We start from the raw sequence: 72,089 nt of genomic DNA, 5'->3' as shown, positions 1-72,089 counted from the left end.
TGTTCAGCTAAATATCTGTAGCATGATTTAAAATAGTTTAAGCTGACGCGCCTAAATGACGAGATTATTCGTCATCAGTCTGGAACCCTCGGGAAAAAATTACGAAAATTCTCGCCATCCTTACGCAATGTGCTAATGATGGCACTGATATCCTCCCATTTCGAACCCTTCAATCCTTATCCTGACCCTAGAGGCATGGCCGGGCTCTCTTTTTTTTCCTCAACTGTCCTTCCCCTTCTCCGGAATCATGGGCATAAAAGTGTCTCACTAGGTTCTCGGACCGTCTACTTTAAAATCTTCTTTGACTGAGTAGCTTTTTTCACCTAGTTTAATTGAAACCTTCATCAATATTTAATAATGTAAGTTCAAGGTGACATATCCACCCCAGTTATTCCTTATATAATTCCTTTTCTGGTCACTGTTTTCATTTTGTGGAAGGAACTATTTTTTGGGAGGGCCAGTGACGCCGACTCCATGGGGCTTGAGGGAGTCCACGCCCCCTCAAAAATTTGATATGGGCGAGAGGAAAAAATGTGTCAGGCTTGTGGTTTTTCCCCGGAGCGTACAGATATCGAGATTCAAGTTATCAGGGTTCTAATGTTGATCTTCTGACTCTTCTAAAATGCTTAAAAAACTTAAAACTCACTGCTTATAAAATTTTCCGGTGCAATATCCCCGGTTTGGCCCCACAATATTTTTTGTAAGTCAGCATCGTTTATGAGGGCTAAATGGATCGACCGAGAAAGCGATGAGAAAGTGCTAAGAAGAGTGGGAGAAAAGCCTTCTTAAAACCTTAAGGAGAAGGCAACAACTTTTTTGGCCATATCCTGAGGTATATCAGTCCAATGAAAATAATCGTAGAAGAACAGGTGGAAGGGAATAAGGTCAAGATATGACCCCGAAGTTCAGAGGACGTGTTAAAAAGGATGTAAAAGAGAAGAAATACGTCTCTATGAAAAAGCTAGTAGATAAGAGAGCAGGATGGAGAGCTGCGTTAAACTAATCCTAGAATTTTAGACTGATGGTGATAATTATTCCTTTTGTTGACAAATAGTAATCTTTGCAGCTGCCGTGATATAGCCGATGCACGAGCCACATTTGCGGACTCAAGCTTGAAATAAGCTCTATAGGTGGGGGACCTATCACTAAAACACTCATTTACACTCAGGGCCGTAGCCAGGGGACATCTCGATCAGCAAGAGAAAATCTTCGCCTGGCCTGGCGTCTTGGAATTGACTCATTTTTATATGGAGTCATCTTAAAGTTTAATTTTATATAGCAACTCTGGCAGTAACGTAAGTCTTAAGAATTGATTTATTAACAACTTGAACTGCAAGCATCTTAGAATTGTATTCATGAAACCCCTCCCAGTAACATGTACTTGTTGGCCAACCTGACAACCTGACTGCCTTCCTGGCCAATAATCCTGGCTACGGCCCTGGCTTTGCCTTCTTCAGTGGTCTGCAGAAATATTGCGCGTAGGCCGCGCGTTTCAGTCCGTAGGAAATCTATTAGCAGCAATCTTTATGAGGGCAGATTGATATTCCGGGGAGGGGAAGAAATTCATCCGAGAGAGACCGTTCCGGAGTTTCATCATCGTTCGGACCAATTAAGGAAACATGTCGAGGCTGCCGCCTATGCCAATACCCTTGCTCATAGTCACAAAGCATTTCCGACTTTCTTCGTTCAAAGCATTTCACTCACACACACACACACCCATTTAAACATTCTAATCCGAGCTGAAAGTGAAAACTGGGTGAAAAGGAATGGAAATCTCGTGGTGATTGAACTCCATTCCGCGCCTTCCTGATTCTCCCCCCCCCCCCCCCCCCCATTCACTTCCCAGCTATACCGAAGTAGTTCGCGCGACCGCCACGCGCGTTATCATTTTTTTCTTCCCCTCCGACTTTCGGAAAAGCTGAACCAGTTGATTGACTGAGGTAATCGTTCGTTTTTCATTGGAGTTGGATGTCCTCACGAAAAACAAAATTTGGCAACTTGTCTCTAGTGTCAACTCATTTTTTCCTCAGAGATCCTACAGCGATCCTACAGTGTTTGGGACCCTCATGAAAAAGGCTTAATAACAGGGTTAGAACGCGTGCAAAGAAGAGCTGTCAGGTATGTGAAAGGTCGTTACGATAGTCTTGTTAGTGTAACCGACCTCTTCGATAAACTCGGATGGGAATCTCTGTCGGACCGTAGATTGAAAAATAGACTAAACCTTTTAGATAAATTCAAGAGCAGTATCTTTTCTGACGAAGTTAACCATATCTTACGGACGCCAACATAGTACGGAAGATCAGATCATATAAATAAAATAAGAGAGATAGATTGTAGAACAGACAGATTCCGAATGTCATTTTTTCCACGATCAATAAGAGATTATAACGGCAGCAATAGAACTCGTAAATAGATTGCAGGACTTGTAGTGTAGCCTACTAACCTATGTAAAAATTAATGCATGTTTTTAATTCAATAATTATTTCTAACAGCATATAGTAGTATAGGTTGTTAGTATACGGGACGTTTTTTGGACGGTGTGGTGTGCATGTGGGAGTCCAAATGCATGCTGCATGCTGGTGATTGATCACCCCCTGCAAAACACCCTAGAGGTGGCTCGCAGGGTATTATGTAGATGTAGATCTCTACATTTACTCCCCTCCCCTTCCAAATCATAGGACTTATAACTTGTCTATTATGTCAACTCATTTTTTAATGTATAATTCTCCGGAAAGTTTTCTCTCCTTTGTAGCTCAATTTTGCGATGGACATTTTTAAATACTACTACACCAATTTTCAGCTAATTTTTTGTAGAAAAAACTCGGCTAACTTTTAGAGAGAAAGGCTTTATAGAGACGTTTTTAAGTCCCCACGTCTCTCGTTGCCTTGAATATTTTCAAATTGGAATCTTAATTATTATTCCTCTTTTGTGCGCTATCTCGCAATGGACATAAATCTTATTCAACCGATATTTAATATATTTTTCAGGTGAGGCAAATTCAATGCAGTTCATCGCGTCCCCAAATTATATGCGAAAGCAGGAAGATAACTGGCGAAAAACCGTAATGAGCCTGCGATTGACCTTCACAAAATCAACTCTTCTGACTTGTGACCTCATATTTTCAATAACTGCCAATTTTCCTAAACTTGGAAATTTCCATGGGTGAAGTTTCATTCATTTTGAGAGCTCGGTACGAACTCAAGGGCTCACTGAATCCCTTTTTGATCCGAGGTATAGGTAATATAGCAGTAGCCAATTGGCTGACAAGGGGAGACCACGAAACTTGCTCCGCCTTTTTCAATGCCGTATTTTTTATGGCATTCGAAATGGTGAACACATCCCTGCACTAGTAGTGGTTCCGTTGAATGGACCTTAGTTTGGCTGTAATTAATTAATTTTCATGCGGTACTTTTCACAAGCCACGTATAGTTCCATGATATCGCACTTATTAGATGGGTCAGGTGGAGTAGTGGTAGCGTTTAAGGCTACCACCCAGGTGACCAGGGTTCGGGGCTATGTGATGGCTGTATATTTTGTTGCCTTCATTGTGATCATACGGCGTTAACTTTTTCATTTATTTTAATTGCGAGTATGATGGTAAAAAATAGTCTCATGTCTATGCTTGTCGCAATAAAAATTAATGAAAAAGTTGATGCCGTATGATCACAATGAAGACAAGAAAATATACATCCATGACCAAGTCCCGAACCCTGGCCCCCTGGGAGGGAGTCACATTCGCTAGCACTACCCCACCTGACCAATCTGTTATATACGATATCGTGGAACTATACGCGGCTTGTGAGAAGTACCGCATGAAAATTAATTAATTACAGCCAAACTAAGGCCCATTCAACGGAACCACTACCAGTTCAGGGATGTGTTCACCATTCCGAAGGCCATAAAAAATACGGCATTGAAAAAGGCGGAGCAAGTTTCGTGGTCTCCCCTTGTGAGAGCAAATTTATATGGACTCAATGTAATGAAGTAAGAGCTAGCCTTTTTCCCGCATAAGATAACTGTGAAGACTATTCTTCATGTATTCTATGCTGCTGATGTTTCGATAGTCTTCCTGCTTATTGTTCTCAGGAAACGATAATTTCTCTCTGACGCCTGGTCCAGCTGAATTTGTCCACAATTTGCGAAAAATTAGTGGAGTAGGATTCGCGAATTTCCATTATAAGCTTGCGCTGGAAAAAAGAGGAGAATGTAGTGATACTGCAGAATCACACATGAAAAAATAAGTTTACTTAAATGATAATTTGCAAAATTGTGTTTTAATGACGACATTAAACTCTGATGAAAAACAAACGATGATTTTAGGCAATCAGTTGGTCCAGATCGACCTCAATGACGGTGAGAGGTTCTTCCATCCCAGCCCCATAAATCTCTAATAACCCAGGGCCAAATATTCTGAGCCAAACCCAGCCCAATGATCTCTGAGGGGTTTTTCATGCTCATTGCGGTGAGCTTCGCTCCATCAATTCCTATCCAGCCTCCTCTTAAGGCGCAAGGTATAAAACCAATGACTCGCAGACTTAAATGTAAAGGTAAGAGTAATGAGAGTAACCGAAGAGTAATACCTCGAAGTCGGCCGACTTCGATAACGTTGTTGGTAGAGAGTGACTCCAGATGCGCGTGGCTTAATGTACAGCGTAAACTGGCATATGTTTATATGATCGTTTCCCGCCTTTATATTTCCTCTGATATTAATCTACATCCACATGTTACGCCGCAAGCCACCATATTATGCCTATGGCGAGGGCTTTTAGGACAGAAGCCGTTAATAGAAATAAAATAAATTAAATTCAAATATAATAAGTGCGCATTAGAGGTATTTGACGACAAATTCCCGCTTAGAATTTATTGAAACTCTTTGCTGATTAAGGAAAAAAATTGCTATGCCTTTCCGTTCGGCAAAATATTTCTCATATTTTATCGTTTCTTTCGGAGCTTAAAACGCAATAAGGTTCCAGGATGATATTCTCCGTTTCCAAAAAAGGTTTCCGAAAAGTGTTAAGATAGTATCCGGAGCTGCGGTTAAATTTTTTTTCACTAGACGTATTTTTGCCGACTCTTTTGTCCTTCTCTCCGAAAATCTTCCTTCGCAACAAATCATCCTGATAGAAATGAGCAACGGCCATTAATTGAATCTGGTACCGGAATTCTGGCCACTTCACGTGGATATTTGCTGGAAGGGAAATAGGGAGGAGTGAAGATTAAGACTAAGTATGCCAGCTTTTTCTATATATTGGTTATAGTAGGCGTTACTCTAAATAAATCATATCTTTCAATTCTCGCATCAGTAAATTACTGCCAGTGCTAAAAATAACGCCTCCTAAGATTTTGTTTCTTTATTTACTTTTTCATTGGCTTAATTGCGTGATGTGGATTCATAGATTAACTCCATCTCCTCTCTCAACTCTTCTTCCTCCGTAAACTTAACGTCCTTTTCTTTCTCCACTCACATCATATTCCTTGATGTGGGCAGATCTCTCACAAATAAGGAGTTTAATACCTCTTTACACATAAAAAGTACAAATAAACAATTATATTTACTCTTCTATAGCTGCCATCCGTCACATACTAAACGCTCCCTCCCATTTTCTCTATCTCCCCGTGGCCACATAATAAATAATCCGGTCTCTCCGAATAGATTTCTCTAACATATAAACCTTGCCCTCCAGTGAAGGGAATATCCGGAATCCCTCCTTTCACAAAAAATTCGAAAGACACCAGATGTCCCAAAACAACAGGGCGGGGACACTGCTACACATTCTCTTTCCCTCCGCATGACCTTTTTTCCGGTCGTTGAAACATTAAGAAGAACATTCAAAGGCCTTTCCGTCATCCTAATGGACAACGCTACTACCTCCAGATTTTTCCAACAATGTCCTTCGCTCGTCTACAAAAGACCACCAAATCTGGCTGACATCTTCAAAAATCGACAAAAAGACTATCTAAATACAGTACAGAAATAAATCACAGCCCTCACCTTGCAATCTGGCAAGATGTAAATGTTACTTTCAGGATCTGTTTTGTGCTCCTAAGGTAATTGCATTCAACGGTTTACCTGAGGTTAGTTGAAAATTATTTGTACTTGTGAGGATATGAGATTTATGTAAAGTAGTCTAAAAAAACATTTGCTTTTAGTAAGTGTTTTTGTGAGTGACGTTTAACTGGGGTAGCCTTAGGTACCTATAAGGTTCGTGCCCCTGATGATTACACTGTTTTGTTAAGTTGAATCTTTAAAAAGATTCTTGCATACATCTCTACCGAATTTCTCACGCATCACAATTTCCACTGGCACGCTTTCTTTATCTTAAAGAAAACGTCACAATCATAGCAAAGATACTTTTTTTTACCTCCAAAACACCTCTACTTTACCCCTGGACAACTCCAGACTGGTTCTTATTTGTCCCCAGGTGTTGTCTGGAGTATTTTTAAGATAATACTTTTAGTTTTTACAGAAGTAATTTTTTTCTAAGGTTTGTGGAGTTTTTCAAATATAACATTAAAACCAGATGAAAATATTTCTTTTTTTACTTGTATATTTTCAAGGCGTTTTTCAGAATAGTTAATGTATAGATGTAATCTATCTTCTCTGGATTTACCTTCAGCTTAAAAAGTGAGTTAATTTCTTAAAAGTAAGATTACCCAGAGATTATGAACTTTCGTCCAGCTTTATTGATTTATTATGCTTCCTGAAATCATAAAATTTTATCCTTTTCCACAAAATGTGTTGATTATGAGCAATTTTCGTGTAAATTTACGGAAATTCACATTGAGACAAAATAAGGAGCTCTAGTAAATTAAAACAATAATATAATTTACTCTAATACGAGATATAGAATAATAAACTTTTTTCTGAACCCTATTCCACAGCTTCATGCTTTTTACTAATCAACTTTTAGTACGCGCTACTATGATACATGCGGAAGGGAATCACATAAATTGATGGTGTACAGCAAATTGACACCTGTTGCTGGTGCGAGATTCAATCCGTTATCATATGATTCGTCTGACAGGAAATGAGGGAACTTATTTGCCCTTCGCAGATGATGTAATTGTATACAGAGAATACTAGTTTAGACTTAGAAAAGGACCTCGTTACCATAAGTGACTGGTGCAGTTCTTGAGAGTTAGAATTAAATCTTGAAAAGCGTATATGGTGATGAATTTTAGGGAAAAGGATATATCTTCAATAAGGAGCTACACCGCTAACGGGATTCCATTATCAAATGCCGATTTCGTAAAATACTTAGGGGTGACCAATACCCGGGATCTTTCGTGGGGTAAAAACATACGTGAGGTATGCGGGAAAGCAAACCTTAAACTGGGATTTGTAAAAATAATTCTCGGTAAATGCCCAAAAAAGGTGAAAGAAATAAGCTACCTGACTCTGAGGCCTCAATTAGAATATTCTATTTTAGCTACATACTCTAGCTTCTATTTATGTTGAAGGAAGTCAGCTCCCCGCATGAGAAACCTATAAGATGATCTACCCGAGTGATATCTATTTATGTAATTAGTTAAGGTACGGGCGTCAATGAAAAATGTTCAATGAGTATGTGAAATGAAAAGCTTTTGTGGAAAATTGTGAAATCTGGGATTTGTCTGAATTGTGAAATCTGGGAATCCATTTAATGTGAAAGTTGCCGGTAGTCATAGTGCATCATATGTGATACACGTAAAAATATTTCCTTCAAAATGAAAAAATATCATAAAAGTTATTAAAATGTAGTAATTAAAGCGTTTCTGGATATATTTTATAAAGAAAAATTTTTTGGTACGTAATTAGAAATACATGCTGTTATGGGTTAAGTAATACACTTCGTAGAGAAAGTTATGAAAATATGCCCATCATTCAAAAAGTGTAGGGAAAAGAAAGAAACGATTCGTGGCATCACAAATGCAGAAGGAAAAGCCACTAACTGCACTCGCGCAGAAAAAAGTGCTGCTTTTGAAAGAATGCTGCCATCCAGGAAGTGAGGCCACTAAGGTGGAAGAAGCCACAAAAGATACAGATAGAGTTGAGTGTAACGAATCATTAAAGGCTTTCTCTGGATGGAAGAGCAAGCAACCAGAAGCAAGAATATGAATTACTGAAAAGTTATGAAAAGCAGTGGAGCATACGCTTCGAGAGCAAAGTTATGGAAGGTGAAAACTAATTGAGAAATCTCCGTGGAGTGTTTACACGGGAATTCCATATACTTTTGTTGTTTAAGGGTGCTCTTGAAGGAATCTTTTTCCAAATTTAAGAAATCCTGTCAGTTGATACTTTGTGGAAGCTGTTAATCTTCATAATAAATCACAGTTGAAATTTCTACGCTTTCATAACCAACGCGGGCTTTGGCTGCTCAGTGCCATTTTCCAGGCCTTAGTTATTTCATCAAAATGAAAAAAAGAGTCGATTAACATTAAATTAATTGTGCAGTTTAGGATTATTTTTTATTATTAAGACTTTTTCTTCTCCTCCACTTCTATTTCGAAGCTTGAGTCGTTTCCGGTCGTCTCTTAGTCAGCAATCCCACCCAAAGGTTGATTCGAGTAATTGGGGGCAGATTTAGCCACAGGAAAATACCACACATTCAGGATAGGGCCAGTGTCTTACCTCGAGTCACCTAGTACTTCAAGGATATTTTTAGCTATGTTCGGCCCGGGATTTAAACCCAAAATTCTTCGATCAGTAGCCAAGCGCTCTATCCACTAGGTTACCATGCTCCCCCGGAAAAATATTACCTGGAAAAATATTTGGCCAGTACGTCTTCTTTCATGCCTAATTCGTAATGATTTGAGGTAGGAATTGTAAAATGAGGGATTATTTGAGGGCTCTATGAGAGAAAAAGCAATAAGGTGCTTAAAAAGTTAAAGAAACTTTCATTTTCTTTAATGTTGCAATTCTTTCGCAAAGAGTCTTTTTGGGTACCTCATGGTTATGCTCGCTATGCCTTAGGAAGATGTAATACCTTCTCAGTCTCAGATGGGTGATGAGGTGAGCGCCTTCAAAGAAAGCACTGTGTTATTCATTTGAATAATATCCCGCAAGCCGCTTAAAAGTCGTGTGGCAGGTGGTGTTAGGACACCAGCCGTTTATAAACAAAAAGGAGGTGCTCTAAGGAAATTACGACTACCATTAATTGAACTCCTTTATGGTTCGGGGGAAAAACGAATTCCCTATTCCCTAAAACGAATCTACCCATTCGGCAAAACATCTCTCTTAATTTATCGCTTCTTTCGGACCTGGAAATAAAGTTTGGCTCAAATATTATGTTCTCCGTGTCGCTCTTAAAGATATCCATTCCCAGTTGTTCAAGCAATCTAAGCCTAGCGCGCAGCCTCCGAGTCTCCAACGGCCCCCAGTCTAATTCGCTTAATATCTGGGTAACGCTGTCTGTACGCCCGTAGCGGTTTTTGACAAACCGCGCAGCCTTCCTTTGTATTTTGTTCAGCTAATGCAGTTATTATGAAGATAAAGAAAAATTAATTGAAGGCGTGGATGCTAAGTGAAAGAAATGCCTATTACTGAGACACTGCCATCGGCAGCATTCCGAAAAATGGATGAATTACTAGATATGGCTGTGTTATATTACGTATCTAGCGATTTGATCGTTGGATTATTCTCCCTCATAGAATAATCCTCTAAAATCGCTGGCACAGCAATGGTGTACCTGGTTTCGCTAGTGGTTGGACCCGCCCGCCTCTGTGACGGTGCGGGATTCCTCGTCCCATCCCTTCCTTCCCTATCCCTTCCCAGGAGGCATCGTCGGGCTCCTATCGCGGCGGCGCGGCCTCCTTCCTTCCTCCTTCCTGTCCTCCCCCTTCTGCGTTGCCGAGGTGAAAATCTCGCGCTTACAGACCCTGCCCCCAGGAGCGTATCCTTGCGAGCCCGCCCTGGAGTCTCGTTCCATTTGTGTTATATTACGGATAATCGTAGGTTTTTTCTTCTCCATAGGAAAATCTTTCCTTTCCGCAGAAAAATTAAAGAACTCTTTCGCTAGTAGTGGCCCAAGTCGCCCTAGTGATGGCGTGAGATTCCCCATCCCCTCCATTCTAACCCTATCCTCACAGAGGCGACGGCGGGCTCCCTATCGCGGCGGCGCACAGTGCACCGCCAGAACCCGCCATCTGCAGTGGTACTAAATCAACAAAAGCTGACCAAAGTTAATAACTTCGTAATGTTACCCAAATAAACAACCAAAATGGGTGTTTCTCACTTATTTTAAATCGCCGGAATCTTATTTTGATATTATTTTTACGCTATCTCTTCATTTTAGGATTTTTTGAGCTGCTATTACTTAAACAATTTTTAGAAAATTTCGATGTAGATGTCATTATGATCGGCGATAACTTGTTGTTCATGGAGAACTTAAAACAGTATAATTTTAAGTTATAGTATAACTTGTAAACAGTATAAGTTTAAGATTATTAGGGGTGTCAACCAAAATTCACATTCATGATGATGTTATTTACCAAATTCATAACTCTTCAATACTATTCATTGCAATTACAAGCATTATAAGGCAAAATATTGGAAAAAATTGGATCGCATTGCACTCATCACCATGCTGCGGACAATTTTCAAACCGATTAAAATGCGGCCGAAGTGGCAACAAAAATTAACCCTCTGTGGGATGGAATTGGGCCTCCTCTATGCAGTCCCCTTGTTCGCGGCATTACAATCTTGAAATCGTCATTAATATTTCATAAATAAATCTACTAGATAAAGGATCTATGGCAACGAGTGATGAAAGTATTGAGCAGGTAATGAAAGGAGATAAGGGAAAAGTTTTCTCTGACATTCTTTTTTTTTTAATGATAGCGGACGTACTACACATAACTGAAACAAGCCTGCTAGATATGCGAGTCCAATACAGTATTGAGAATTGAGAAAAATGGAGATCCCCGCCTTCTCAAAATCAACCCAGAGAAAATCTCTAGATAATTATCTGCGTAGGATGACCTAGCGTTTCTCTGGGAACCGTGAGCTTGGATTCGCTTGTGGTAGCCCGCGTCCCTAATTCTACTCCCGAGACGTCGGCCGGCTCCTGTCGCGGCCACGCCCGCTTTTTTCTCTTCATTTGTCCTCCCTCCTCCTGAAGTCCGGGCATAGAAGTCTCAGGCTTATAAGGCTGACTTCAGGAACTCCGTGCTCCTGCTCAGTGTTTCCTTTCCACTGCAGCAAAAGAAACAGGATAAGGAGAAAGGTGAGAGTAGAGATCACTTTGGACTAACAAAACTTCAGGGTAAGCAGGCCACTTCCTATCCGTGGGACACCACGCATTACTAAGATTTATTATATCGAGGTGTCCGGAGGGTTCACTTCGGATTTAAAACCGGGACTAATCAATCGGCGTCCAAGACCTCTAGCCCAAGAGGCTACCCCATAACCCTGACAGGGAATACACCTCAGATGTAAATAAAAAATTTCCTCTTTGGCATGTTTCTTTATGGCGGCGAGCCATGAGCCATAACAGCAGCAGAGAAATCAAGATTTGAATCATTCAAATGTGGTGCGGCCAAAGAATACTGAAACTAATATGATTCATATCAAGTGAGTAACGAGGAATTCCTTCGAAGATTGGAAGAAATGAGAACTCTCTAGAAACTCTAGGAAAAGGAGGGAACAGCTTAATCAGCAACAACGTGAGGCATGATGACAACCTTCGTAGGAAATATGGATGGGGAGTAAAGGTCGTTTTATACGGGGCACTTCATTGCACAATCTGACGTGTGTATGAAGGCGAAGCCAAAATTGCGCCGTGCAAAGCGGTGAATTGGTAGAATGCATGGACGTGAGATGGTAAAATAACCCGTTCTAATTTCTTTCGTGCATTCAGGCATTTGCACGCCATAATGAGGAATTAATGCAGTTCTAACCTTGCGCAATAACGTGCCCCATGTATAACGGCCTTAAGGTAAAGAAAGGTTCAGAATGAGTTGCACATGGATGTTGTAGCAGTGAATTTGAAAGAGAAGGAATGTGGAAAAGGGGATCGGGTTGGTACTGTGCGAAAAATCCACAGGGAAAAAATCATTCGCCTTGACCGGGAAATTTCCACAAGGGAGAATGACGCCTCGGTAGCTTAACTGGCTAAAGCACTCGACCGAAATCGGGAGATCCGGGTTCGTATCCCGGTCAAGGTGAATGATTTTTTTCCCTGTGGATTTTTCGCACAACTTGTGCATTGTGGGTTATTTCCAAAAACGTTATCACCGTGGCTAGTCCTGGTATGCTAAAACCGTGTTGGTATGATGGCTAGAGTGCTCGCCTCCCATCCAGATGGTCCAGGTTCAAATCCCGAGAAAATTTTTAGAGGCAGTCCGATCCCTTCTGGAATGATTTTTGGAGGACACTTCAAGTGTAGCACTCCTTCCGTCGGATGGGACGTTAGGCGGAGGTCCCCTTGGAGCCTTCCGTTATCACTTCTTGGTCCGATGCCCTTTGCATTTGCCTAGCCCCGTAGGACGGCCATTTTTTTATTTTTACCCAGAAGCTACAAGTATACCATTAAACTCACACAAATCGAGAACTTTGGCATTTTTTTTGAATAAACATCTACACGTTTTTATAATTAACATATATTTTCAATGCATGTTTTATTTATTCTATGCAAGAACAATAACTTGGTCAAACAGTGCAAAATAACTCCGTAGAGGGGAGTGACAAATCATAATAGAAAAACACAGAAAAATACGTGACCAGAGGTCATTTGCGCCATAGGGAAGGGTAGGGCGGGGAGGGTGGAGAGAAACCCGGCGTCGGAACTAGCCTGCTTTTAACACATTGTGGTCCGTTCACGTAAAATTACGTAAAATCACTACCGCTAGATGGGGAAACACGTAATTTTACGTGAACGGACCACAATGTGTTAAGAGCAGGATAGTTCCGACGCCGGGTTTCTCTCCACCCTCCCCGCCCTACCCTTCCCTATGGCGCAAATTACCTCTGCTGTCGGTCGCCTCCTTCAAATACCATACCATACCAATACGAAAAATATGAAAGGCTCGCTCGTAGTGGAGAACATGTGACAGAGATGCGTGAAAACCAACCTTCAGATTGTTGACTCACGGACTCGCTTTACTTCGAACATTCCAGTCGATTTGTACGAGCTCAATGGTCTCTCACCTTCCCCGATATGCAATCAAGCGGGATCCCGCCCTTCGCTGATGAATAAACGCGGCAAGAAGAAAAGCGCTTCCGGTTGAGAGAGCCCCTGTGGAATGCCCGCGCGCAATAATTGCAAATGGTGCGATTGGATTACCAACGGCGAGGGAGAGAAAGCAGCGTTGCGTGCGAGGCGTGGATGAAGATGGACAGAAGTGGACGCGACGCGGGTGATCGACATGGCATGCAAACTGGAAGCGAAGTAGATGGGGTATGTCCCCATGGCCGCTCGCATTCCTTTCCGCTGCGTCATACTTCTCGCGAAGTTATGCTGAGCAGATTTCTTGACGATGAATCGGGAGATTACGGTCGAATTTCTCATTGATTAATCGCGTGGATTTCACGCAAATCGATCATTTTGGTCTAACTGGTCATCAGGGGCGGATCAAGGATTTTTTTCTGGGGGGGTGGGCACAAGGATGCCTCGTAATACAAAACGAACGCAATGATAATGGGACCGTATTAAAAATCTTGCATACTTTTTAAGGGTCTGGGGGGGGGGGGCACGTGCCCCCGTGCCCCCCCCCCTAGATCCACCTATGCTGGTCATATGATGTATATCAAACTGGATAACTCAGGAGTTCATAAGAATGATGTTTCGGATTTTATAGGAAGGCATTTCCATGAAAATGTCAACCTTTTCTCTCAAATTAAAATGTAGGCTGGAAATATTTTATCTTCACAAATCAATAGTTAAATGATCGAATTTTATGAAATAGGTATTTGAAACATTTTTCAGATCCTTATTAAAAGTTTTCAAATTATACTTCTTTCCACAGAGTTTTGAAGATGTTTGATATCGTTAAACTTAGGAGGTTGACCTGGCAGTAATTTCGCCACATGTTAATTTTGGGCATATTTAGAAGGTATTTCCATAATTAATTCCGTCTCTGTAAATGAACATCACCTTAATAAATGTTTTTTGATCATGAACAGTCAGAAGTTTTGAATTTTTTTCCTATTTTACAATTTCATCGAAATATCCTATTGCATAGTTTTCTCTGAAAGCAATTCCGTCACAAATTGAATTGCTCAGGAATAAAGGCACGTTAGATCCTGTGAAAGTAAGTTTAATCCGGTATGACGAATAAGCGAAACGGGCGAGAATGTCGCGGAGTATAGCCGTATGAGAGAAGGGTGCTATTCAGAGGACAGTACTAGAGAGAGAGCAAAGGAGCGCTCATGTTACGTGGTAGGTGCGCGAACAAGTAGCGCAGTAGAGAGAGTTTCCTTAGCGCCAAGAGCTGGGACTAGAATTTACGCAAGGGCGCACATTTGAACTGTAAAAACACGAAACAAATGAAGTGACATAACTCGTATGGTTATACAGATTGGCAAGTTGTAATAAAATTTTATTTCCCAATTGATCCATTTCATTAATAAAATAACATAAGAAATTATACAGTGGATATTGAAAAGGTCGTTTATCTGCGTCACACTTCTCGCGAAGGTATGCTGAGCATATTTCTTGATGATGGAGAGAGAGAATGAGGTCGATTTCCTCGTTGACTAATGGAAAAAAATCGTATCTTTTTCAGTGAAATCGATCATTTTGGCTGAACTAGTCATAGGATGAATATCAAGCCGGATGATGTAGGAGTTAAGACGAATAAAATGGCATAAATGATATGGTTATACGAATTGGCATGTTTTAACAACACTTTATTTCCCAAATTATCAATTTCATTAATAAAAAGCAGGCATTGACAAGATAATAAATTTAAATTTATTTGTCGACTTAAATTTATCTGTCAAATTTTCTACGGAAGAATTGAAAGATTTTTCCTTCTCCATAGAAAAATCTGCCCCTTCCGTAGACACATCAAATCATAGGTTTGATATTGGTGCCCCCCGTCGCCCTGATAATGGCTTGGAATTTCACCATCCTATCCCTTCCACCATTATCCTTACTATAATGGGGTCGTCGGGCTCACATCACGGCGGCTCTTACGTTCCTTTTTCTAATTACTCTCCACACCCCTACCGATGATGACTGGACGAATACGTTTTTGGTACTTTGTTCCCGGCCCTCGTGTGTTGTACCCTTCTAAGAACCCCTCCTAGATCCTCATCCGCTGTCGACTTAATACTAGAAACAATTTAGCGTTCATAAAGGCGACCATAAGTTGGTAACTTGCACCATATATAGCTGTGGTAGCAGCCTATGTTTTATGCTTTCTATGGCATATTGGTATTTGAACAACCGTATTCTTGAAAGTATCGCAGAGCGAAAAGTAGATTTACAGTCAAAGAAATTTTTATTCCTTCTAAAAATACTTTTAAATAGCGTCGTGTGGATGAACTTTTCTGGATTCTGGGCCCACAATGATTAGATTGATTGTCGACGAGTTGACTTTGTGGAAGACCATCGATAGCAATAATTGAAACAGCTGTTGCAATTTTCCATACTTTTTTAATCTTTCTTCATCGGTTTCAATGCTTACGCATCATTTTCAAGAGATGTCTCTCTAGAGAATTATGCTTAAGCATTGAAACCTGACGAGAAAGATTTAAAAAGTGTGGAAAACCACTGCAGCTGTTTCAATTATTACTGCCCACAATCATGTTAAATCGCGTCGCTTAGTGTGACATAATTGATCGAATTACGGGGAAGTTTTTTACTCAAGGCCAAAGGCTCACTTGAACAGTTGAGTTGTTCATGTTATTTAACCTTACTATCTGAAGGTTAATAGACTTTTCTGCCATTTATGCACTAATTAAGTTACAAAGACCTCGTGATATTCAGAACCGAAATTGTAACTTTGCTTCCGTTCACTCCCTAATCTATTTCTGGTAGCTTTCATATGCTCAATCCCATATTATCACTCCCTCCAACAGAATTTATTGAGGAAAGAAGCATACTATAAACCGTCTTGTGAGGCCCTGTGGTCGATTTTTTAGGCTGACAGATCTTAAAATCATCTGCAGCTCTTTCTCTCGGTGTGACTTCTCATGAAAACGTCACAATTCACCACTCCATAAGGAAAAGAAAACTTCTGAGTTATTTATGCATGCCTGTCTACAGAAGTCATCCCAGGGACTAAAAAAACTTGTAAAAGAGTAGGCATTCAAATTTTATGGGTACACTCAGCTCTAGAAACAATTTAGTGCTCATTAAGTTGACCATAAATGAACATTTCGCGACGGTTTTATTTCACAGTAATGCTAACAAGTTTTGCTGTGGTTCTACGTGGTTTCATGATATGTCCATTTCCCGCAATATACTAGGAATGGAAGATTTGGCAGTATCTCGAATTTATAGAGTTCATCAACGTACTTTCAAAGTTATCTTTTGCAATATTTGAGATACAGATAAATTTAGGTAAAAGTGAACCTTATGCTCTGAAAATTTCGAGATGTAGCGCATGGTTTGAACGATAAATACATACCGGTAAAAGACAGAATCCTCCAGTGAGCAGAGGTGGGTGGTACCGTTCTTAAGTGCCACCTCGCAACATCAAATCAACTATCAAGATTTATGTGATAAACCCGATATAGTGTAGCAGTTTGATACCCGAACTTTTCTGTGTTGCTTTGAAAGCCTCACAGGCCCACATGGAAGAGATTACATCTACATAACACCCTGCAGCCACCTCAAGGGTGTTTGGCAGAGAGTGATCAATTACCAACTTCCAGCATGAGAAAGGATTCCTACTTGCCACATACTGTCATAAAAACGTTAGACATACTCACCCATGTAAGCCTACCAGTGATTCAAATGACTAGCCCTCAACTAGCGATGAATTCTGTCATGAGATGTGCTAGAATCAATTTTTTTCATTCTAAGAGCAAATCGTTGCATTTCATGCCACGTAATCCAAGTATTGCTTGTCTGCTGCGTTCTGGTCTTCTCTAACTCCATAGAAATAACACTTAAGTAGGTATATTTCTTCCAGATCACGTTTTATCGTAGTTATGCATTTTTTAATCAGTATCCTGCTTCCAATTTCCTCGTTTTCCCGTTTCATTACAAGTTGGAAGCGATAAAAATTGAATTGAATGTGAACCTTTCCTTCCATAATCGCATGTATGTTATAGATACTCTTTCCTCGACAGTGAAGCCATTACGGCCTCTTCCTTCTGCATAGATATTAAAATTCTTGAATGCTATTTTCCATTTTGTTTCTTCTTACCGTCAATACATCACTTAGCGAAGAATGCATAGAATTTAACATTATTTTTCTGTGATTGGCCGTATGTACTTAAAGAGAGGCCATTACTTTTATTTTTATTTGAAGGTTAAATACCTTCATAGTACTACAATGAAAGAAGTTACTTTTCAAATATTTTCCATATCCTGTTCTTAATTGTTCCGTTAAAATGAAGTAAAAAATATTCGAGTTGGATGGTATCTTGGAGAGTTCAATCCTAACTAAATACTATTTGTAAGAAACCCGACTTAATTTTTCCACGATAACGATTATTTGAGTTTAGATCATCAAAATCGAGTAAACGCAAGTATATATTTCAGAAAATTAGTAGCTACGTATAAATCACATTTATTTAAACAGATTAAATTATATTCATCATTGTGAGTAGTTTTTTAACTGTCTGAATACGTCTTTCTCTCGAAGCAACGCAACTTTCGCAATTAAAATTTTTTTTCCAATCTTTCACTATTAACTCAATGAGGATTCTTTCAGAGGAGATATTCGCCGAAGTACTTGTGCTTAGGCATTTAAAATCCCATTATTATATTTTCCTAAATTAATATTTAGCTTATAAAATAATAAGTGCTCTTATACTTTTTATATAAATTTAATAAGTCAATATTTTTGGCTGTGTGCCAAAAAATTGTATCCCACATAATATTGTGCAGGGGCTTAGTTTATGAAATTTTAATTCAAAGAAAATATATCTTGCGACCTGAGTGATTTATTACACGTCATGCTGCGTTTTTTAATTGGCTATTCAAGGATTTTCTTACAAATAATCAGAATGTTTTCCATTATGCCATCAAACGAATGTATAGGTAACTATTTCCTGGAATAGAATTCAAACGCTCGTATACCTTTAAAGTACTTCCAATTGGTATTAAAAGATAGTTTTTGCTACATCAAAAAACCTCTCGCGCCTAACTAGTACCCAAGAAATGACTAATTTCCTCCTGTCCCTAATATCACCGTATTGCAGTCACGGCGCTAGTGAAAGTAGCTGTCGGGTTCCTCCTCTTCTGACCAAGCAATCTAAGAATGCAAGAGATTCAGTCACCCCACAACCGATTGCGTTACTAACTTGGTGTTAGAAAATCTTTGCAGGTAACTTCCTTGTATTGACAAGGTAGTTATTTAATTAACTTCGATAGGAATTTAGTAAAATTGTGGTTCGTTTTTTCTCCTCTTTAACATTCTTTAACATTCCTCTCTTTCCATTACGAAAAATATCCTAACTAAATTTAAGAAATTTTATGATGAAAACGTAGCTGTTACACGTTTATTACGTGAAAAAAGACAAAATACGGCCATTCCAATAGGACTGATGCGCAGGGGCATATTAAAGTTGATGTCTGGCTGTTCATTACTTTTCACTGCTCCTCGGTGGTATTAAATACCTCTCTAGTAGTTGGTACTCGACTCGAGTGATTCGAGTAGCATTACGAATGTCGAGTCGAGTCGAGTAGTTTCTGTTACAGAGCTGTCGAAGCCAGTAAGCTCAGAAATCTGACGACAGAAAGTCATGTAGTAATGAATGAAACTCATGTAGTAATATCTGGTTATATCGTTTATAAAGTCAATAAATCGTTCTAATGCCTTGGCCAAATAGTTTTAGCTTATGTATACGTAGCAGTGAACCTTAATTGTTGTCGACGTGGGCGCCGAATATCTTTTCGTCAGCCGTGGCGTCCGACCGTCTTCCACCCTGACGGCGTATTCGGAGCAATCGGAGTGGAACTTAGCATCGCTCATACTTTCCTATACGATATTTTTATAACCTATCATACTTTTTTTACTCAAACGCTGAGGGAATACGTAATAATTGAAAGGATTTTTATGGAAAAAATGCAACTTTATGGTTTTAGCGGGCAATTCCGCTTTTTCCTGGTGTTTTATGTCTGAAATGATGCCATCTTTTACCCTTTTTGAGCACTAAAGACGTTTCCTTTCCTTTTCACATCGAGCTAAGCATTCAAAATAGAAAATTCGCAAGGGGATTGCAAAAAATGAGAATATGTCGGAGCATGCAGTGTGTAATGCCTAATTCAAGAATTACCATACTCGACTCGACACTCGAGAGTAGTTTTCAACTCCACTCGATGCTCGACTCGAGTACTACTCGCACATCCCTACTGGCGTTCAATTATTTTGAAAATTGTTTCTTAACCTGGTGAAATAAAAGCGTTCATTGAAGAGCCACCCTAAAGATTGCCATCTATCCAATTTCTAGAAATTACGGGGTCCGCATGAAAGGAAGATTTGAAAGAAAATTCCCTCAATAGGACCCTGAGGTTCAGTGGCGCCGACTACATGGGGCCTGAGGGGGTCGGAGCCCCCGCAAAGATTCGTTTGGGGGGGCGGAGCCCCCTTAATAATTCAAGAAAGTAATTAAGTTATATTATGCTTTGTGAAATCACAAAAATATACTGGTAATTTTTATTTCCCATGTTTGACGATAGTTACCTTTTAAAATAAATTCAACAATGTGTGTTAAAACAAAAATTATAAGGTTAAGCGGGTTAACTGGATCAAGTGGTGTGAATCATGGTAGTGTTTCGGTGCTGCGACACACTTTGAATTTAACCTCTTCCCGGGGCAAGACCTCCGATATGGGCCCCCCCAATATTTTTATAAGTCGGCGCCCCTGCTGAGGTTATAACTTGGAACAGATAAACTAGGGGACAAGGAGAGTGAGCATCTAAGAACAGAATTGTATAGGCATGGTATTTGGGCGAGGCGACTTAAAGCTGAGGTCATTTCGTTGGATGTAAAAATCAATTGTTAACTCCCTTGACTGAGAAAAATATACCATGGGGGTGGAAGGAGGAAATAAGGGAAGAAACGGAAATAGGAATAACAAAAGAAAGGGATATAGGATAAGGGGAAGAAATACCATGCTCCAGAGAAGGATCTGGTGGATAAGTCATGTGAAAAGTAGCAAAAATTAGGTAAGAATAAGAATGATAGGAAAGATTGAAAGAAAATTCCCTCAATAAGATCCAGAGATAATTCCTTGGTACAGATAAACTAGGAAACTAGGAAGGTAAACATCTAGGAACAGGATGGTATAGGTATGGTATTTGGAGGAGGCAACGGGCAGCTGAGGTCATTTGTGACATGAGGGAAGGGTGGAGAGAAACCCGGCGTCGGCATTAGCCTGGTATGAACGAAAGGCGGCAAGGGAACCACGGCTTAACGTCCTATGAGACGGACGGATTGCGCTTGAAATGTCCGCCACATACTATTCAAGCAGGGATGGTGCAGCCTCTGATAATTCTCTGCCACCTCCGGGATTTGAACCAGGGCCTTCTAGGAACTAAATAAACTAGCAAAGTAAAGGGAAAAAGAGAGGGATGTAGCATACTAACGTTAGATTTGCTATGCTATGAATGAATGAGGGTTGCGTAAAATAAAAGGCTTGAATATTTTGGAATCTATTTTCCATGGCCGATAATTTTAGCATTAAAATAGGCCTCGATAGACTTTGAGAAAATAGAAACACAAATAATAATATCGTGACAATAAAATTCAAAGCTGTAGGCCGCATGTATGTCAATGAGGGAATTGCAGTTTAGCCCTCCTGCTTAGTTTTCGTGATATGACAGCTGAAGCTTCTCTTATTCATCCAAATAAACCTACGAGTTAGCGTTTTGTGTACATAATTTTGGTGGTAGAAGTAGCAATACACAATTACATGCACAGTTCCCGCGAGGAAGCGGTGACTCTTCTCTATGAAATTCCTAAGAGTTTATGTTAATTACATTTTCCTAATTGGGTCCCAAGAAGCACTTACATTTCCCATAGACGCTAAGTTAATTCTTTTACTCCAACAGTATATTAATAACGACGCCTCAGACTTCAATTTTTCTCAAGTACAAAAAATTAAAACCCTATTAAAAATGCACTGAATGGTTGAGGTCTTAACTTTGTAGAAATCCATTATGAGGTTCCACCAAATTACCACCCGGTTTGGTGGTGGTATAAAACCAAGTGAAAAAGTCTCTTGTACCACTAGTCTTGAGAATGATACGGTGTATCGAAGCTAGTGGACGACAGTATAAGTATTTATGTAGAAGAGCAAAGTTGTTATTTTTCCGAACCCTATTAAAAATGTTACCCCGATAAATAGGGTTGCTCATGTTAGAACATTGTGTAAACGTAGCTGGAGGGCTGCATTAAGTGGTCACATCTCTCTCGTTCAACAGGTCGTTATTTGTCACTTGTTATTCGTATTATTTTTCAGCTGTTATCATTCAATTTTCAGGGTTTATAGATTAGACATAGGTCTATAATTACATGATCTTGAACAGTCGCTAAATATAATATTTACCTCGGTATATTCTCAAAATTGCAAAACTCTTCCATTTGAGACACATTTTAAGATGAAAACGGGAATGATACACGATTATTATGTGAAAAAAAACTAAATACGAAATTCGACAGTGATGCACATGAGTATTTAAGTCAATGTTTGCCGGTTCAATGCTTTATGCTGCGCCTTTTTGGTATTCAATACCTCTTAGAGATAATAAGCCTTATGACTAGAATCTAGGCCCTGGATAATTGGCGTTTCGATATTCATCAATTATTCAAGGCATGGTTTGTTAATGTGGTGAAATAAAAATGTTCATTAGAGAGCCACCGTAAAGATTGACATTTATGATTTTCTTACAAGATCGTTCCGATTTTCCTTAAACTAAGGGGTCCGGCCGTCCCCCCCCCTTGACACTCCTCGTAACCCGTCTCCAGTGACGCCTCCTCTAAAGGATATAAGATCCAAAGGAATACCAACACTGCAATTGATGAATCAGATGGCAAATGTCCTTAGTTCTAAGTCCTTCTCAGGAAAGAAGATGAAGGCAGATGAGCAATACATATGGATAGTGGACGTAAAAAAATCTGCGGCCTGGAGACCGAAGTAGAACTCTCATGCGTGGCACCGTGGGAGTTTGGAGGTCGCAATCGCGGCGTTTGGCTCGGCGTCCTGGCGCCGCCTCTCGGAAGCCTCGTCGCTAACGGCGAAATTATCGAATGAATGGACTCGGTGTGAACTTGTAGAGCAAGAGGGAGTGGTACCGAGGGAAGGGGAAAGATGGTGGAAATTAGCTGTAACGTGCGCAACGCTCATTTCTGAAATTGGTCAATGTGTCGAGAAACTCTGCCTCGCAAGTTCTATGTTCTCACGAGCAGAATTTCACGTCTTCATAAAGGTAAGGCAGATACAAATCTTAACCCCATGCCATTGAAGCCTTTTGAAAGTGAAAAAAAACTATCTACTACTTGAAATAGATGCTCTCACAAATAAAAAAAATACTTGGTAAATACTTTCAATTAATATAATAATATAAAAAATAAAATACGAGGTAAATTACTCTCCTAGTAAGCATGGTTGAGCATAATTTTAGTTATTTGAGAAATTAAAAAACGAGCAACAAAATTATGCTAATTTAATCATTATTTAAAATAATTTAAAATCAAGTATATCAATTTAATAAATAGCTAAAAAGAGAATAATGTACAATAAATTATATTACATCGTATTTTTAAAGATTGTTGTTTTTGACCTTACGAACTTTATTATAATTAAAAACTTATAGTAAAAAATAGAGCTTATCCCCTAAAAATATAAGCCATAAAAATAAATTTCAGAAAATAAAAAGTGAGTTTTAGGGTAAAATGCGGGTGGTTTTGAAGCATTAAAAGCTGAGGAAGAGATGTCAGTGATGAATAAAACATACTGACGCGCGAATTCAAAAATATATAGCCTAATATAACCACCGTTCAATGGCTGATTTGAAGTAACCTCGTTTTGATGGGTTAGATAAAATAATTATAAAATGACTGCATCATGAACTTCTATTGCAGAAATGTAATTGAATAAAAATAAAAAATAAATAAAGTTTCACGCGCAATGAAGTGAAATGATAATAAAATGTGACATAAGCTGTATTCATAGTCTTCCTTTGTTTCTTATCCCTTTCTAACCCAGAGCTGTTTCTAGGAGAAATTAAATTTCAAGATTTCTCATTTTAAAAAAGTGGAAATTTTCTACTTAATCATAGTTATTGTGGCAGCTAAAAATTTCGCCATTAAACTTTAAATCACAAAAGAACACGTTTTTTTTAATCTTTCCTGAATATAGCTAAAAAGGTATGCATTTTTCATGCTACTTAGAAGCAATGTTTTGTTTATAGTGGGTTAACCCGTAAAGCCTCTGTCCCGCTTTACCGATTGTTTATCGTGTCGTATTTCTCGTCCAAAAGTTATGCTACTGAGTATTTACCTAACTTGCTTACCTACTTACTCACTAAATCTTGGCATTTACAGGTTGAATATAATAGGCCATGGTCTACAATTGCCTGGTACTGAAAATACCTCCTTCTAATTTTAATATTTTGTCTTGATATTACATCAAATGAGACACATAAAAATGTATACAAAAGTTTTCTCCACGTAACGTTGAAATTTCCAATTGAATACGTAAGTAAAAGACGAGTAACAAATAGATATTTAACATGATGATGTTGTGAGCAAAATTTAAAGGTATACCTGCCGAGGAACTTCTACAGAAATGTTCTCGCCTCTAGAAAATATGCCAACCCGTACATTTCTCTCCATCCGTCCTTCCAAATTGTGATTGCTCGTACACCGTTTCATGCATCAACTCTCCCTGGTGCCCGGCTCTCGTAAACAGAGCGGATGAACCAAATGGGGATGAGGGTCGGGAAAAGTCAATGTCAAAGCATTTCCATGGCACTTGCAGACTAGCGAGACCTTCAAATTGGGTGAACGTTCTCTGATGGCTACCTTTCTCGTTTTATTAGTGGCAGTTGCAAAATGATGAAAAATGCCCTTGGCAAGCGGAAACCTTTTTGCCTCTCTAATTTCAATTGGTGCCTTTACATTTTCGGTCATAAAATGCTTCCTTTCTGTCAATAAAATAATTATGTTTTATCGGCAATCACGGAAAAATAATCTGTTCGAATGAGTAATTTGAATGCTATTATTGTTTCAATATTTTATATTTAATTTTCGCGGCCCAAATTCGATTTTCCAAGCTTCGACACTGTATTCTTGTAATACAGTGAACTTTCATATAGCTTTTTATTGCGACTTAATGCGTGAACGTTTATAGAGTTAAGTATATTTTTCGTAATCCATGAAGTACCAATATATTCATTTTGCCCAGGCATTTGTGATACCCAACAAATAGCCAGATGATTAGAGAGAGTTCAAAAATTGTAGTAAAAGAACTTGGTTGATCCTTCTTGACTTCACTAAAATCTTGGTTGACTTCACTACAACTCGTTGCTTTATTCCTAGTGATCACCAGCAATAATTCGGAGAGGTGAAGTCGAAATAAAGCCTTTAGAGTTAACTGAGATTCAAATTTTTATTTTACAACCTTTTATTACCCTATTCTTGAACCGAGGAATTTATATAATCTTTTTCGTACAGGATGAATGAGCATATGGAAATCTATAGGGGATACCACATCGGCATTGCAAGGGAATCTTGTCTGGCGGATTTTAAATACTCCATTGTGATTACTATATCCGGCTAGCACTATTCTAGCGCCATTATTAGTACCTAAAGAAAATCTATAGTTTACGATTAATTTTAAAGATTACAATGTGCATACTCTCTTCTGGTGTTTACCGTAAACCAAAATCGTTAATTCCGACATTTATATAGGATTTCTTGATTTTTTGGCTTCATATTTTTACACTAAATTTATTAATCACGACGCGACGTCTCCTACGATTTTTGAAATTTTAAGGTTGGTATTTGGACCAAACTACCACATTAAAAAGCAATTTTGCAAGTAATTATGAAATCACGATAATCAGGGGGCCCTATGACATTAGTTCACAATCAGGAAAAAAACAGTACACCGATCTCCTGTTCTTAAGATGTCATAGGATTGGATTACTGAATGAATAACTTTTAGCCCCCTATATATGTCATAATTAAAGGTATAATCATCATTGTTTTTATTAATGAATGGGCGTGGTTACAGTACATTTTTATCAAAAAAATTTTTCTCCAAAATTAGCATGAATTTTCGCAAATTTTTAAACATTAGGGCTTGGGCGGCAGTGGTTTATATTTTCCAATTTTGAAAAATTTCGGATCTGAGATCCTGATATAAGTAGACTACTTTCCCGCATAGAGCAAATTTTATCCAAAAAAGTTAATTTTTTGGCCTACCCTATCACTCATACATTTTGCATAGTGTCCTTTGGATATGCGTCTTAATGATAATCCTTTTTAACGGTCAGGTTTTGTGCCATTGACTTAGAAATCGCAAACCAGCTGCTCAGCCAGTAAACAGACTCGTTCCCTTCGAGTTGCTTTTGAGGCAGTGCATCGCTCTTAGTTTCCATGGCGTCTCATTTTGTGGGTCATTTTTTATCGAAGCAAAATGAAATCCCATGGGAAACTAGCACTCTCGTATCGGCCCGAACTCTTCGTGAATCATCCCGCTCAGGAATCATTTTGAGAGTGGCTACGTTTGTCACGATTATTTTAAGTGGGGAAAAATTTCCCGGGTGACTATTATAGATTACAGTTCTTTGCACACTTGCTGCATTCAGCTTGTTAACTTTAGAAGAGCTATCAACATTTAAAATACTATCCAGCTAAAGATTTCTGACTCGTTGAGGCCTTTTCTGGTCACTCTGCCAATAACTATTCTTATCTGCCAATCTTTCCTTAAGGATCGTTTTTTCGATGATTTCTAAGCTACGTAAAGTGAATCCTAGGATTACCAAACAGTTTAGACTTCCAGACTTTCTGATTGTTACAAGGTGTAGCCTAACGGCTGTCACAATGACTATGATAACATAAACAAGCTTCTCTGCGATGTTCAATTTCCTGATTACCATCGGTTTTTTGACCCCCAAATGCCCCCAAAAATTAGATGCATAGATGCAGTTGGTAACACTATAATAGATTAAAAAAATTTAAAATTATGTGTTTTAATAATTTTTTCCTACTGTTTCAGAAGATTTTAGAGGGGGTTGATTCCACGTACTTTTTTCGTATTTCGTCTCGTTCACTTCAAACATTGGTATGAATCAGTCAGTCAGTGGTCGGAAGTTCGTTTTTGATACATAGATGTAGGTAATCTTTTTAGTACTTTATGAAACTGAAGCTCGGCATCGTAATAAACCTGATAATGTAGTAAAAGAACTAATTTAGCGTTTTAGAGGCATTGAAGAGCCAAATGGTAACCAAGTAGGCAAGTCCAATTTGCAGACTTTGGCATGACAAGGACAGGAGCCATCGCTTTCTGACTGGAACGATGAAATTTTAATGCGCATCCCTGCCCCAATTACCAAACTTATTATTCACAGCTATATATACATGCATATAGATGTGAATAATGCGTACATATATATCCGCTATAGAGATTAATTAGGAGAAGTACGGGAATTCCGAAATTTCACCGTAATAGTTCTCTAAAAGTGGCTACTTAAAATAAATGTGAGGTCTATAGAAGCCTCATCCATTTTCACTGAATCTCACTCCCGAATTCGATCTACCTCTGGCTATGAATGAGATAATATCTGGCCTGGCAAATTAATGGCGACGACACTCACAGAAACCGTCGCTCAAGTAAAAATTTTTGGGCATGGAGAATAAACTATAATTAGAGTTAATATTCTGAGTTTTATGTCGATCAGTGTGCCATTTTCTCTTGTCCGACCTCATATCTATGGTGTGAGTAGACGTTCACATTAAACCTCAAGCTATATCATCATCATCAACAGTCAGTAATCCGAAGACTAGTTTGACGAAGCTCCTCATTTTATTCTCCCATCAGCTATTATTCCAACTTTTGCACAACTCTTCCGTTATACATTCTGCATTACTTGCTCCATATATATTTTACGATACCCACCTTGGCTACTCTTTCCTTTCCGTTGTTCATCGAAGATTGCTTTCAGTAGTCACTCATGTTTCATGATGTGGTCGGTTAAATTTTCCCTTCTACTTCCCATGATGCTCGTAAGACGTCTCTTCTCTCCTTCTCTTCAAAATTACCCCACATCTCTTTTCAAGCTTATCAGTTGCCGTCATTGAAACTTGGTCCAATTAATATTATACAGTGGACATTTTTTGATTCTTTTTCCGATCACAACGCTTTCCAGAGACATCAAAGGTTTGAGAGTCATAGCAATAGAAATTTTATTTGGCTTGAAAAAACAATTAAGAAGATATTCCTAATATCAATTATACCACGTGCTCATAGAAGGAATGACTAAACTGAATGATTTATAAACGGGAGTTATGGGCGACGACTGATGATTTTATCCTAATCACAAAATGCCTCATTGAAAAAAATTGCCTTAGTAATTATACCTTGCCTCCCTAATGTTACCACTCATGGTTAGAATAGTAATTAGCAAGGAAAATATGATGCAGATATGTTACATTGATTATCTTACCTGAGATATATCTTAAACATTAGACCACTAGTGATTATTAGGCAGTATATTTAAGCATTTTCGTGATCATTTTAGGCCTGCGACTATACTCTCCAAAGCAAAGTAGTGGCAGCTATTCTCTTTTTGCAATTTCTTCCCGTTGAGAACTAGATCATTTTTGTTTCAATTGGAACGATCGGTCCAAATGAAAGTTACGCCAATTTTTGAAAACGATTCAATTTCTGGAAGCACACTCTAGCCGCTACAAGGAGAAGAGCCCTATTAGGAAAATGATTTGTTTCCAACTTTGATTTTCTTATGATTTCAGTTTTGTGGTAAATTAATTTCTCTGTAATGTGACATCATGTACCACGAATAATCACATCGGTACTTATTTCTCATTTGGATGAATGAATTCATTTTCTTCAAAATGATATTTTATAAGAGGATGGATAAAATTATAAAGCTCCTGATGGGATTTGGTCTCTGGTTCACTGAATGGGCCATTTTGCCTCTAGGGCGCAACAGTGGGAGTACGCTTGTATTAACGCAAATCCTCGTCATTAGCTCGTCAATTTTCTCATCTGGTCGACTCCGTCTGAGGAAAGAATGACCTTAACACTCAATAAACAAATATCCCGTGAATATTCAATCATTGTTAGTCTATTTGCTGACGATGGAGTAGAGAAAGATGGCAAAATACCCATGTTATAGATTATTACTATTGCTTACATACTAATGGTTATGTGAATGAGTATCCTTTAAGTCTAAAAAATTTTCTCCCGAATGGCAGACAAAATATCGGAGGCATTTTTTCAATTGAAAAAAGTTTTCGTGTTCGGAAACCTAAATTTCATAAAGAGTATATGATGCATTGAAGTAAAGGTATTATTACTGACGACAAGTATCTAACGATCACACCATCTAAAGTAGATGAGTAGCACCGATTCACTTTTTTATCTCATTCTCATGAGAACCATATAATTTCCAGCCTCTATCGAAATTATCAGTCTTAATAAAATTTCCATCAATTTTTCTAACAGATTTTTTTAAAGAATGAAGTCCAACTACGACTGGAAGAGGTAATTCTTATAATTTTAATTTCAACCAGAGTGATATTTCATGGAACTATCTGCAAAGTATATACTGATTTCATTTAGGATAAATGAAGTAATGAAACCGTAGGCTGGTATGGGAAAGCTTGACGGGAAGTTAGGCTTGAGAGATATACGGCGACCTGAGTAACTTGCTTTAGTGTGTGATCGACACGGGACAAGTTCACACCACAGTCGACGGTTGGTGTGTTGAACTTGAAAGGTACGCCACACTCTCTCTCCCACATGTGAAATACACTGTATGATCCGAAGGTCTCTGTTTTTAGTCCACCTGCGTGATCTTTTTATTTTTATGGAGTTGAAGGGAAAGGCATGACGCTCTGTTATGCAAGATTATTCGTAGAAGATATTCAACCAAGGCACTGAATTGTACTCGATATGAACGTGAAAGGAAAAGGGAAAGTAGATCAGGATGGAAATGCTTGTATGTATAGAAAAAAATGAACTTACACGGTGTCGTTTCTTCCTCTAACGTGGCTCTTGTAGCAATATTGTTAAGTACGGCATGTGCAATGAAAAATAGTCAAAGCAGTATGGAATGTTTCAGGTCAAGATGGTGAAATTCTGGGAAAGTGACGGGGCATGGAAGAGAGAGATGTATAATGAATGGAAGGAATGAAGTTGATCTGGAGAAATCCAAAAGAAAGTAATGAAACAGGTGGTTCAAGAATGACTGACTTTAAGAGACGCGGCTGCCCTCCCATGTAAACATCGTAGAGGATCAATAAAATATTCGAGCAAAATCAGGATGGGTACACATTTGCGAAAATAAAAATTCCTCTGTTTTTACCGATTATATTTTCTTTTTTCACAATAGGGTGGTTTCCTATTATTTTTTTATTGCCTAAATCGAAAGATTATTACTCCTGGAGTACGTATTTCACGCTTTTAGATTTTTAAATGACGATATCTATTTTTCGCGATTAAATGAAAAGTGAAAATTTTCAAGCGCGCGAAAACGCGACGGCTAAGTATGAATGCCGGGAAATCTCTCCGTGTGACGTATTTCTGGTTCCCGCTGCCGCCCTGTGAGGTGATCTTGAGGCGAGGCTTAGCGCTGATACGACGCAGGCTGCTAGCGGGTAGCTGAGTACCATGCTGGCTGGTAGAGCTTGGCTTAAATAAGGATTATTAATACCTTATCAAATGAAGAAAACTTTCCGACCTTAGCCAGTTTTAATAAGTGATTATTAACACATGTTTCCCTGAGCTCTGCGCCTCATGCATGCATTGGTAACCTCAGACGATGTGTAACTCCTATCTTCTCGTATAGAAACTAGGTCCCTGTGACGTCACGTGGAGTGGCATCGCATGGGCGCCAATCTGGCCCTTTTCAAATAAGGATAAAAATGGACCATTGCCTTTCGTGTAAACCGATATTTCTAAAACGAAATAATTTGTATATTATGAATAAACTAATGGTGGGTAACAAATCGAAATCAATGCCTGTCGTTTTCTTTGATGAAGGAAACTACCCTATTATTTCGCGGAGTAAAAGTTTCATGAGCTGTGTATCTGGAAAGCATTTTTATGAAAACAAAATACACGAGTTTTTACTTAGTTTAACTAATAATCGATTGGAATGATTCAGTTAAATTTGATTCTTATAATACCAGCATTACATTACTTTTAAATGCAGAAATAAACTGTACAATTTCAGGGCGTTCAACAGCATACATAGCTAGCACAATTTCAGGCTGAACAGCAGTTTGTGTATCAGGCATTACTATAGCAAACTACCTAGTGGCATGCGTAATAACAATAATTATAACAAAAATGTTTATCTTTATATAGCGCAATACCAGGAGGTTGAGTTGCAATAAGTAGGTGACTCTTCATGGGTATGATACTTTATCTGTGCAATGAAACACTAAAGTACATTCTTTCCCTGAGAGATGGAAAAGGATATCAAGTATTATAATTTAAGGGGTGAGGAAGAATTATATATTTTATGGTAATGCGAGTGGATTCCCAGATATTTCGCTAAACTTTCCACGTTGCTTCTTTTTCGCGAGTTTTTCCGGGTTTTCCCGAATTTCTCGAGTAAGAGGTCACTATTCAAAGTCGTGGGCGATCATATTTTATCCACTAATCTCACCAGCAGTCTTGAGGATTTGAAATGGAACATTTCGTGTTCATGTTAATCTGTCATTTTTTTCAAATCGATGTGGCATGTATCCGATCGTCACTTTTTACATTCTCTCTCAGGGAGATGCAAAATGATGTAAAATGTTATAACTTAAGTGGGGCATAAAAATTATATCCATTACACAATTGCAAGAACATTTCCGAGTTTTTCGTTAAATTTTCTAGGTTTTTTTTTTCTTTTTCGAGATTTTTTTTCCGGGTTTTCCAGAATTTCTCGAGCTAGGGACCACCTTTCAAAGTCGTGGATGATCATATTTTTTCCATTTATCTCACAGGCAGTCTTTTAAGAATTTGAAATGGAATATCTCGCGTCCATATTAATCGATCACTTTTTCACATATATGTGGAGCACATATTATCGTCATTTTTACATTCTTTCCCAGAGAGATTCAAAAGTATTTAAAATACTATTATTTAGGGGATATGAAAGAACTAAATCTTTTATAGCAATGCGACTGTATTCCTAGATTCTTCACTTTATTTATTTTATAATTTTCCACTTAGTTAGCCTCTTTCTCTGCGTTTTCTCGAAATTCCCAAGTAAAAGAGACCACCTATCAAAGTCGAGGGTGATAATATTTTTTCCACTGATTTCATCAGCAATCTTAAGGATTTAAAATGGAACATTCCGTGTCTATGTTAATCGATCATTTTTTCAAGTCGATATGGAACATATCCGATCGTCATTTTTTTCCGGTCCGCATCCACCGATACCCGTCCGAATGGGAAAACAACATCACCCTCAGGGGGTGATTTCCCACATTCCCGCCCCACTTTGTCCCAGTGGTGCGCAACCACGGGGTGGGGGCGAGGCGACCCGCTCTTGTGGCGCAACCCTTCCTCACTACTTCCGCCTGAACCTCTCGCAACCAATGTTTTGACTGTCCATCCCGCGCGGCGGCGGTGGAGGAGGGGGGGACAGCCCCGCCCCCCTTTCCCCCTCCGGCGCCCCGCGCTTCTATAAGGGGGCCCCCGGATGGCGTCCTCACCACATTCTCCCGTCCGACGGCCGAGGGATCACATCACGAGGCAGCGCTGGAGCAAACCCCACCATGAAGTCGACCACGGTGAGTGTGACATCGTCGGTGACTGTGCTCGGGATAGTGTGATCAGTGTGCCCCTTCCTTTTGACGGAATACACGAGTGTCTTCGCCGAGTTACGAGACCTACGAAGGCGTCCATACCGCTTTTTCTTGTGTCCAGCGAAGACCTCGCTCGTTTGCGCAGAATGTGAAATATTTAGGGAAGCGTGGGGGGTATCGAAAAAAAATCGTGTTAATTCTCCAGACCATGTGATTTAAATCGCGCGTTAATCGGACCGCACTCGTTGGAACAGTTCGTTTTGCGGTTAATTGTTCACGCTTGTTGGTTTTTACCAAGGACATGAAGATGAGAGCAATTATATATGGTTTTAATTCGCAGGAATTAAATTGGGATTCGTTAAAATTAATTCGGATTTGCCCTAGTAAGTGACTGATTCCATGGCCGGTTTCAGTTATAAGTCTATGTGATGAAGATAGCAATTCTACTGAGTGATACATTAACGAAAAAACTGCGTATCATCATCTTATAATTCTACAAACCTCGGTGTGGAACCGGTTAAGGAGTATTGCTAATTCAGTATTGAGATACGTATACCAATATCCCTTGTTAACGGGGAAATGGAGCTTAGATTAGGTTTGTCGTCGGCGAATGTCCCAAGGGAATACTTGCGGTTTGTTAGCTTTTTTGATACTTGTTAGTCACAAAAATTTCGTTCAGTTTATTTTTGTGTGAAGCCATCTAATTTTTATCTATTTTATTGACAAGTAACTTCAAATGTGACACGATTCTTTTACTCGCTTCAAACTCCGAGCGTTTAAGTCTCCGGAAGTTATTTGAGCCAAAATTTTCCTAATAGAAGTATGAAAATTTGATGATTTATTTAGTGAATTTTGTTTGATCCGATAAACATTTAACGCTGAAATATCTGTGAAATGTTTCATAAAATCATATCATGCTGACTTTAGGACCGAAAAATAGATTACCACAGAGTAGCTCCTACGCTGAAATTAAATCGTTGATTTTCTCGTGTTAGATTTTTTTAAATCGCTTTCAAGCTATTATTTATTTTTCCTTGTTTTCATATCATTCAAATTTGGAGAAGTGGAATTTGGCCTTGAGATTTGCATAAATGAATACCCGAAAAGCAAAGTTATATTGAAAGTCATATGTATGTATGATTAATTCGGCATAAGTTATTACCTTGGTCGCGCTAGAATCAGACCTCATAGTCAGCTTTGATTCATCGAGGAGTACCGTAAATTAGCTAATATAAATTAATAGCTATCAGGAAGTAATATTGGTTGGACAAATAGGATTTTTTGTTGTAAATCTCCCAATCATTGTGAATATTTCTTTGAGTAATTTGGCATGAAGGACCACTAATTCATATCGAATAACTCTCAATTGGTTCGATAATGGTTTTTGTGGTCATTCTTACAGAGTTTATTGAATCAGTGAAGTCTAAGGCTGCATGATTTCTCTAATTATCTCCCTGTTTAGGTTACACGAACGAACAAATTATTCATTTAGGGCGTAAGGACCTATTTTAAAAACTCATTTTTCAATCGTTATGAGTCAGTGGCTTATTCATTCGAAAATATTTCACTTTACGTGAATTTATATTTAATCTTTGCAGGTTTTTTTTTGCTTTACCAAACGTTTTTCAATCTATGAAAGGTATTTTTGTTGATTTCCCGCTCAAGGGATATATAATATTGGTGGAATGATATTTAAATGCATGTAGGGATAAAAAATGTTCTTGTTTAAATGAAAAATGGTCATATTCATTGGCATACCCCAACAATTATCAGGCATTCTTTTTTATATATCTTACGCAATGCATTTTTCCTGCATTCTGTCGCGGAATAATATTTTATAAATCATCTTCCACTCATAACAATCGACTTCTTCATTTAAACAGGAGCATTTTTTACTTTGGCCGGCTTCAAAGGTATTTCCTATTCTCTTATGAAATATATTTCATATACATCAGTTAGAAATAATTAGAGGGTGTAATGGTAAGGGCGTTTTCGGGCAAATTGACAAGAGAGTGATCTCTCTGGCCGAAGTTACCAGCCTCGCCTGGAGAAGGGTTATATAGGGATCGGACAGACTTGATAGGTGAAAATTCGAACCGGGTTACTTTCCGTGATTCATTTGTTTGCGGACTTCGCAACACTTCGTGACTCAAAGCAGATGGCTGGCGTGATTTACGGTTTTTTGGCCCGTGGCGTGCATCGCGGCGTCGCCCACTTAATGGCAGCGTGGTCCAGAGGTTGCACAGCAAAAGAAGGGACCTTCGGCCGCGCCTTCCACGCCCAGGGAGCCGCCGCCGCTCACCCGGCGTGGATGCTCTGAGGCGATCGTCTCAGGGGTCGAGGCTATCGAGTCAGAGATTCCTATCGGAGCGGCCTCATTTGATGGATGAATAGGTAGAATTATCTATAGAATCCGAGTGCAACTCCTTTTCAGAAAGAGTTCACGGTGCATTTTTAGGCTGTTTTCGTAATATACTTAATCAAAATTCGTATTATTTGCACAAAGCCGTGCTTAACTAGGTTAAATTTTTATCACTCTTTCGTTATTTGCAAAGATGCCAGTCAAAATTACCTGAAATACGGAACACGCGAAATTATTTCTCGATATGGAGTGTAGATTTTCTTAAAAGCAGTGCAATGTGTAGAATCCAGTTTCAACGATAAATCGCCATTTTATATTGATAAGTTGATAAAAAATAATTTGATAAAAAGTAATACGATATATTTGCTCATTACTAAGCTTCATTCCGTTTGTTTTTCAATGTCGTTTTTTGTTAGCAAAAAGTCTTACTATTTTATTAGCATGGCATGCATTGGATTTGGTTCGTAAGGCTACCACCGAAGATATTAAAATTAGGCTTTCCACAAGAATATTTTGGTAGGTTGGGAAAATTTTAATATACTAGTAACTTGTGGAGTAGAGTGGAACTAATTGCATAATTATCATTGATAGATGACGAACGTAAATTCGATGTATGGCCACTTTGTTTCCGGTCTGATGCATCCCCAATGTTACCATAGCAATCAGAACCTGTAGGTTTGCCTCCTTTTCGATATTTTACATAGATTGATCCATGTAAGGTCTGACTGGCTTAAACTCATCATAGAGGATTCTGCCAGAAAAATTCATTCCCAGTGAAATCTATGAGTTGAATGGATTTTATAGTTAACAATATTAATCCATGATAAGGATCGTATCCAAACCTCTCCCATTAAAACTGGTGCATCCAATAGTTTTGATAGACATTCTACTGCCGTCAGCAGGTGAGGTAGCAGTCACATTTTCGTCTGACCAAGAGTGTAGAATCAAAGCACTTGAGAAGCAAATAAAATAATCTAGTTGAACAACCTCACCCAAGGCCCTTTCTTTCCGTATTTCTCTGATAAGTTACTGGAATTGCAATTGTTTTTAAGCCCGCCTGAAACTGAAGTTTCATTTGTATGGTGATGAACTCCTCTCTGTTTTTATTTCCTATAGAGATAATGGATACTTACTCGTTCTTCTCATAGCCTTCCGTAGAATCTTTGTTCGTTCTTCCAATGTATTATGAAGAATTATTACGAAATTTATCCAGAAAACCATTCATTGAGATGTTTAATAGAAGGAGACTATAATGAGGAGATTGCGATACATATTTTCTGGTAAACATCTCAAGAACACGTAAGATTGACGATTTAATCTATTCAAGGGTTTATTTATCTTGAGGATTTCGAATTTGCCTCCAGTCAGTCCAGTAAAATAATCAATTTTCAATGCAAATAGTTTCAAAATTACATTTTCGACAATCAAACAAATTATATTGAAAATATAAATAACATATCCTTTTAATTACAATAAAAAGTGTTTATTGGTGGGGTAGGTACTTTTTAAAATCGATGCTGAGTTTTCCGTTTGAACTAATGCGCTTTAACTGTAAGGATTGGATTTTGATACTAAAAACAATGCACATTTCGAGTTACTTTCTCACATGGGGTGTTAGAGCGTTTGTATGAATATTTCAACTGAATCTTATCCTGCATAATCTTTCATGTTCCGTTAATCGAGTCGTGAGGCAGAAGCTTCCAATTTCGGTGAATGAGTGCTTGCTTCACGTTTTTCCCAATAGTAATCAGTCATTGCATGTAATAAAAATGCCTCAAGAAAGCTGAGGAGTAGACATAATCTTCTAATTCACGCCCCAACGAGAATGTAAACTGAAGCTTAGTTAACGTCCTGTACTCGATGCTGGAGCTGTGACGTTACGTTAATGTTCGGAGAAAAGCATTTTGTTTACGCGTAATCCAATTCTCCTAGCTTTATGTTGACTATTCCCATATAAAAATAATGGCTTATACCCATCACACGTCATGCATTGGGACATCATCCGAAGTTGCAAGTCTATGATAAATAATGCAAATGGTAATTTTCATACTTTTATTCAAAACTCAACCACCGACCATGTTTTCAATATCTTATGTCATTTTTTCACCTCAAAAATGACATGATTCATTGAAATCATGGTTGGCAGTTGAGTTTTGATTTTAAATGTGGTAATTACTATTTGCAGTTTTTATTATTGATGTATCAAACTTCCACAAGTCAAGCCTGAAACGATTTTATACGTTCGAAGCTGTAATCTTCTTTAATTAATCGGCTCGCTTCGTTGGAATCGAGCGTGATTGTTTATTTCCCGCGACACAGTTCCCTTCGCATGCCGATCATTCCATTGCCTCCGTTTCACTCCCACCGAAGGACAAAGAAAGGGTCGACTCTTTTTTTCCCTTTCAGAGTGAAAGTAACAGGGTCAGCTGTTGACTCGACCGCCTCTCAGAGTCTTTAAGTGAATCACACGACCTCACCCGAGTCCCTTTCTCTCTGTGTTTCCCTGAGGAAGTTTCTGGAATTAGTCCTCTTGTTAGGCCCGCCTCGACTGAAGTTTCATGAGAATGGAGCTCGTTTCCTTTCTGTTTTTATTACGTACAGAAACATAAGGTACTTACTCGTTCTTCTCACGGCCTTCTGTTGAATCTTTATTCGTGCTGCCTGTGTATAATGAGGAATTATGACTGAAGTTGACTGGAAAACTGAGGGCAATGGAAAATTTTAAGTTTTTTTTTAAGTTTCTACCACTGGGTTAAGAACATCATTGATACCAACCGTCTTTGAGATTGTTTTTAAGACGTTAGACCCTCATAAGATAAACTACAGCCATTTTCCGGTGGAGCGTTGCATCAGACTTCTTTACTAATTGTAAGTCATTTTCCGGGCTTATTCCTAATACTGGTGTTGGAGAACAGCTGTAATCGTATTAGGTATTAAAAATAACGCTGTAGAAAGTACAGCAAGATAAATTGAAAGTTTTTCCGATTGTTATGGACATATATAGGGCCATTATTTTGGTATGGGAATAGTCTGCATAAATCCAGGAGAATTGGATTACGCGCGGCATCAACGTTTTTCTCCAAACATTAGCGGATTCTTTCGTCACATTTCGAGATAAGAGCATAGGACGTTAAATAAGCTTCAATTTACTTCTGCAGGTGAGACTGGGCCGCACCCAGGCTTCGTTGAGTGTTTTGCTACCCAAAGGAGAGCGTGGCCTTGGACGCATTTTTTCGAGAGTCAATTGAACGACGCAGATTGAAGCAGCATCAGTTCGTGGAGCCAAGGTTAAAAATGTCATGGTATTGCGTGAGCGAGAATAATCGACTGTGATCATTTCTTGAGGGCATGTACATTTTCGGAGCTTCTTTCCGGCTAAATAGCTAGCAGTATCCGCAGCAAGATGCAAGTCATAAGCTTTAACAGATCTATTGGCATAGAATGTTGTTTACCTTGTGAAGATAGACGATTCTATTTCATGACTTGGATATGCTTAGACAGATAGTGAGTGCGACTATTGCCTTAGAGTTATTGGTGAAAATTAAACTCATTGTTGAAACGAGTAAGACGATAATGATTTTTAAGTACATATAGTTCAAACAATAATTCAGGGAATTTGTTTCACTGGGTACTATTATCTCTGTATTCAGTATGAAGTTCGTGCTACGATCCAAGAAGTAATACATTGGTACGATCAAAATTTGATTACCTTATCTGAAGAAAGTAAATCTTTATTTTTCAACCTCCGCAATTACTCACACTCTTTAATTTACCTTATAATGGTGAATAATCCCTTTAGTTTTAGAGCAAAGACTTTTCTTTTCGGCGCTTTCTGCTAAGGTTATCATCAACATTAAAAGTAAATTCAGTGCAATAAACAAGCTTTTCTATATTTTTGCGTAGAAAGCTTGATAAATAGCTGCTGATATATCCTGGGATGAACTAAACTACTGTGTACAAGTCCGATGTTTAGCCACGACATGAGTTTGCTGCGCCGATAAAGAATGAGAAGAGAGAGGTAGCTTCTAAATTCGGTCACGGAATTAGTGTCGCGCTTGAAATTCAGGGGGATGATTTTCCACTCGGCCATCCATCAGAACACATCTGGAATAGAGAAACCTTTTTTATTTCCTTTAGTAGAGCACGGGCGGCAGTTTTCCTTTCCAAAACTCTAGCTTTTCACTTCAACACAATCAAACTCGAAAGTAAATTTTCAAGTATTTTCAATTTATCGGAGGCTTCTGAAACTAGTAAAATGGGCTACCAACATATTAAACCGATCTTGCGGAATGAATATCTTATAATTTTTATATTACTTATTTTATTTAAGAGCCTTTTTCACGGACACCTGAAGGACCTAATAAATCCTTTTTCATTGTTTCAAAACTCCAAATAGCCGAGCGACTTGAGCGACAGTTGCCTAGCTTAAGCGAGTAATTTTTGTCAAAAGGGTTTTGAATTCCTTTCTAGTGGGCTAAGATGTTATCCTTTCTCGTAACTACAGAGAGTGTGAGCAGTGAAACATGTTAACATCGATGCAAGGGGATGGGGAAGAGCATAAACGAGCCCAGGTTTCCTTTCGGTCTCCCTAAGGCGGTGAGGAATGCCAGATTGCTTCGTCCAAAGCGTTCGCTCTCGTTTGCCCTCCTTCCGACTCGCGACGTAACGGGCCAGCCAGCGCCCTGCTACTCCCATGGCGCATTTGGCGCGCTGCCCGCAGGGTGGCGTGCCGACGCCCTCGCGTCCGCCAATCAGGCCAGCCGTTTACGGCGGGAAAGCGGTTTGGAGCGGGCGAGCGCGCGCCCTGGCCCGTCCGTGGCGTCCTCTTCGCCGAGGGTCTACTGAGGCCCGGAGATGTTTTTTTTTAGTTCTTTCCCTCTTGAGAGCATGTCCAGAAAAAAATTCGGGTTCATTCCTTGGGAGGAGGGTTACATTTTAAGGTGTTCATTCGGAGGGGTCGCATAAATGGGCATGGACATAAAATTAATTGTAGGGGAGATTTATAGGAAAGGGAAATGATTTTTGGGGGTTTTTATTTGGATGACGTACACTTAAGACTATCTAGAATATTTTCGGTGGTATAACTCTTTGACCCCACCCCCTCTCGCTACTGCCTTGTGTACCCTTCATCATTGGCATCATTCCCGCTGATCAGTCGTATTTCGTCTTTTTTCCTGGAGTATTACTCGAGTAAAACTTACGTTATCATCTTGAGTGTTTTAGGTCACAAATTATGTTTCAGCCATGTCAACATTCCCCTTTTTCCCAACCTAAAAAAATATCTATTAATAAATGCTGAGGTGAACTTTTCATATTTGTTTTACCGCTGCAAACTTTAAGATGATTTCAGAAGTTTTAAACGAGTAAGACGTCAAGGAAAAAGGCTGGTCAAGCAGGAGTGATGCCACCTCCAAAATATTTCAGGGGGCGTTTGAAACCCTGGTACCCCTCATCCTTGCACTTGCTCTCTCCGAGTGTCTGTTGTACAACGGGCGTTGTCCATTCTATCGGTATAAAAGGATGTGTGTGGTAACTCTGCGAAAATGACTAATATTGTCGGCGCGAATAAGATCACCTCGCTAAATTTCGCACTGTTTGGTTACCTTTAGTGCATTGCCGCAATAGTGAGCAACATGGTAGGCGTTGAAAAAGTAGTGCGATGTTGTGAGATGTAGTTTTGATGGAGATCCCATGTTCCATGGAGTTGAGTAATCACATGTTGAAATTTTCAACTTAAACTACGGTAAAGCCATGGAAGGAGAACGCCTTAAAAATCTCCACTTCGTAAAACATCGATGATTCAAATGAGAGGAGAGAAATTTATAACTCATCCTAATAGTAGAATGTAGAATAGAATATGTATTAATTGTCCTTTGATATCTTTATCCACTGAGAGCATCCCAAAAAGTACATATATGTTGAGCTCGATAACATTGATTCTGAGAGCAGTTACAATATTGTGAACAATAATAACAATCCTTCAATGAGGTTTTGCTTACATATTTCAAAAAACCCTTCTTGGTCGAATAGATTCATATATAAACACCTACTATGACATTATGTTAGAAAAATATCCTCTTTTTGAGACCTTCGAAGACATGAAAACACAGCAATTTCTGTCTTCGAATCAAAAGTTGTGCTAATTGAAAAATCATTGGGTAAATTTTCGGAGCGCTGGAAATCGATGTTAGGTGTAACTGAACAATTTTTAAAGACGTACGGTACTTTTTGTTTCATTAGACAGTAATTTATTCTGAAATCTACGCCGAAGTAATCCATTGTTTTAAATCACCAATTAGATATAAATGAAAGAAACCTCAATCAAAAAGGACCACCTATAATGCCAGAAGCTAATGTTAACCGCCTGAAAAAAATCCGTGGATCCGATCACATTCCGAAATCACGTCCTGGATGATGGTCCCATGCGATTTGATGTCACGAGACAGGTGGTAGGTGAATGTTGGAGAAAACATCCTGGCTTGTATGGCGGGAACTAGACGTCCCGCTACTTGATCCGATTCTCAAGAGATCTAAGGGACCCGGTGAGAAAAAACACTACTCGTCCCGTGGACTTTGAAGATGCTTTGAAAGTGGCACGAGACGGTTGATATTTGACGATCGCTTTCTGTTGACGATTGATGATGAAGAGAACTTACAGCCTCAGCCCGTGAGAAAGTAACATGGGATAAAAAGACTGATAGTATTCATTCGTTCTAAACCGCTTAGACCGTCTCACTCTGCGTATTGTGAAAGTATGGCCTCTCCATCTGACGCACTTTCGACTCATGCAATCCCAGATCGGGTTGACTGGTCTCAAAAACCTTGAAGAATTCTCAAGAGCAGGTTATAAAAGAAGCTGAGAATAGTTTCCTATTTCGGCGAGGATAGGGCATTAGGTTGTGGACTTCTGCGATTGGCAGTCCAAGCACGAGGCAGTGATCAGAGTTTGGTTTCCATGTCTGCTTGAGAGAACGCTCCCGCAATGAATCTTGGGTAATTCACCTTCCCCCTGATTACGCTTTTTGCTCTCTTAGATTACGCAATAGATCGAGGCTCATCTTCTTGCTTTCGTCAATCATGAGAAGCGTATTTCCAGTAATCAAAATGCTAGTCTCATCATTGTAAACATCCAGCTGCATAGCCGGTGTGTGTACAAATGATACCGGTCACATGGAGCACAGTAAAAGCTCATCTTACAAAGAGAATGACCTCTTGTTATCATTGGTTTAACTACTTCGCGGAGACTATTTTCGCTTCCATTCAACAGCGGCCAAACATTTTTAGACGCAGCTATTCGCAATAAGCGTGCTTATTTCCATCAAAATAGGAAATAACATTAAATGGATTTTAACCATGAAACTAGTTGGTTCCTTTTCCTTTAATTATTTACCCTACAATACACTTCTTCAATTTGGCATTTAAGATTACAGAGAAAAAGTTTTAATACCAAATTTTGGAAAGTCAAGATGAGAAAATTGTTTAGCTTGTGTCAGTGAGCGATTTTTATACCCTTAATGCGAGAATGGGATAACATCCAAATAAATTCTTCTGATTAAAATCAGCCCTTGCTGTATTTCTATTTCATATCAAATTCCTTGAAATATTATTTTCTCTGCTTACCGAAGTGCCAAATATGATTACAATTTGAAAAAAGTTTTTTAGTGTTTTCAAAATCTTCGTATAATTTCTTTTACTTTAGCATATTTATCATGGATATTATTCCTTGTTAGGTTGCAATAATGCATCTTAATAAAATCCAAAGATTCAAGCGTAATGGTGAGGAATTTTTCCATATTGAAATAAATGCTTGCAATTTTCCTTAAAAATATTATGTTGCAACATTTGAAACCTAGGTCGTAATCAATTTTATAGTCGTGGAGAGTTGCAAGTCATTCAAATACAATAACATTCAAACAATTAATGCTTGCAATGGTATTTTTACGTATTGAAACGAAAAATAGTTGCATTTTTCCACAATAATTTAATTCGTACGACGCGTTTCGGCTCGCAGAGCCATCATCTAGTACAAGACGGCAAGATGATGGCTCAATTATTGCGGCAAAGTGTAACTGCCTTTCATTTCAATATGTCAAACTTCCACCACATAACATCTGAAGTATTTTTTCGAGATACTCCCTTAGCTCAAGGGTCTTCAACCCGTGGCCCGCCGGCTAATTTCTTGCGGCCCCTAGAAGCTAAAAAAATATCGTATCCCGCCACACAACATTAAATATGTGTCGACACAATCGTCAAAAATAAACGATGTCAAAAATCGCATTGATTGATTGAAATCTTTAACCAATTAGATTATTGCACTTAGAAATTATATGTTTTCAAAAATTTTATTGATGTGGTGGTGATGTGATGTGATATGAAGCATTGTGGCTATCCGGACGATGAGAAATCGATTTTTGGCCCTTGCATTAAAAAAGTTTGATGACACCTTGCCTTTTCAATCACTGATCTCTGCCAAAAAAGGAGAAAAACAGATTTAAAACTTATTTACAATATTCTAAATTCACACATTGATTGTCCTGATTTGCTTTCATCCATTAATTTCATAGTGCCTTGCCGATCCACTCGTACACATTCCTTACTCCATACGCCTATCCCTAGACTATCCCTCGTTAAGCGGTCACTCCAACACTGCCTTTGCTCCTTGCTCAATTAATTACCAGACAATATTGACCCGTTTTTTCTGCCCTTAAACTCATCTATCAAACTTGCCATGTCCCATTCCTCGGCTAATAAATAAACCTCTCTCTCCACCTCTCTTTCCTCGTGCCTTCTATTTTGTTCTTTACTGTCTTATGCCTGTACTCTTTGTTCAGATTTTTTATGCCAAAATTTCATGTTTGTTACTGCGTTACTATAAATTGCCAGAAAGGCTGTGTGTGAGCAACTCCTCAAATAAATAAATACATAGTATTTTTTTTTCTTCTTATCTTGACCTCGTTTAATTCATGGTAAAATAATTCTCGGAGTATATGTCAATGTATGTGATGCAAAAAAGTTGCAGCCAGCGTTCCTGTTTATTTTAAACAATCATCAGGGCTTAGCTTTGTACATATTTATTGATAAATCATAATTGATTGAATAATAATATTTGAATAATGATTGATTTTGATATTTATTTTTATCAATAAATATGTACAAAGCTAAGCCCTGATGATAGTTTTAAATAAACAGAACCGTTGGCTGAAACTTTTTTGCATCACATACATTGACCTATACTCCAAGAACTATTCTACCATAAATAAAAAATAAAATGAGCTCGTAGATGGTAAAAATTTCGTGGAGAATTTGAGGGCGCAATGTGCGTGACAGTTGTCCTTGTCTCTCTCTCTCTCTTGCAGCCTTCACCTTCCCCCCTTCCCCTTTCTCTCCCCCACCCACACCTCCCCCGTTCATCGCACTCGTGACTTTCCATTCTGACACTTTCTCTATCCAAGCTCTTTTGTTTCGCCTCGGTCCCAAGACGTGAATTAGCCTCAACGATCACTCTCGGGGGCATTCTCCCAGTATTATACGTACTAATGAACTCCACACCAGTATCCAAAGCGGTGATGCGAAGACACTACTTGAGCCAACTTTGACCTTAGCCTGAGGAATTTTCACATGGTTGGTATTAATTTTCCCACATCTTTTATATGTCTCCAAAACATTTCCCCAGATTCATGAATTTTTTTACGGGGCCAACCTATGAGCTGGTACCAGCATGAATAGATTAATATAGAAACAAGAGAGCGACCTTGAAAGCTGAAATGAAGCTTTAACTGGTAGGGATTTGAGAAAAGTCATTGTGACATATGTGGATGAAATTATTTCTAGCTGTGAAAAGCCACATGATACATGTGTGTGATTAGATATGCTATTTCTATGGAAAAACAGTATACTGCACTTTGTACACTTTAATAGGTATGATTAGTTTTAATGTCAACGAATTTTACGCGGGGATGACTAGTTTTCGGCTCTAAACATTAGTTTTTAGAACAAAAACACCGCTGCATTGAAATTCCACTATCGCAGTTTTGAAGTTTCATTGCCATAATAAATCAGCCAGCAACTTAAATTTCACTTTATATTCAATGCGGATCGATCCTCTTAACCCTTGGCGTTGCTGAAATCAATAAATTTTTATTTAAAAAACTCTTGTAGGCGCATATTATTGATTTTTTGGACCATCATTTACAAAAATTCTTGTATGGATGTACGTGATCCTTTAAAGAACGTTATTTTTAATGTTACACCAGGCGATGTAATCTCACTCATTTAAGAATATCTAAAACCTACCATTCCGATTATTTTATTCTTATTTTTCTGTTACGCACAGGCTATGAAGAACTCAAAAAGTATTTTAGTCGAGCATAATGAAATTATTTTCAAATGAGTTATTGAAAATCCGGCATAGTATTCCGACTTAGAAGTCTCTTAAAGATTAGCAATGGAAACTTGACCAGCTTTCATACTTCATCAGTGATGTACCAAAGATATTTTATTCAAAATTGCCCTTGTCTACAAACATATATTATTATTGACATCCCGATACAGAGAGAGTACGGTACACAGCACAAAAACACCAATTCAAATTTAGCGAACGTGAGTTTTTCCTGGTAAAATTTTTGTGTATCCAGCTTTCCGTCTCAATGTATTAATTATTGCTGAATGGCTACCTCGCAAAATCTAATCAAATATTATGTAAGTTTTATTTATCAAGAAAACACTCTCTGATCGGGAAAAAATTCTCAGATGAGAAGCAAATATTTTTCAAGGAGCTCGGATTCATATAACTCTCAATTTATTAATAAAAGATCGCAAAATGTCGGCTTTCCCGGCGAATACTATTGATAAAATCTTCTCAGGTTTGGCATTTGGTAAGGCTGTTCAATGCAAACGTTTCGATGAGAAACTCCCACATCGTCATCAGGGCTAAGACGAACTAAGATGATGATGGAGGCCTTTAGCAGCCAAACTCGAGAAGATTTTATTAATATATTTTTTCCTAGTCGCAGGTTTCCATTTTAGTAGATAGTAAATTAAATAAATCGGCATATTTACACTTTTTGAGTATATTATGGCCTAGAATATAAAAAAATTTTGGAGAAGAGTCAATCTGGCCCTCGATCTTTACGTACCTTCTCCCATCCGTCCAATACCCCAAAAAGCACAGTGACTCTCTCCGTTCGGCAAGCGTTCTTAATGGGACCCACAGCTTTCCCTTGTAATGTATTCAGTGCACGTATGCATTAAAGAATTGGTGCCGGATCCGAAACCATTGACTGCCCGATCATTGTGAACATCTTGATGGGAAAATCACGGAACATAAATAACGACGCTTAATTGAAGTGACATTTACGAAGGTACAGCACGCTTTTGTCCCCCCATTCTATCCCTCTGCTTAAGAATATTTGTTTTGATTTTTATGATAGACGTCTCTGATGAATAATATATTATTGCCAGCGCTGTGATCCTCAGAAGATAATGTTTGCGGTCATTTTTCCTACGAACTAACTTCAAGTATTCTAGGCAGGAATATTCCATCTTGGACTAGTTGGTGTAAATCTCGCTGGAGTAATAATGCTTGTTTAGGTTAATTTATAACTTTATGACACTCTCTCGGCTATTTTACCAGTAAGGTGTTTTTTTATCGAGCCTTCCGTTATTCTAAAGCACAAGGAAGTATAGGCGCACTTTGCTAGTCAAAATAACCTCATAGTTACTATCGAATGTTCTACACCCTACAATTGATGTTTCCTTGAATATTATGCAGTAACAATGGAACCTTGGTAGTAATAAATTTTATGATCGTGGATAATTGCAAGTTTTTATTTAAATACAAAAAAATCCAAGCAGTTAGTGCTGGCAATGGTATTTTGAAGTATTGAAATAAGAGGTGTTTAATGAAAGGCATTATACGGTCACTTAAAGTGCCTCATATATTCCTAAATATTAATATTCGCCCAATTAAAAAATTAGTGACATTCAACTGACATTGTGAGTAAACTCTGACACTGAAATTGTGAGTAAACGAGTTAATTTTAAAAATATTTGATGTGGTGAAGCGTACATTAATTTTTTACGTGTCATGTGTCGCTAGACTTTTAAAATTTTATTGCTCCTCCGTATCCTCTACTGGTGCCTCAGACTTTGGGCATCTAGCTTAACTCTGAGAATTTCAGGAAAACAAATTATATTACTTTCCTGGTCATTTTGAGGTAAAAAAAAGCACTCCATTGGTGAATGTTTAAATATTTGTTGTTAGGTCGTCATTCTACTCGTGATATGGTCTTAGCATCTACGCAGGATATTTTTTGAGGCGAAGCAAGTAGTTCTTTCTTTTTAGTCATGATCTATCTTCATGGTAGAACATAGCAAATAATGAAAAATAATTAATTATGCATAATTTGAGATGTCTTCGAAGCCATAGTTTAGAAGATATTTTCAACTTAGTCCCCACCATATAGTCAGTAGAGAAGAACTCAATCAATTCTCCAATTCAACTCCAATTACCTCAGAAATATAATTGCTTAATAATGCAATATGTAAATACACTCTACCTATGAGGGGCTATCTGGCTTATGAACGATTTAATGACAAAATCTGCAATTGGATTAACTTTATGGAAAGTTGCATGCAATGGTGTGTGAAATTATGTTTGTTGGGGTAGTATGCACTCGTTTGGCTGGGAATAATAGTTGTAGCCAGCTGATCGATTATGCAGATATTTTCAATAGAAGTTAACGATTCAGTTAAGTAGGAGTGAGGCTGGCGTATGGAAGACGGGTAGAAATAATTTCCATTCGTTCAGGAGAGAGAGATCGCGGGGCGAATATTTTTTATCATTTCCGGTGTGAATTTTTCGCTTACGAGCAATGCTTTCTCCGCATTCAGTGCAGCAGGCGGAAGTCAGTGTTTCCGAAGACCAGAACTTGCACGTAAAGGAGAGATTCCGTCCGTGTTCCCTTCCCTCTCATTCAAAGAGCACTGCTAATTACGTGTAATGACCGATTTCCATCGGAGCAGTCAATCCAGAAGGAGTTCGATGCACTCGGTCTTGTGACAAGCCAGGAGACTCACTCGATATGGCGCTGATTGCAAAATGCTCACCTATTGCATGTTACATTTATAAGAAGGCTTCTTTTTTTATTTTTAGGAAGATTTTTTACAATGCTTGCAATTTTTATATTTCGATATTTTTATAATAATATAAGGCCTTTGTGAAACACGCCGACGTCGTAGAAGAAAAATATCAAGTACTGAATTTCATTATCGGAGTTACTTATTCATTCCTTCGAGGAAGCTTTTAAAAGCGATTATGAAGGAGGAGTGTTAGGTAAGTGGGGAACCGAGAGGAAGAACATCGGGCTAATAGAAGAGATTAAATGGAGAGAGCCTTCGTGTGAACTTGAATTGGGAAGGGTAGACCAGACGGGGTGATTCGTAATATGTTCCGCGTAGACCTACTTTAACCAGCATAATATCGTCTAAGTTAATAATAACTATTACGAGTTCTTCTTCATATTCTTATCGTGCTATCTAAATCTCATCCGAAGTTTTTTTCTGGAAAATATCTCACTTGACAATTAATCTGCGTCCTACAAAAACAATATCATGATTCCCTCATGATCCTCCCCAATCCTGATCCACTTCATACGAATACTTCAAATACCGTAATTAAGTAGCAATTTTCTAGTCACTTCCTATGGAGAAAGTTTTTACATTTCATGAAATGGAAAAAAGCTTGGAAATTTTGTGGAACGATGGTGCCATCCTTCAAGGGACCTCATTCAAGAATGACTTTTTCAAAGGTATCGCAGACATTGGCCGTATGCTGTATTTATATACACCTTTCGTCGGATATCCGGGCATCCTTATTCGGCCAGTGTCTGCATAGAAGCAATCGGAGAGCCTCCATTACTTAGCCGGACATCCGGAGAAGGCTGTGACGGCGTGATACTGAAATGGGAATTGGAGGGGAGGTGCTCAATTTAAATGTCTATGCGTGTATTTATGGGCTGTAATGAGGAACTTATCGCAAATAACACCGAAGGGTAAACGTCATGAGAGGCCAAATAAAGATTGCTTTCTCTATGTGAGAGCATTTCTGGTAATAAAATAGCATTGGGGTCATTTGAAGTCAATAGAATGATCAGCAGGACAAAATACGACATTGCGTGTGATAATCTACGAGAATCAGGAAGAAAACATAACAATAATATGATGATTTATTGTTCACATATTATTACATCCGATTTAAGCATTGTTTTCTAATAGTTTACAACTCAGCAATTAGTTTTATGTCGTAATATAATAACAAATTGAAATCGCTAGCAAAGTAAAATATACAACAAATAAATTACCAAATATCTTCCATTTACGAAAAAAATTCATACCGTTTGTTTTTTTAGATTTATGAATCTTTGAAAAAAAAAGTGTGGTAGTTACCGGCGGAATTGCATTGACTTATTCTATGCCATCAAAAAACTGGAACAGAAGTTTTATGAAGAATAATAGAATCATTGACTGAACGAGAATAGTAATTTATGTAATTTATTATTTTTATAATGCTTTTTGATAGCTGTACGCAGTAAAAGTTCACCATATGGCCAAGTTTTTGAAAATGGCGGATTGATGGCATTATAATGAATCTCTGAATCCCCAGCATTAGTGTACTGATGAAGTGACATTTAGAAACTTGCCTGAAAGTATTCGGCACGACTTAGGGAAACCCTCAAGCAAAACTCTCTTCGAATCTCATAATTCTTGTGTTAGTCTCCTCTATTAATTCCATTGCAAATTTATTTTTCCATCCCTTACTACATTTTCCCAACATCTTCCATCATATTATAAATTTCTAAATTTCTATTACCTATTTAATCAACTCGCTTTAACTATTTTGCTATGAAATGTTGAAGGTATAAGTCGTGATGATGAAATTTTATGAAAAAAATTATTCAACTTTGTAAAATATGCATTCAATTTTTTTACCGGTTATCGGTTGTGCCAGTAATTTTCTAGGGAATATAGTAATGGAAAAATCACATTCGAAAACCAATGAAATCTAATGAATTTTTAAAACAATAGATTTACTTCACCTATTATAGAATTGCACTAAGTTGAGCCACCCACAGTTTAAAATTGCAATTGCATGGTCTCTGAAGTATGACAAAACTTTACATTTGATTGCTATGCACAATGAGATTGGAAGGAATATTCTGTTTTGAATCCCATACTCACGTCAAATTCATTGTAGAGGAACTGTTCCCGCATTTTTTTAAGCATGACCAAACTGTGCTTTTCATTTCTATGCACAATCAGCTTCTAAGGAATCTTTGGTTTTGAATCGCATATCTATGGCAAATCTACGGCAGGGTAGCTATTTTTTTCTTCTCCACATCGCCTTGTAGCATTAGCGGTAACTTGACAAATTACATCATTCCGCTCTCTCCCTTTTCTTTTCGCATATATTTTATTGCCCCACTCCGCCCTTCGCTCTTGAAGCAAGCGCGATGGAGAGCGAAACAAAGACACTGCCCCTCAATCGCCTCGCTCTCAGCCGAAGACAATGACGCAACGATGCCCGCCTCCTCAAACTGCAATCCCACACCGAGCGTCTCCCACGCTTTCTGAACGGATTGTTCGGCTAAAAGGTTAAATAAACTCTTTACGGCGATAGAAAAAGTTCCACGGCTCCTTCAACTCGCACTGCTCGCTTCTGACTCTTGAATAAACATATAAAGGAGCGATTAATGGCTTCTGAGCATGAGATCAAGATGAAAATGTCAAAATCCGATATCAACTAATTGGTCTGATTTGCTCCACGGCTCATTCGAATTGCGTTGCTCGCCTCTGGCTCTTGATAAACATATACAAGAGTGATTAATGGCTTTTGCGCATGAGACCAAGATTAGAAATTCATAATCCGATATCACCAAATCGGTCAGATTTGCTGTCTACGGATATATAGTTTTTTATAATGGTAACTTCGATTGTATGTTTTATTACCATCAAATTCAATACTCACGAAGGAGGAGAGGTATCAGGATTCTAAAACATTTGTTTGCAAGTATTTTATCTGCTATTTTTTCCCCTTACCATAATAATGCTTGAGTTGGTGTTACATTGTTGACCTCAGCTTTTGTTTACGTCGCTCCGTCTTGAACGCTCTAGCAGTTAGTTATTGTGTGGCTATCTATATCATCCGTTGCCCTCTATTGAGCAGGAATTTTAATTTTGAAAAATTTCTCCATTACGTAAAATGCGGCTGATGCTCGATGTGCCAGACGGGATTTGATAGGACAACATTTTTAACACAAAGCGAAGTTTTGCATCATTTTCACCGTAAATAATCAATTTGTGAATTTCCAGCGTAAACCTTTTCGGCCGACTCAGGACTCAGCAAATTATTGCCACGTTTAAGGTAAATTGAGGGATGTATTAAATGAAGGACCTCGATAAATTTTGATGACATAAATTTCTGCATAAAATGTATAATGATCTTAAGTTCTCGGAGTTTAGGCCAAATAATTATAAAGTGATTTAACTACGTTTCGGATTATTTTAAACCATCCTCAGGGCTTATTTTCACAGGATTGAGTATTAATTTTAATAACATTAATATTTATTTATTTTATTATTAATTTATATATTCCTAAATAATAATGATTTAATATTAATATATATGTTTATATTAATTTATTATTATTTTAATATATTAATTTTAGATATTATTTTTTTAATTTTTAATTTTATTATTATTAATAATCAACCCTGTGAAAATAAGCCCTGAGGATGGTTTCAAATAAACCGAATAATAGACCGAAACGCAGGCAAATTACTTTTTAATTCTTTGGCCTAAACTGCAAGAACTTAAGATCATAATATAATAGAGGTCAAGACAAGAAGAAAAAAATTTATATTGGAAATATTGATTTCATGATAATTGTAGTCCCACCTTCACATAAGTTAAACCGTGCTAGTTAAAGTTTGTTCGCAGGATTTAAATGTCCACAGTTTCATAAATTTGGACTGAATTCACGCACCAACTATTGAATCCCACTTGGCATTTATGAAAGTCCTTTATCGATCGAGGAAAAACAAATACACATACCTGTCCATTCGGCAAAATATCTCCCTTGCTCTATCCTTCTGCCGGACCTTGAAATAGGGTGAATTGGTAAGATTAGCATGTAGCTTCTGCGTCTTTTGCGGCTCCTGGCCTATTTTAGTGCAAGGAAACATAGGTGTGGTGGAGGGTTCAAACGAGGAGAGAGTTAATGACTGAATAGCGAAAGTATTCTGAAGCGACCGTCAAATTCAACATAATTGGACAAGGTCAAGTTTTTCTTCTTCCTCCTTTTGACCATCTCCCATCCCTCCAAGGTTTTCAGGCGATGCACAGTGGTCCGAAATCGGAAAAAGCCGGACAAAATTCCAAAATAGCGTTTTTTGAGGTAGAGACTTGAAATTTGACGTATATGCTCACAAATGATTGGTGATCATGAAACAATAAGTCGTTTTTCATAGATCTCATCCGTTGCTAAGATACAGAGTACCAAACACGACCAAATTTCCAAAAACACGCCCGATCTCATTTTTCTTCGAAAAACTTAGAAGTTAAGCTGCTCGTAGAGTTTTTGAAGGATTTTAATGCAGTAAAAAACATTATATTCCAGTAATATGATACTTTATCTACATTTTACATTATTTTTAAATATTTTGGTTCATATCGAGGTGGTATAATGTCGCAAAATGGCGGCTCCGTTTTTATGGCAAAACCTGACATAAAGTAGACATTATCTTTAGTTTGAGAAATAATAGTTCTCCAATTTTTACTGAGAGTATTAAGTAGAGATAGCTTAAGAGTATAAAGCAAACATCTTGGAAAAAAGTTTGCAGCTGCGGAAATGAGCGCAACTTTTTTATCGCACTTCACGTCCCGGCTCCGCGACGCGGGGGCTTAGAGACTCTGAGACACTGTTGGATATTTCACTTCCTCTGGAACTTAATTATTTAAAGTCGTCGTTTTATGCACAGTAAATAGTCTTTATTGACCCTAAATACTTAATTGAAGATACTGCTAAGATATTTGATCGATATACTATGTTACTGAACGCGTAAATCTGGTAAACATGCTTTGTTTTTATGCCCAAATATTGTCTCCGTTACACAGGCCTTCCAGTTTTTTGTCAATCCATTGCCCCCACACTTTGAGCCATACATTTCTTTCAATTAACGCTAAATATCAATCGGAGCAACATTCTTCACATTATTGACCGACTAGACGCAAAACTTAACCCCTTAAGCGCGGCTGGCATTTAATTAAATCCCATCCCAGCGGCCGGATGAGATTTAAATGACTTCACCTTTTTGGCAAACTATTATTCAATAATTTTTATCTTTCATATATACAAATACAATTACATGATGTATTTTAGCTATTTGGGGTCGAAAATTTCATAACAGATTGGATACTTTCGATAGGATTACCCGTTACACCTACTTGAAAAGTTATCTCTTCGCCCATTTCTCCGTATTTGTTCGGTAATTACCGTATCATTTCATATAGGTATTCACGTGCTAATGTTTCAAACGTCAATATGTTAATATTCAAATGATTTTACCTTAGAAAATCTGCGTTGTGTGACTTGATTTGAAGCAATCAAAACATAATCCCACTGCACATTTTTCACACCAGTACACGCAGTCTCTTCATTTCCCATGAACGACTCTAGTGGACTGAGGCGCGTGCGAAGCTCCATCAAGAGACGAGAAAACATTTCGAAGGGGTCCTGGTATACGCTGACTGTTAAGGAGGAATCTTATCTTCGTTGATTACTGTCCAGTAAAAAAATAAAAAAAATAAATGCAGAGCGAGGCATATGGCCCCTTCGCTTAGGACGCTTAGGACTAACGAGGCGGACCAAACACACTTGGGGCTCGAGGTGTCGACACACAAGAAAAAGGTGGAGAGAAGGCAGTGGGCTCAGAAGATACCGTATTTCAAGCTAAAGCAGCTGACCCTTCTTGATGTCCCACAAGCAGAATAGGCGGCAGTTTTCTTGATAGAACAGTTGAAGGAAGTCAAGTCTAAGGGCAATCCTGTGAAATAAGCCTAAAATATGCAGCATTCTCGCAATACTGCCAGAGAACGGCGGAACTGTACGTGGAGCTGTACCCGTGGTACTATATGCCAACCACAGTTCATAAAGTACTGATGCATGGAGGGGAAATTGTAAAGGAGGCAATTCTCTCACTAGGGCAACTTTCCGAAGAGGCATTAGAAGCAAGAAATAAGGACACCAGAAAATTTCGACAAAGATTCACCAGGAAGCACTCAAGAGTGGCCACAAATCACGACATCTTCCAAAGACTTTTGATTACGTCAGATCCGTATATTTCGTCTACCGTGAATTCAAATCAAAAATATCAAGGAAGATGCCTAAAGAATTGAGGGAAGTTTTGGTTTTAGAGGAAAGTGAAGGAGAAGAATCAGATTGTAGTAATGGCCAAGATTCTTCGGAGGACTGAATTCATGAATTTATAGAGTTTCAAACTATGACCTTGATTACAAAAACCCAGCGCGGTGTTAGGTAAATTCATTTGTGTACACTTTCTTAGTTCTCTAACCTTCAAGTTCATTGTAAATCATACGTTGGAGTTATATTTAAGTTGTTTTGATTAATGTTTCATTAGATTATAATGATTTCAAACTATTCTCTCGAGGAGTCTAAATTCAACATTTTATTCCTATTGTTTTCACTATTTTTATCATTCTGTATTTTTTTAGCATTGAATAAGGCATATACTGTATATATTCTCTATTCTGACGGGATTTTAAAAAGGCAAAACTTTGAATTGTAAAATTATACTAACTGCATGAATTCACATTTTATTATTATATAAAAAAAAATTCTTTAAAAAAAGCTATTAATTCATGCTATTATCCCTTAATAACTATATTTTCCCCGTGATAGGTTATATGGCATGCTAAACAGGATAAGAAGCGGAAAAACCGTCTTCTTAAATATCCATTGTATAACAACAAAGGCTGCGCGGCATGATAAAATGTCCCTTTTTGGCACGCACCTCCACGGCAAGGTTGAAAAGGGAATTAATTAGTGATAGAATGCCATTTGTTGCCTTTCCTGGTAATTGTACATGTCAGCCGACGCGAGAAAACTTCAATCCTACTCAAAGGATGTTCGTAATATGCGACCTGATTCCGTTGAGTTTGGAAACCAAAGCATGTTTACCAGATTTACGCGTTCAGTAACATAGTATATCGATCAAATATCTTAGCAGTATCTTCAATTAAGTATTTAGGGTCAATAAAGACTATTTACTGTGCATAAAACGACGACTTTAAATAATTAAGTTCCAGAGGAAGTGAAATATCCAACAGTGTCTCAGAGTCTCTAAGCCCCCGCGTCGCGGAGCCGGGACGTGAAGTGCGATAAAAAAGTTGCGCTCATTTCCGCAGCTGCAAACTTTTTTCCAAGATGTTTGCTTTATACTCTTAAGCTATCTCTACTTAATACTCTCAGTAAAAATTGGAGAACTATTATTTCTCAAACTAAAGATAATGTCTACTTTATGTCAGGTTTTGCCATAAAAACGGAGCCGCCATTTTGCGACATTATACCACCTCGATATGAACCAAAATATTTAAAAATAATGTAAAATGTAGATAAAGTATCATATTACTGGAATATAATGTTTTTTACTGCATTAAAATCCTTCAAAAACTCTACGAGCAGCTTAACTTCTAAGTTTTTCGAAGAAAAATGAGATCGGGCGTGTTTTTGGAAATTTGGTCGTGTTTGGTACTCTGTATCTTAGCAACGGATGAGATCTATGAAAAACGACTTATTGTTTCATGATCACCAATCATTTGTGAGCATATACGTCAAATTTCAAGTCTCTACCTCAAAAAACGCTATTTTGGAATTTTGTCCGGCTTTTTCCGATTTCGGACCACTGTGCGATGTCCCTTTTACTCGAAGTGAAGAGTCATCACCTTGAAGCTACAGCAGTGGAAATCTTCCATTAGGCGCTAGACCAGGAGGGATTTCAGTGTGACTTATATCCCGAATTCCACCTGGCCAAACCCTATACGAGTTTTCCAAATGTATAATAATAATATAATAATAATATACCTTTATTCGGACGAGGTTGAGACCAAGAAGTGTCCTCATCCACCTAACCCCTCGATAGCGTCAATGTAAACATATTAAAACATGGTAGATAGACGTTTACAATGCAAAAGATATACAATATTCACTATTTGTGAAATATCAAAAAATATAATCAAGTATGTGCGAAAATTTTGTGAGAAAAAACATGAGGATTAGGGTGTAATTTACTTCAGCGAAAAAACCCACTGCAGGAAAACGCCCACACAAGAAGAGGGGAGCGAAAGACCCATTCTCTAATATAGAGTTTACAGAGTCGTCCCTTTAAATGATAAAATGCTAATGGAATTTGAACAAAAACACTAGTGTTCCGCGGCCTGAATTAATGCCTGTGGCCATCGCCTCAACATTTACGTGGTGAAACCACATGGTTGACTTTTCATCCGTGCCTCATAAGGAGACCCACGGTAAAAAATACGTTTAATTGCTCCGTCATAGGTTTCATACGGATTTTTTCCGCTCTGATGGTCACTTTCGTTTTGCCGGAACTCTTAATGCCTGGCTGCATATTGGTGGTAAACTTGTTAGTAGTCATGTGCGAGTTTCAAAAGCTTTTCCAAGTTTCCATACTGAACGGAACGCTTAGGTGGTGTTTTTCTGAAGAGCCCACCTTCTCTGTCAGTTGCAGCCTTGAAATCTGCCTTACACGTCAAGGGCATCGGCCAGCCACAATGAAAAAACCAGTTCCCGAACCTTTGTTGCGTGGTAGGCGTCCCAGCGTGTCTTCGTCGTTGATGCTTTTATTTGGGATAAGCAGTCGCCATTACTTACTCTCAATTTGAAGTCCCTTTGATTTTTACTGCTGCGCTCGACATCAGTTTCATTCTTGATTCTTTATTTTCCTTTATTGGACCGTATTCGATCTTTACTTATCGATAATGTCCCTTCTCGTTCGGTACTATGAGTCATCACAAAACTATGTTGAGTAAAATGAGTGCAAACATTTTTTCTGCTCTTATTCTTACATCTGGTCATTCCACATCTCCTAAGAGAGGTTCCAAAGCGGTGATTCAGCCAACCAACTTGATTTATTTTCTCTTCAATGTGACCTTATATTTTATTGGATCCAATCGAAATTAAGCCACGGCTACTAGAGCTTTGATTTCAATGTCAAATAAACACATATGTCATGTGAAACTTAGAAAAATATCCCCTCACCTCTATGCGCTTGTTAGATAATTCTTTCTTCTGAAAGTATCCCAGAAGTTCTTGCTACAGTTGATCGCATACTTTTCACGCATATAAATCTTCGTAGTACGTAAGCTTCATGAGCTTAAGATAATTATACTAAGATACGGATAGAAGATAGGACACATAGATAAGATAGTTATACATTCTTAGCAAGAAGATTCATTTCAATAATGTCGTATTTTTTTAAATATGTGTTCTCGTTGTATCTGATATATGATTGAAGCTCTTTGAATGGAAGCGTTGAGCCCTGGCACCGCTAGGTTTATTTTTTTGTCAAAATCTCTTGAAATTTACCTTCCGCTTTCACTTAATTTCTCACGTTCCTATGTATAGCTTTCAAGTCTTTGCTCTAATAACAGTCATTGTTTTCCCTTTTTTTACCCTCACGCAAGTACCTCCCTCAGCTGTGAAATGCATCCACCTTTCTCCGTGCCTTGAATTCCATCGCGTCATCCCACTGCGCCTTTCACCACCTTACCTCGGGACTGCAAGGGCCTCGCCTAAATACGTTGCATCACTCTATGTGATTTGATAGATTATTTTTTTTATTTTCATCCTTCCGTGTATCCCAGTTTCTTTCTCTCCCACTGACTCAGCAATGGACATTTTTCCTTTCATTTTTCGTATTTATTAAGGTTTACCTTCCTCTATATACACTTTTCATTGCTAGGCTATATTCTGCCGGTTTTGAGTTTCATTTGTATTTTATTCGAAGCGCATTCATTTGATATTTCATGTGCTATATTCTTTTCCGTCGATAATTTATTTTTTAACGTAGACACTCCTTTTTACCGTCCACGATTTGAATTGAAACCAAAATTTTGCTGGCATGGAATTTTAAATGATAGTTAAAAACATCAGATCTGGCTTAAGTAATAAGTGGTGATACATTTTTTTTGTGCTTTGATATTCTGCAATGCCTTTTCTCTGTTCATTCTTAGCTGAGTTAACTTCCTAATGAGCTCTTATGGCTTCTATAAAATATTTCTTCAAGCCATTTTTAGCATACATTAGTATTTTTTTATTTTTTATCTTTTTTCTTCTAAAAGTATAGTATTACCCTCAGCAAATTCAATATTACGGTACTGGGGATTGTATAAGCCATACGTGACACTATATCTCAGAATAAATTGTGCTGTACCTTATGCAGTACTGTACAAAGTGATTGTTGTCAGTTAAAATACTTCACCTTTTTATGTGACATAACATAACCTAAAAATACAACTGCATTTTCCGCACCTTTAACTTTTTTTGTTACTTATTCAGGAATCGAGTGTGTATCTAGGAAGAAATTTATTGCTGCAGTTTAACTGCAATCCAAAACCATGCCTGAATCTCTAACCAGCCTAAGAAAACTACACGTAGTTTTAGACATAAAGAAAACCTCTAACCCTCCAATAACTCTGCTGATCATTCAAAAACATTTCAGAGACTTGCACGGTCCTATTTTATTTTGATCGATGGTCCGAGAAAATGGGATTATTTTCTCGTACGCATCATGTACTATTTTGAGCATATTAACGGGATGAATGGTGTATAATCATAAATACCATTCATAAAAAACTCGAAACTCTAAACGATATTTCCCGATGCCAAATTTTATGGGTCTTCACACCTCAATGACGAGAGAGTTTAATGCCTGAACCCGCTTTCTTTTTTCCTCACCTTAAACTACTGAGAAAAAACCCAGACCCGAAAGAACCCTGTACCCCTTATGCAATGTTATGTATCACGGGCTTGGGAAACCATAGATGGCGGGAAACTTACAGCGTTTGCCTTGAGTTTTTAAAAGACAAAGAAACTCCCCGAGCAAGGCAATCAGAATCCGAGAGAAGAGTTATGACATGGTTTTGCAAAGCACTGAAAATATCGCATCGAAAATTGTTTCATTAAAAATAAAACTTAGTATGATTTTGTGTGCTAGTTTATGTGTTGTGCAAAGCATAGACATTCATTACCAAGCGGCTGGTTTAAATGTAAAATTTGGCGAAAGATTTTTTTCCTCTTATCAATAATCTTTTCCTAAGACTCGAATTTGTTGGTTCCGCGTAAAATTGTAAGATTACTGAATTCTGCCGACCGTGAGATGCTTTACGTTTCTCTGCCATTGATGCCGGAGTAAATGTAATGTAGCTATGATACAATTTTCTAACGATCTCGAGGAGAGCCAAACAAGTAGCGACCTTCGTATAAAATATAGCTGAAATGTGAAGTTCAAATGTACTCCTATATCGGATTTCTCGTAAATATAGTGTAGATCAATTTTACGCAGTTATTCCGTCGTGATGCCTCAAGAGCTCAAGACTTTTAGTTCTTTGGCCGATCTTTTACTAGCACTTTCCAAAAGCGTATCTTTAACAGTATTAAAATAGCTAATTCATGGATATATACTTTCATGCAGATGTAACGATACTCATAAATGATGAAATTAAGCTTTAACTATGTTAATAGGCCCAAGTGCTCCGATAAAAATTCACTTAAAACAAAACCGCATTCTAATTGTAAGTATTAATGATTAAGAAACTACTTAACAATTTAATATGATTATTAACATAAATTTCACTAAGTCAAATCGATAAATTTATGTTTTAGTGAAGAAAAGATGAAACACACATTTCTATGAAGAGCGGAAACTGCGGTTTAAGTTCGCTTTTGCCAAACACCCACAAAGGAGAGGGAATATATTATGTTTTGTTTTGCTTTAAAGCTACAATTTGCTAAAAAAAATCTCCACTTATGTGTGTACAGCCCATTTTCGTCTCATTTCTGAAAATTAGATTGGCATCAAGTATTGGCAGAAGAAAACGTTTGCTGAAATAACTGAAGTGGTAATTTAGATAGTTTCCGCGCCAAAAGATGCTTGTATAGACCCGTTTATATACAATCAATGAGATGACGGCATTTTCTGACTAATGTTAGGAATCTTACGATGAGAAAAATTTCATTGTGCAAAATTCTGGGTACAGATATTTGCTCGTGTTTATTATTCATTGTTTTTATTCAATATTCTTCCAGAGTATAGTGTTGACGATAAGTATTATTTTCGTTATTATATTCAGCTATTGACAGAGCAACAAGGTATATAGCACTTGTTGTTCAACATTTAGTTTTTTGGGGTGATGTATTTCATTGTATCGGTCAGTTTCTTTCTTCATGACAGACAAGTATTTTTAGTGTTCGGTAGCATCAAAAATATGCTTAAAAATCCTCTGTTTGTATTTATTTCGCAGTATTTTTTTTCTGTTTTTTTTTCATTTCATTTCTCGCTGTTGCAATGAGGTACTATTTTGAGACGCTCGGTTATTTTCTGTTTGATTTTCCTTAGCAAAGTACATGGGAATGTTACTTTTCATCGAGGAAGAAATATTTTAAGGGCTCGTCAATTTTATGTCAATCGGTAAATTCCCTATCATGTTTAGAGAGAATTGTTTTAAACCCCTCCTTTCGACTCTTTCCAGTGTATTGAAGTCAATCGTAAAGCAAAAATTTTAAATTTCATGCAACAGAAAATGAGACTTCTTTCATAGAAGTGCGCACACTTTCAGTGTCTTAGAGCAATGAATCATTAAAACGGGAATGGTAGTTAAAACGATTAAGCTATCGGTGACTTACTCCTTGATACGAGAAAAGTGTTCAGATTGTGCAACTTCTATAAAAAGTCGTGCAAGATGTAATAATATCTATTGTCTTCGAACCGTTATGAACAGTAATGATTGGCGTTGCGACACATCCCTTGAGGTTTTCCCCCGAGCTTTATATTCCGCTGGAGAAATGATATCCAAGGTAGTAGTGATGGTGAAAGACACAAATAAACTTGGCGGCATCCACATATTTATTTATTTTTAGACTTTACCACTTTCATTGTTGGATCATACGCGAGTGCATTCATTGCAGCTGGAGTTATAAAATTTAAATTTTGGACCCCATCAAGGTCATATTCACCCTTTTTTATTGATTATACCTTCCAAATGAATACTTCCGGCCGTAAGGAGTTGCGGTAAGAGTTAAAAGCATTGCCCGGAATGCATTTTATAGCTTTTTTTGAAGGTGCGGACAAAATAAGTTTTTCAATACCTAAAACTTATGCATGTACCAAGCCCTATGCTGATCCAAGATGACTTCAATTTCCAGCGCTATTTTGGGGGAGTATGAACTTTATGCTCTATAATTAATATTCGAAGTTTTTAAGCAATGATGAGCAGGGGAATGAGTTAAAATTAGAAGAAAGAGGAACATGTGGTAATATCTGGAGCATAAACTGTTCATTTGTTATCATATATGTGTAGTTAAACATACTGCTGAAGTGATCGCTTTCACTATCCGACATCGCTTTAATGCGGTTCTCAAATAAAAGCTACCTTATTAGTGTCAGTTCCTGTAGAACATGGATATAGAACGTGGGACAGTAAATTATTTGAAGGGACTATATTTTATGGCTTAGTGTCAAAAGAATGAGAATTGGAAAATCGACATTTATTTTCAAGATGAGGAAGGGGCTTTGGTCATAAAAAGTTATAGATATACCCCCAGTAGGCCATTGAAGGCATTTAAACGTGTTTCAAACCACAGAAAATATGTTTCCGGTTGGAGTGACTTGAGATACATCCTCAGTTTGGGGGAAAGCTATTTCTTTTTTATCGGTCTGTAAGCACTCGAGATAGAACCAACCAAACATGTTCGGCGCAGCATGTTGCCACTCTATGATGTAGCTCTCATAAGGGTCATATTCCTCGTCCAATCGAACAAAATGGAATATTTGTCATCAGTCGCGCCATTTCCTGCTTAGCAGTGGAAGCTGAATAAATTATAACGGTCATTTCGTTTTCATCAAAGGTGACTGTAGTCTCAGAACCGGTTCCAAGAACCTTAAGGAAACTGAAACTTAAATGGGTTCATGGATCTTTGGAGATCCATGATTTCTAGCTTCTGAAACCGTTAGTCCTTGGAGAGAATCTGGAGCACAGGTTGATGAAACTTAATTTTCAGCGGTAGGCGTCATAACCAATTTTTTCTCAGAAGCTTACTAGTGTTTTAAATTCTTAGCATTGACCGGAAATGTAATTAAAATATGTGAATTCCCTTAATGTATTAATATTTTACCCAAGTAAACATGTTTCACTGCGCTGCAACATCATCAGGACAGATACATGATGCTGATGTGCAGTGCATCATGTCAACTCTAATAAAATATTAATATAATAAAAGGAACTCGCAGGATTCAATCACTTTTCCTATTAATGGACTTAAATACTCATATCATACTTGCTACAATTACGTCGCTCAAAAAAGACGGAGCTAAGCAAACAATTAAAAAAGTACAAAAAAATTATATCCTCACGATGTAAAAGAATTAACTACAGAATGATATGGATTTAACGATGGGCTTAGCTATAGCAAGAGATGCAAGATCATGTGTTTCACCTCTATGGAAGATTCTCGAAGAAGCATTGGCCACTGTTTTTTTCAAACCAAAAAGTTTTCAAGAGAAATTTTTACGCTAGTCGGTCACAAAGAACCAAAGTGATTAGCATTTTAAAACATACTTGCCGAGAGCATAGCCCTCAGTTGTGTTTATGATGGCTATTTTTATCTTTCGCGTTGCCTGAAGCTACTCTAGCATGAAAATAGCGCAAAAATGGTTATAGACAGAAAGTGATCTTTTTTATGTCAACCTGTTCTTCAAAAGCTTTGAAAACAGTAGTAGAATTAGAATCGGAGAGTGGAAAAAAATATGAAGGACTGTGGACGGGTTTCTCGCATTTAGCTTCCTACGCTCTTCGTCATGCATTGTGACCGCGAGCAATAGAGACGCCTGTGGAGGGTAGTCAAATTTTTTTACATGCAGCCCAACGAAGGCTGATGGTGTTAAAGCGTAATTTTTCACATCCGGCTCGGTTTACGCCTATTCACCATTCGAGATTTGTACTCAAGGAGGAATGGTCTCCCTACCATTGTATTTCTAACCAACTGGCAGCTTATCCCACGATGCACTCCAATAAGCGGGCGTGGCATCCCACGTTTTCGCTGATAGTACACTCCTGCGATGAATCATATTCAATGCTAAATGCCGGCCGTTCTGGAAAATGTCATAGGAAATGAATGCTCTTTAAATAAAAATTTGAGAAAGCAAATGAAGTATGTGACCGCTGTCCGATTAATATTTACAACTATATGAAAACATGAAAAGTTAATTGTATTCATTTAACAGTTTTAATTTTAGCGGTGGTAATACTATGAGAATCTTCCATCGAGGTGAAATACGTGATCCTGCGTCTCCAGCGATAAAAAAACCCATCGTGAAATCTAAAACATATGGCACTTAATTTATTTACGTCGCGAGGATAACATTTTTGTTAATGCCTAGCTTCGTCTTTCTTGGGCGATGAAATTGTTGCAAGTATGATAAAATATTTTGAAGGTATGATAATTGAACATGAAAATATATGGGAATTTTATATTTTTAGACAGAAAATAATAATATAAAATTCATAAATATCTAGAAGAGAAATGATTGTGCATTACATTGGAGGCCTTTGCACTTTAAAAATTTTAGTATGATTGCAAGACAATCGAAACACGTGTTGTAAATAAAATTAGTGGGCGGAACGATATCTTTACTTTATCATTGAAAATTATGTTTTACATTATATTTATTACTTTATTTCACGATTAACATCCGCTGAAAATTTTAAACTCTTACTAGCAATCTTATTACCATAGAGATTTTATCCATTTCATGTATCTTACCATCAGCGGACAACCTCTTCTTATAACGTGAGAATTATTTTGAATAATGAGTGTAATTATTTTCATTGCAGGTACTCTTAATAGGATTAGCCCTGCTGGGCCTTAGCTTGGCTCAATCCGACAATCCACGCAGGATCCGCGTCCGTACCAAGGTGCGGCCCGCACCCGATTTCCAGGCCGAAGATGACTCTGAGCGTGCACCCACACTTGTCCTGCGCCGCGTCCGTCCTCTGCTGCCATCTACCGAAGAGCAGCAGCAAAGAGCCGCACCACCCCGCATCCAGGTGTACGACGAAGAGCCGCAGGACGAGGGCGAGAGGGTTGTGATCATCCCACAGTCCAGAACCAGCGTGCCCGAGCCCTCTTATGGGCGGCAATTCCGCCTGGAGGAGGGCCGTCGCCAGCCCATTGGCACCAAGTCGTCCCGCGTCAAGGAGACCAGCCGCCAACCACCCGTGCAGACCATCCGCAACTACAGCAAGATCAACGACGACGGCTCCTTCACGTTCGGCTACGAGGCGGCTGACGGTAGCTTCAAGGAGGAGACCCGTGGAACGGACTGCGTGGTCCGCGGAAAGTACGGATACATCGACCCCGATGGCAACAAGCGTGAGTTCACGTACGTGTCAGGCAACCCTTGCGACCCCAACGCCGTGGACGAGGAGGAAGAGAGACGTGAAGATGCTAGACAAGACGAGGAGGACGGCGAAGAGAACATCCCGCGACTCCCCCTGAGGCCCCTGGCGAGACCCGCTCCACGCCCTGCACCCCGTCCCGCTCCAACCCGCGCCCCAGTCCAACCCACCACCGTTTTCCAGCAGGCCTACCACCGGGTTGAGCCAACCTACGCTCCCGAAACCCAAACTTCACGAACTCCCCTCATCCATTTCCAGAAGCAGGCGACTCCAACGTACACCACTGAGCTGCCGCCAGCGACGACATACCGCCCAGCCGTCCCCACCAGGACCACCCTCCCCGCCACCACGTACTCGACCCCTGCGCCTCCACAGAGCTCCGCGTTCGACTTCGATGCCGAACTGAGGAAGTTCCAACTGGATAACAGCGTATCCAAGAAACCCGCCCTGCAGTCGACCACCTCTAGCCTCAACTCATACCAGCCCCAGACTTTCGTGCAGCCCGTTGTGCAGCAGTACCAGAGCCGTCCCGCCCCAGTTCAGACCGTTGCTCCAGTGAGGCCGACAACGCAGCGAACCCCTGTGGCGAGCCCCCAGCAGGTCCCCAAGAGTGGAAATCCTATCTACGCTTCGCAGCTCGTGTATGACCCATCTTCTGGTCAATATAACACCATCCTGTACCAGCCCCTCCCAAAATTGAGCGGAGGATCCGATATCAACATCGAGCACAGGCTGCAGCCATACGTGAGGCCTCAGCAACAGTATGAGCCCCAGCAGTTTTACAGGCCCCTGCCTCAACCCGTGTACCAGCAACAGCAGGCCCCAAGGCAGTATTACTATGTTGCCCCTCAGCAAAGATCAAGTTTATCATCGGGCCAGATTGACGCCTTTCTCAAGGGGCAAAACATTCAGTTTTGATGGCCATCATAGAAAATTAAGACATGTTAATCCTTAGGGTCTGACATCCCGATATAATCCATTTTCATAATTGCGTGTGAGAGCGCATTCCATGGACTGCGCCTATTAGTCTCACCGGACTTAATCAAAAAGAGCATTCTCGAAATATTCCTGCGAGAAGTACTTTAACCCCCCGCCCCTCTCATCAAATTCACTGGACAATCGTACTTAACTCATAGTATTGCCTCTTTTTTTTACTGTTGTGCAAGTGATGATTTCAATCCTTCAAGACCAGAGGTTTTTCTCGGGCGCTCCACATTTCCGAGAAGAGAGCCACCACTCTCAAGAGAAGCCCTTAATGAATGCGACGTGCGTGGCTCACGAGGGAACGTGGATCATTGTCTGTGTCGTGAGAGAAACGCCGCTCCCACAGCGGCCCGTTGCGAAACGAAGGCGATCCCTTTCACCACGAGCCGCCAAGGACTCGCGCCCGCTTTCGCCTTGTGCACTCTCTCCGGGAGAGGCGCGTTCGGTCCGCCACTCCCTCCTGCCGCGCCCCACACCACGCCCGACCCACACCACACCACGCCCGCCCCGAAAATCCGCACCAGATGAGGCCAAGCTTTCCCCGAACGGAGGAGCGGCCCGGGTTATGTCACGCGCTCTCTTCCCGGTTGCCCTCAGCGCCGGGCTGCGATGAGGCCAGTGACAAAACGCCGCGTGCTCCAATTTGGGACAGCTCCAGGGCGCCGAACCTCTCGTTTTTTTCAGGCTCGGAGAAGAGCTCGGGCAAGGTGAAAGTTATGTTCGCTTCCGCTAGCCCGGTCTACATTCCCTCTCCATTTCATCTGGCCGCCTCCACGATCGCATTCCAGCTGGACATGATCGCCCAAGGTGCGTTTCCGCCCCTCCATATTCGGGCGGTGACCGCGCTTCCGAGAACGAACGAGTGCTAAAAACACGTCAGCAATTGGAAAAGTCGAAATGTTACAAAAAAAACTGAGGGGGCTTAAAAGCTTGACTCTGTGCAAAAGTTAGATTTTGTTCAAGAATACCCTTGGAAAGACTTAATGAGGGTTATTACTCATTCACATGTTTAAATTGGTTCATTCTCTTTCGTGTGCTACGATTTTATGCGGTCTTGGAGTGGTCATCTTCTTCGGCTAGTCAGGAATGACATCCATTTTGTTGGCCCTAATCTGTATGCTGAAAAAATACATGAAACCACTCCTCGAGTTCCCTCCCCCAACTAATCACATTCTCACTTGTTTTTTTTATTATTCAAATGCGTGGTATGCATTGTATGTTTAATAAAGTCATTTCTTATAATTGTTTCCTTACCTGTTATTTTTTGCATTTTCCCATAGCCTTGATTATATTTTTAGGCGTAATGAAACATAAGCAGGCAGGAGGTGACTCAACAGGCATCGGTCCTCATCGTTCTGCAAGTAGTACTCTCATTTTCCGCGACGCTTGATGCGTCATATCCGGAGCCTGTCCATGAGACAGACCAGCGTATCCGCCGCTCACTGCCTCCCAAGGCATCTGGACAAAGTCAACTGCTTGCCGGAAATTGACTGAGTGGGAAAGACAGTTCGTGCGTAAGAGAATCACGAGTTAAAGCTAGGACAGACTGTCCATTGTGATGCATTAGAAAGGTATTCTTTTATGACCAGTCGGATCGTTCGAACGAGAACAAAGAAGCAAATACGCATGCTTGGAGAATGGTAAGGAATTATTTCCACCGCAATGGATATCCACGAATCATCAGACCGTTTTCCCACGGGACAAATAGCGGCCTTCGAAAAGGCGCGAGAACCGACAGTTTATCTCTGGAGCACTCATGATGGATCAGTTCTGTGAAGTCCAGCTCTGTTTATTTCTTCCCGCATGCATGTAAGCTCTGAGCGATGAAGCATGTCCATTTCCCGCTTCATCTCTCCGGGGGCACGAATTCCGAACTTATCGCAACTTGATCCCTCCTCTCGTGATGTTGCTGCACGCGTTTTCGATTGCCGCTGACGCCCCCGGTCTTGGCCCGTCCCCGGCCCGCGTCCCCTCGGTTCGCTCCTGAAGTGTGTAGGGGTCGTGATAGTTGGATGTCAATCCTTAAGTTCATCCACTCTTTACTTAGGCGTTCCACGTTATAGACGGGTGACGCTATCAAGAGGCACACTCAATGTTCAACCCGAGGGTTGGTTTGCCCAGTTGAGGGTAAAGTTCACTCCAAACTATCCCACGATCGTGTGAATTACGCATATGCAGGGTAGGACGTTCATTTCCTGTGCTTTCAACCCGAACGGTGATGAGGGTAGGTGAGGATAAAGCTCACCCCGGACTGATCCTGAGGGTATTGAATACCACACATTAACTATATGGAACCACTTCTTTTCCTCTTGCTTCAACCCGAAGTCAAGTTAGAATAAGCTAGGGTAAAGCTCACCCCGGACTGATGTTTAATCAGTTGTATGATTTTCACACATTCAGGGTGGGAGAACCAATTACGTACGTTAAGCTACCGAGCCCCACAAGTATTTTTATTGGGAATGATCAAAGGATATCGGTCACCAAGCTCTTGCATAAGAGGCACGGGATTTAATTAATCATTCAATGTCTGCCATCGTCTAATATATCTTTAATAACGCACTAATATGTCAATATTAAGCCGAATATTTAAATGTAGTATCGATCAAACCATCATCATGACCTCCACCCACTGCCCAGATAACACATACATTATATAATGCGGCCTCTTTCATTTTTGCACTAAATGCAGTAGGCATTAAGAAAAAAGTACATATTTCAGTATTAGGATATGGAGCTTTTGATTTTGGGCTCTGAAGACGGTCGATTATATATCCTATTCAAAAGGGTCTAATCAAATATAGCTTAACACCCCAGTGACATTATTCTGAAAGATGAATTCGTGACTTCTCAGATCGTTCCTTCATTCCTTGATTCCTTCCGTCCTTGATTATATGCAAAATTTATGTGACTCGGAGAATTCATGCAAAGCAGCCTTTTCCTTATTTGGCTCAGATACGCACGAGTTCTCCTTAAATTCGCTGCAATTCATCTTTTAAAATCGTCTTTGAATATCAATTTTTTTCCATTTGATTAATATGATATACATGTGTAAGGAAACTTCGATAAATTTTTTTAAGCTTGATTCAGTGTAACTTAAACTTGTTTTTACCATAAGTTTATCATACTCACATTTTCATTCTCAAGGAATTGCTTGTTCTTTCTTTTCCGGATTCCTCAATTTTACATCGATTTAACAATTTTAATTCAGCAATTTGACTTTAAAATAACTTCATCTTATGGGCGAAGTAGGCTGGTGGAAATTCTAAATACCTATTGCTGAATTAGCAAAATGTTTGAAAAACTCAAAAAACGAAACTCTCAAAGTTACCAATAAGCTTTCATCATATTTATATGAAGTATGGTGGCTAAGTTTCTTTTGCTCGTCGTTGCTTGATTTTTATTTGGTAAAATCCAATAATTTTCCATATACTCTTTTATTTTTTACGAACTATCGCGCTAACTCGTCTATTTGACTTGAGTGAGTTTTAGCCTGTATGCACCATCCCAAAATGAATTTTGTATTAGTGAATTTGATCACGAAACAACTATTTCCAATGCGAAAACTTATCATCCTTCTAGTTCAAAATCTCTAACCTTACACTCTCAGATTCTAAAAAAAATTTAAAATGTTCCAATTCCTCAGCCTCTTCCTTCTATTAAGTGCTCATCATCAAATCTAATGCAGAAATTTGTCTCTCGCCTAATGCTTTTATAATACTCAAGGAAGATCAGCTCGTGGCTGGCTTTGAAGACTCACTGTGATAGCGCTTTCTATCCCATGTATTGTGTGCAATAATATTATGGCGAGCACCCGATCGTCGTGGGAAACCGCGTGAGCGCACGGCGGCATTTCCCACGCGAGCCTCCGCCGAGGCCTTGGGGCTGGCTGATGCCTGCGCCTCTCCTGCGCCCCAGCCAGCGACTCAAACTCTTTCTTCCGACACACTCCAACATATTCGCCTCGTTTCGCTCCTCGCCAGGTGTTGCTGAATCCATAATTGAAATGAATTATTCAGAAGCGCTAACGGATACTAAAATGACTCTCAGTTTGTCTCCAGGATTTGACGAAGGTTTGCTCAAGCTGTCCTCTAAGGTATTTTTCTTGATGTATCCAGAGCTTTCGCTTTCAAATTGAACAGGATTCTTCCCTATAGAAAATGCCAACAATGAGTAGTGTAAAAATATTTCCATGTAAATTCCCTCTCCAGAATACAGAGCCGTAAGCGGTTATTGTGCATTAAAATGCCATAGTAGTTTATTTTTTAAGTTAGCTTTTATTTTTTTGACAAAGGAATTTAAAAATGTGCTTTTTTGGGGTAACATTAACTACCATTGGAGAAAATGTATTTTCCTAGTTTTACATTAACTACCGTTGAAAAAACACTCATATTTTATCATGCTTGCAAAATCAACCATAATTTTTAGCTAATGGTTTGTGAAAGTTCAAATCAATTACAGTTAGTCAATAAATATGACGGAATATTTACCAAATTCCAAATTGCGCAATAATAGTTCCTGTATCTGTGTGTCTGCATTAAAATTTTAAGGTGTGGGTTTATTCATGGGAAAATTGGCCCTAAACTTGAAATAAATTTGAACTCATTTCCTATGAATTCACCTCAAGTTTTCACAATTATATCTATCGGCGATCAACATAGGAAGGGAATGGTTTCGGAATGAAAATGGAGCATTGCGTCAATTCACTTGAAGTGGAAGACTTCCGTCTATATTCATTTTCCCACTTTGGATTATGAAATTCATAAGTGGCTGTCCCTGAGATATATTTCCCTCTGCCAAGCTGTCCATTCCTCGCATTCCTTCCGCCAGAGTTATAAACGCCGTAAAAAGTTCATTCCTTCCTTTTATATCCCTCGCGACATCAATGTATCGAATCAGTCGAAGTTTTTCGGGCAATGTATCGAAAAAATCGAGAAAGATGGAACGAAAGTGATGAAATGTATAATCAATAAATTAAAAGTTATATGAAATAGGTTTATCAGTTTATTGGAGTTTTTTGATTGGCTAATTAATATATACGCTTACAGTATTTCAAGTCTTAAATGAATTTAAACAAACCCTCACCACTAAAATCTCATTCTTCACCTTTTGCATGGAGTTGCCTCCAGAGGAAAAATGCCAGCTTCGTGTTATCTATAATTACGTTCCCATTTTGCGTAATTTATTTATTAGCTTGGCCTTTATTTGCGTAGACACAATAGTCACAAACCAGCTCGCATAAAGCCCATATCCCAGAGCGTTTCTCAAAAATTAATTGGCATTTTTGTTCCCTTTTGTCCATTATATTATCCTTGTAAGAAATCCAATTTCATCAAAGCAGAAGTTAGTGGGCCCATGCTTTAGAGAAAAATCGACGTAAAACTGTAACATAGATATGATGTATTCCTATTTAATGACTCCAAAATCGAGTGTATATATTATTTTTTTACTCTTTGCTCATCTCTTAATTGCAATTAAATATTTAGGCTTCAAAATAAAAACCTAAATTTTAGTTTTATAGTAGGTACATAACAGTAATCAGGAAAAATGTGAAACTTTAGATTCATTGATTTACTGATGTTTTTATCGATAATTGTTGAGAGGTTCACTGTTATTGAATTACTTCAGGATATGCATTGTTTACAAAATTGGGTTAAAGGAGTTGCAAATCAATGTCACATCTATGGTGCAAACGTGTACGTGTTGTTTTCTGCCAAAGAAACCCAGTTTTCTTTTAAATGGCTCGGTTAAAGTTCAAATTGTCCGGCATTATCCGAGCATGAAGCCTCAAATTGTTTTATGGCAGCTAAAATAAATAGTCAAGTCTGATGATAGAGATATGGCATGGTTTGATCTCGACGATCCAGCAGTTACACTTCAATGAGCTAAACAGTTTTTTCTTTCAAACTGAAGGTTGTCTGCGGATCAATTTCTCATCGCTACACCTCGTTTAATTATATAAAGCCAGTGGTACTTATCCAAGGTATTTATGGTAACTGATTCTCATATGAGACAGCGGTGCCTTCTGTGAAATGTATCTTTGTAGCTGAATGGATTGCCAAGAAATTTGAAACAGCAATTAAAAGTATAAACATAGTTTTCACACCGGCGAGGGGATGAGTTTCGATAAATACAAATTTTCGGAAACAACCGCGGAATATCAGCAGCGGATATCAACCGTAATTTTACTTACAATTAGTAGGGCAACTGTATAATAATAAGTATGGAAAATTATGGGTATTACGCATGTTGCAATAAAAGTAAGCCCTGCTCAAGGTCAATGGATTTCTTCTCGTTGAAATACACAGTCACCCAAACAATAGGATACCATCTTGTTATTATGGAGGTAATATTAGTATGCATTGCTGGTCTGGTTCAACTCTCACTTGATTTCTTTCTTGCCCTCTACATCTTATTATCTCTGATCTTAATCAGGCCAGCCACGAGATGCGTAGAACATACATTCTTTGAAAATTGGAGGATTGACATGAGTTAGGTTCCCTATTCTGATGCTAGAATACGATACGATCGTGTTCATGATAAAATGGAAGACCACTAAATAGTGTATATAAATAGAAGGACATAATTTTTCTCGTAAATTACCCTATTGATATTCATAGCGTATAAGGGATGACGTGTCACTAGTGCGGAGAGAATCAATCGAGAAAAAATCTGGAATTGATGCCCTAATAATGACGCATTAAGATTAGATATCATGGATATTTACATACAGAAGCAGAAAAATAAAGAAAGCACATGGGTTCAAGAACGAATGTCATTTATTCAAAAGCTTCAGAAATTAGCCACAAGCCACCAGCTAACTTGGTGGAAATCTTTACCGATCCAATGATTCCTGATAGTGCGAGTTAACTAACGATGGG

The 72,089-nt window shown here is 38.7% G+C and overlaps 1 protein-coding gene across 1 annotated transcript; it reads left to right on the top strand.

Moving 5' to 3' along the window:
* The first annotated feature begins 32,019 nt into the window (after window positions 1-32,019).
* Window positions 32,020-66,458, top strand: LOC124170900. The gene is made up of 2 exons (XM_046549947.1): window positions 32,020-32,083; window positions 63,664-66,458. Exons 1-2 carry the CDS (start codon window positions 32,069-32,071, stop codon window positions 65,143-65,145), a joined length of 1,497 nt encoding a protein of 498 aa, XP_046405903.1. The 5' UTR covers window positions 32,020-32,068; the 3' UTR covers window positions 65,146-66,458.
* Window positions 66,459-72,089: the final 5,631 nt, after the last annotated feature.

The sequence above is a fragment of the Ischnura elegans genome, chromosome X, assembly GCF_921293095.1.
Source record: "Ischnura elegans chromosome X, ioIscEleg1.1, whole genome shotgun sequence".
NCBI classification, from domain to species: domain Eukaryota; kingdom Metazoa; phylum Arthropoda; class Insecta; order Odonata; family Coenagrionidae; genus Ischnura; species Ischnura elegans.
The sequence above is the reverse complement of the archived record's forward strand: the minus strand, read 5'-3'. Positions and strand labels throughout refer to the sequence as shown.